The following is a 71,577-nucleotide window of genomic DNA, read 5'->3' on the forward strand; positions in this document are numbered from 1 at the left end:
TCTTTTTTGGTTGTTTTTTTCTTAATTTTTGTTAGATTTGAGTCAAATTTTCTACATCACATTGTTTGATCTCGATGAGAACAAGTAAAATGAAAATATAGGCCATAGTTGAAAAAGTTCACATTGAGATTACAAAGAAGACCCAAAAAATCGGTCTTTCCCAAATAATTCTTAGGTAAGATATATATTACTACGTTGAAGCAAACTGAACCTAGATTATGAGCTTATGGGGTATAAATAAGGGAAAATGACGGTCCAGAACGTGTTTTGATAATTAATACCTGTTAAAAATATTTATTAATATTGAAAATATCTTTAGTGGGTATTAATTATCAAAACACGTCATTAGCCGTCATTTTCTCTATAAATAAATATATGGTTTTGACGTTGAAGGGGCCAAAACGATTTCCAATCAAACGAACTTGAGTTGTCATAATGGAAAAAAACATATCCAGTCACGAGAAGCAAGAACGTATGGAGCGTGTGACTTGTGTCTCATGGTCCCTAACTTACACTATTCGAGTGCATGAGCGAGAGTACAAGCGCAAAAATAAAAAATGTTTCTGAAATACATTTCAAACTACACTAATTAAAGGCCTTGTTTGTTTGGAGGATTCAAAATTTCTGGCTTCGGTCTCCAATAAATTTTGGCTCTCTCTTTCTTTTCATTATTTACTCTAAAAAATATCCCTTAAAACCCAAATCAAACAGGACAAAATTGAGAGTTTGAAAGTGCGAATGCAGTGTGATGATTGCGAGACGAGAAATTTTTCAGTGCCAGGTGGGCACATGCACGTGGTACTTAGCACGTATCTTGACTATCCAAATATGTTTTGGACGGCTCAGATCTGTTTGGGCTTGAGGGGTGTTTTGATAATTTTACACTTAAAAATTACCGAAACAGATCTGACATTTGGACAGCCCATATTTGTTTGGGCTTGGGGGGTGTTTTATAATTTTATACTTAAAAATTACACAAACAGATTTGAACCGTTCAAAATACGCTTGGACGATTGAAATGATGCTCGGCACCACTTGGCCGTGCCCACCCGGGACTGAAAAACTTCTCGAGACGAGACAGAGCGCACATCATTTAGAAGATCCCCCTGCTCTCGTGTGGATTGGAGTACAGTGATTGGGATCCTCCTCCTACAGTCTCTCTCTACACGACTGCACAAGGAAGTTATGAACATCTTTCTACACACGGCGATCCCCTTCCCCTCTCCTTTTGCTTTTCCCAAGATCAGCAGTACAACCATTTCGAAACCGGTTAAAGCTCGCGCTGCGGTTATTTGCTTGGGGTACGAACTCGCACTTCATAACCTAATATATCATCTGATTTAGCAGTATGTTTTTTTTTTTGGGTAAATAATTTAGCAGTATGTTACTCAGGTTGCTGAATTGTTGATGAAATTTGCTACCATACCTCTGTTAACTCGTGCTTCAATGAAGTTGATTTCCATGAACACGAATTGAGCCACTATCTTATCTGCATTTCCTTCTAAACTGTATAATTCACTGTGGTTATTTTGTAAAATCTATGATATGATTGTTTGGGATTCTTTGTCCAACATTAATGTTAACCCTCCACCAGTTATTGCATCCAGATGGCGCAAATGTGGTACATGATATTTGTAGTCCAGTTCCATGTCTTATCCGACCAATTAACCAACCCTTAGACCCTGTTCGGTTTGGGTTTTGAGGAAGGTTTTTAAGAGTAATGTGAGCAGAGAGATAGATGGAGTAAAATTTTGAGACTCAAAACGAACAACTTCAGTTTTCGTTGACCAAAACAGTTGGTTGTCCGTTCTTAAGTTTTTGAGATAAAAAAAGTTGCAAAGATTTGCGTATTTTTTCGTCTTTAGTCAAATTTTTGGAGCAATATTTTTTCAAAAAAATCACTTTTTGAACATAGGTAAAGCAAACGTTCAAAAAGTAGAAAACAAACAAAAAAATTGATTAAAAAATCACTGAAGACGAAAAACACTAATGATGAAGCCGTCAAAAATTTTAGAGACAAGTTTTTTTGAGAGGAGAAATGAGCAAAGCAATATAACCATATTTAGGTGACTTGGACCTCGTAGGCTGTCTTCAAGCATTTTGGCCTAAAAAATATGAATCCCTTTGTAATTTGATATTATTGGACATCTAAGTCACTTTTGATATTTCTTGAACTCTACGCAACTGAGACCTAAGAAGCACGGATATTGATGTGGATATGGATATGGTCATGGACACAGAAAAGACACAATGCAGAGACTTAGGTATGTCATTTCTTCAAATTTTAGGACACAGACACGTAGAAAATAGTAGGGGCGGACCCACGTGGAGGCACGTGGGGTCATGTGCCCCCACGCATTTAAAAAATAATAATAAAAAAATAAAATTTTGATATAAATTTGTAAAAGTTTCCTACATTGGTGCTAATCAGTAGTGTGGTGGAGGGGTTATGTGTGCTGTGAAAAGCTCGAGGCAACCTGGGTTTGATTCCCCAGTATGCCAATGCTTGTGTGTTTTTTGTTTTTTTCTATTTTTGTTCTCTCTTTCCTTTATTTTTTCATTTTTGTTCTACCTCTTTCCTTTATTTCTCCATTTTTGTTCTACCTCTTTTTTTTTATTTCTCTATTTTTGTCCTATCTCTGTGTGTTTTCCTCCCAATCCAAAATATTATGAAAATCAAATTACTAAATTCTTTAGTTTACTAGAGTATTAATTTTACGGTTGCCACCGCGACAGTTGAAAGAGTATTTTCAAACATGAAGATTATCAAAAATTGGTTGCGGAATAGAATGATTGATTAATATTCAATTATTGAGCGATAATTTAGTGGTATATATACAGAGAAATATTTTTCAAAATTATAAATAATAGGTGCCCCCAGTATATGGAATTCCTGGGTCCGCCACTGGAAAATAGGAAAACGTTTTTGTACTGTAGATGTATCTTATGAATGATTGAATTCATATAAAAGATCAAAAACAAGATTTTTATAAGATTAACCACAGATAGTATTCACGTTATCAATATGTAACTCTTAAGGTAACTATATGATTGTTCATGAACTACACTTCAGTGGAATTTGACTTCGGGCCAAGTTTAAAAATTGTAGTTTGACCTCCTAATGTGTCCTTACTTTGTTCAAGAGTATCCCAACGTGTCCTAAAGTGTCCACCATGTGTCTAAGTAGATCAAAAGTAATTAAAAGAGTGGACACTTACTTAGGCATGTTTGACATGTGTCTGGAGATTGACACGGATACGTGAAGCCCGTCAACGTGTCCGTGCTTCTTAGACTAAGAACATAGCTTTCATCATGGTGAAACTTTAAAAAAAAATCATAGGTAGATATCCGTTCAGGTTCTCTTTGCCCAAATTGTACCCATCTTTGTGATCCGTGCCTAAAGCAGTTCTCTGTTTTGAGTATTCCTATCCCTGTTTACTCACCACTCTTATGTCACGAACAGAGCTTCCTTGCAAACACTCCTGAACTCCTTTCAAATTTGAACTTACTCTTAGCCCTTAGGATAAGTGGATAACTGATTGGTTGCTTCCCAAATTGTGACTTTGTGCCCGCTTCCTCTTAACCGCTGCAATTATCATTTCTGAAGCATAGTACCTGGATACTAACATTTTACTTCTGTTTCACTAACAAATCATCTTGACATTATCTCCAGGAGAATGAAGGCAATGGTTTGTCTAGTGGATCTTTTTAGATGGACTGGGCCTAGTTTCATTTTATTTCAATTTATGCTTATCATTTTGCAATTTACTCTATGACTGTTTTCATTGCTTCAATTTCTAGGTTAGAAGGTCATGAGAATTCAAAGATATCTGAGGTGTGTTTCGTTGATTCACATAAGATTTGCTACTTCTGTCCAGCAGGCAGTCGATAGTATTTACTTGTTACAGGAAATGCTGCAACCTGTGAAGAGCGTACAGGAAAAGAAACATAATGATATTTGGCAACTCTTCAACGAAGCATGGCAGAGTAAGTCCTTAGTCACCATCTTTTCCCATTTCTCTCATTGGCAATTTGGATAAGACATCATATATCCATCATATGATGTATTCTGATGCCATGATTTCTTTCAGACATTATGTTCTTGAACAACCAACGCATGGTGGCCATGGAGGAGCTGGACAAAATGAATAGGGAAAACAAGATTCTGCTTGATAGGATAGAACAACTGGAGATGAAAAAGCAGAACAGCTGTGGAAAAGGTGGTTGGACCCTTAATTCATTATTTCTAGTGTGGTTGAACCCAATGAACTATGATTGATTGTATCCTGGGTGAAGCGCCTGATATCTTTCTTGTACAAAATGTTCCGTGTATCTGCTCTCTCATATTCTGCATGCCAACAATTACAAACTGGTAACTAAATTTACTTTGATTCTGGTTTCTGCTGGTACTCTAAGGGTCTTGACCATTACTGACAAACACCTCCGTATCTTAGCCAGGTTGCTTCCATTTACTCTCAAAGCAATGTTGTGAATTGAAGTTGAGAAGGAGATAACATTTGTTGATAGATCAACCGAGTAGCCTTAGGATGAGAACAATGAATCTCGTTTCACCTGAACTGTCAAACAATGCTCATATTCTTAATGGATTGCTAGGAGACTCTCAGACCTCTTCCTTTCAAATGCGGGGTTCTTCCTTTCAAGTTTTTCTTGGGAATCGTGCATAACCCATGGCACTATCCAAAACATAAATGTTCTAGTTTTCAACTTCACATATGGATGATTGCGTTGCGTATATAACTGTATATGTCATAAATGTCGAAACAGAGTCTGTGACAGATGCCAAGCAGCATACGGAATACACAAGGTGTTTGATTTCGTTTACCATATGCAGATGTGGCCTGATGCTTGTGGCACTTGCCTATGCTCATATTTGCGGTGACATTCTTTGTACCTTAGTTTCATTTGTTTTGAATTAATGCTCCATAAAAAATGTAAAACTTACCTTCTTTTGATAACTAAGACTAAACCATTAAAATGAAAAGAAAAAAGCAAGGGGTTTCAACCTGTCTGCTTGTGGCATATTAAAGAAAATACCATTCTTTCACAATGACACAACTATCCAGATTATGTACGGAATTGGATATCTCAAGTTATTGATTTTCCGCCATCTACAAAAAAAGGAAGTGAGATTATCTAAATTTTCTCAGATTTCTCAATTTATGGGCTAATCCTCCCAGTCCCAAGTAGTATAGTGAAGTGCGATATATCTCAGAAGATTGGCTTCTTTCCCTGCCCATTGATTTTCTCCGTAATAACAACCCTTTATAGTCTCAAAATACCACTTGTGGAAGGCACCAAACCAGTAAGTCAGTAACGGAATAGAACGTTCAAAATTTGTTTTTCCCCTCTACCTCCACAGTTCCACTCTCCCTCTAAGCCAAAACCCCAACATGTTATTAATGACTCACACTAACCTCAAACCCAATACTAGTTCTCAGACTGCCATAGTGACCACAAACTAAATGAAAAGCTGTTGATTATGCCACCTATCTACACATTCACCTCGATAAGATTAGCTACCCATTCTATTGACTTGTCAATTGCCAAGACTTGCTAGCAAAATCGGCTAGAAACGCGGACCAAGCATTGAGTCACCACACCATCACCTAGCTACAGTCAAGTCCTCAAAGAAAGCGATCACTCAAGGAGTTTCAATGACCAAATAAAGGAAATGAAGCCTCAAATGCATCCATCTATAACTTATAATACGGTGTTACCTTGAACTTTCAGCTCTTTCAAGCTTCCCATCCATCCTCATCATCTCAAATTTCAGCAACTTTGCTCCATATGAACTGTAAAAGATCTTGGACAACCATTTTTCTTTCAATCTTAAGCTGTTAGTTTATGGTCGAGCAATGCACGTGGTTAGGCTTCCACGTCTGTGTGTTCACATGCATTTACCAATTAGCTTGCAGTTGCATTCATTGCTTTCTAAGAGTTGGAGACATATGGGTGGCTTGAGACCCTGCACAAGCTTGCATAACAGTTAGCTAGGAGAACGTGATTCAACCTATGTGAGAACTTGTTGGTAGTGCATACCACCAATTATACAACGAGCTTATATCCTGCATTTTGTGGTCAATAATTCATTATGGACTTTGCTATGTACTTTGCTACGTATACTCTTCAAAACGAAAACTGTTTACTAATACTGACTATCTTCTCTTACCGGTTTCTCATCTACACCAGATAGAGTATTTATCAAGTCAGCCTTGCTGCTTAGGATAGACTCAATGGTCCTTACAGGCATGATAAGCACTGGGGAAGCAGCTGGATTGAGAATGATGATCCTTGATTCGAAAGTTAGTGTAGCCGATGATTTCTCTGACATACATCATAAAGACGATGCTGAACTTCTGGCTGAACTCCACCACTTTTCAGACAAATGCAAGAAGTAATATATTCTACTTGGTACTTTAACTGATTTTATCTATACAACTTTGAGTTCAGTGGTTAGAAATATGCTCTGGTCCCTGGTGTGCATATAGTCTTAGAGGAAATTATATGTGTTTTAAAGTTCTACGATAACATGCTAGATGAAGAATTCCCTTAGATACTCTACACATGTTGCATGCTTTGGTGGAACTTTTAATTCAAGATCTTGATATTAGAATATGAAACTGTAGCCATAGTCTGAAGTGACAGAACAGTAGCTTACAGATGGTATCTTTAAAAGAGTATGGATGGACTTCACATACTGTGGGTAGCGCACCAGTGCAAGTATTAAGTAATTAGTGGTGAATTTTGCAATATCCTTGACATTTTCTAGTTGTTCCCTTCCTCAGAAGACTTGTGTCAGTGTGTGTGTACCTTCCATGTACAGGGTCTAGGCATTTTTTGAAAAGTTCATCCTTAGTTGTCTTTTGAGATCACAAGCTTTTGTACCAAGATGCTATTATCACCTTGCTGCTCTCTTTCTTTTTTCTGTCTCTCTTTCCTTTTTCTATGTCTCTCTTCCTTTCTCTCACCGTTTTAATATATTCTCTATGTTCTTTTGTTCAGGAAATGTTTTCACATCATCCACGTTTGCACTGAAATGGAACCAGTCATCCCTGTTGGATCTTTGGCATCGTATGTGACAGGGGTATCCTGTGCGCTACAAAGGAAAGGTCATTTCGTGGAGGTTGTTCTACCAAAGTAACCAAGAGATCTTCTATTCCATTTTCATTGTTTCTCAAAATTCTCTGCAAATCATTTTGAATTTGTTTTCTTTTGTCTATTCGAAGACGTAATGTTTGAAGTCGTCCATCTCATTTCCTGCTGTGACAAGCAAAGTTGTCCTTAGTCCATTTAATGAAATAGCAAGCCATTGTGTGACCAAATTATAAACATTTAAGGCTTGGTCTGCCGGGAGTACCAAACTTCTTGTGTAGTCATTGGTTTTCTAAGTAACCACTTCAGTCTCTTTTGGACGATTATTTTCTTTGGGGTCTACATTTACACAAGAAGTTTCTTCAAATGGTTTTCCTCTATGAACATTGTTCCTCAAATGGTTTTAAAGTTTGTATATTAACAGTTGACGTGAAAAGAACTGAAGCATTCTTGTACCCCAATAGGTAGCTTTTGGTTGTTGATGTTACAACTAAGTTATGACTGCAGCTTTTAATTTATGTACCGTGCTTTGTTCTGGGCTTCATTAAACCAGGTAACAAAAAATAAGCAAACTTGTCATCTGCACATTATTATGGGAGCCAAGCCCCTCGCCAGTAGGTTGACTGTTGAGGTGTATTTATGCCTTGAATAGACTGAAATTCTGTTGGTTATGTCGCCCCTTTCGTTCTTATGTATTGGTTCATGAATTTTTGCAATGAATGAGGAATGTTGTTGAGTTTGTGCTGTTTCTTTAGCTTTACGTGATGCTGTTTTATTGGGACCTGAAATTCTTAATTGTACAACTTAGAATAGACTGTACCTTGTAAATAGGTATGCAGGCTTGATCCTCGATGAAGTTCAAGGGTTAAGAGAAATCGAGGCAGAGTTCTATTCATATTTCAATGGTCAATTGCACAACAACAAAATTTGGACATGGTGAGTATCGTTTTTTATAATTTGTATCATGTGAAGTTATATTGCATCCTAAACCCAGATAAGCAATTTTTCTCTATTTGTCCAATTATAGTACATGCAATTAGCAAAGTCATTTAGAAAATGCATTATGCATCTTGTTTAACTATTCCCACCTCGATAATTCTTTTCCTTTTGTTCTTGCCATACAGTGTTGTTCATGGAATTGGAATCACTTTTATACAACCTATTTTTCATTCATCATTCTTCAGCCGTGAGAGGGTATACGGATACGCAGATGACTTTGAACGGTATTGTTTTTTCCCATTGGAAAATTCCCTTCCTCCTCGGAAACTATCAGAAATGATATATATCATACTTTTGCCTAATTCTTTGATTCATGTGGTTCTTTTTCTTGATCTCTTATTATTCCTCCGTCAATTGGTCTTGCAGTGGCTCAGTGTTTTACAATATCTCTTGGTGTTCACAAGAATTATGTCTTATAAAACCTCTTGTTTTGTTATTCCTAATTATGCTTATTGGCCCACCTACCATTTTTTAGGTTGTTTATTTTGTTATTAATCATTTGTTGCACTCTAGATGAACAGCCTTTTTTTCATTACTTACTATGCTTATTGGCAACTGAACAATTTTAGCTTTATTAGTTTATAGGGCAAATTTTCGTAGTCGCCCCTCTAGTTTTACGGTTGTGTCAATTTTGTCCCTCTAGTTTCAATTGTCTCAATTTCGTCCCTGTAGTTTGTTTTACATTCCAAATTGGTAAAATCGTTAACACCGTTAATGAAACTAACGGAAAAAATATGATTAAAAAATTAAGTGTTCAAATTTTCAATCCGATTGAACCGGTGCGAAGATATTATTTTTTTGATCATTTTATCCTAGATGGTCGTAATGAATTTTTGGCTCTAAGGCCTTTCAACGAGCACCCGAAAACTTGTTATTTAGTTTCAGGGCTCTCTTAGGGTGCTCATTGAAAGGCCTTAGAGCCAAAAATCCATTATGACCATTTAAGATAAAATGATCAGAAAAATAATATCTTCTCACCGGTTCAATCGGATTGAAAATTGGAGCACTTAATTTTTTAATCATATTTTTTCCGTTAGTTTCATTAACGGTGTTAACGATTTTACCAATTTGGAACGTAAAACAAACTACAAGGACGAAATTGAGACAATTGAAACTAGAGGGACAAAATTGACACAACCGGAAAACTAGAGGGACGACTACGAAAATTTGCCCTAGTTTATATTGACTGGTTGTTGCAGTCTTTAGTAAGCTTTTTGCAAAGCTGAGACTGTGATCCTTTGTTTGGTTGTTCATGTGTTTTTGTTTGACCCTTTTTTATTTCGTTCTTGTTTCGGAACCATGTGAAACCCACCTGAACGGAATTGCCCCCATAACTTTTTACTTTGTAGAAGAGTCAGGTATTGATAATGTCAGGAATTTATCAAACTAATGTGTCAAAAATGCAAGAAATTTTCATTCATAGGTATATCACATTCAAGGTTTGGTAGACTAGATTCCATCTGAATAATTTAATCCCTTGTTCTTTCTAGTTCAAGCACTATATCGTATTCCAAATTCAACGCAGTTCAGTTTATTTGATAGTAATTAGCTACTTAAGCTGTTCCTAGAGATTTTTTACTATGTTTTTCCTTAATTCAGGATTAATGTCTGAGACTTCGGTTCAAGTCAAAACCTCCATAATAGTTCGGCTGTTTTATAGATATGTGTTGTGTGTTTCTGGGTTTTATAGATGTGTGTTTCTGGGTTGGGAATCAGGTGCGATTATGTGTTTGTGTGGAATTCTTCTACTTCCTGGACACCAAGTCACATATTGCATAGTGTGTTGATGATTTATTTTGTGTAGAATAGTGTTTGCAAACTAACACACTAAATTTACGAATAGAACGAGTCTAATGTACTAGATCCTACATTTGTCTTCAATAACCAGCTGAACTACCTAAAATAATACTTGGCTGGATGTCCAGGAAAGGCAAACAATAGCCCCCCTTTATAGCCCATTAGGGTTTTCTCTGAAGTTCAATGAATCATATAATTTAGATAATTTGCACCTATCTTGTTGTTTATCGTCTCATACGAGTGTTGCCAAATTTTGGGCTGTCAAAGGACGAGGATTTTTTGTGGAAGGTTCAAGTCATGAGGTCTTCCTCAAGAGGCTCACAAGGACCTACTAGTTGTTGAAGATACCATTGGAGGGTGCTGATGGAAGATCCCAGATCAGATGGTTGTGGATATGGATCTTCTAGAAATGTTGGACACATATCCAGAACTTTAACCCCTGGTATCAAGAGTCCGACATGTTTACTTCACGGATTCCCTGTAGCATAAACCATAGGGAATGGCTTGTCTTCCTGTATTGCCACATTGACCTTTGACCAAAACTAAAAATGTGCTTGTATTCTCAGTTAGTTGTTGACACCCACTTTTAAACTGTCCTTTTTGTTTCTTTTACTATTCATAATGGGTTAACTTGGTGTTGTCAGATTTTCTTATTTCTCCCGAGCTTCATTGGATTACATATTAAGATCAGGAAAGCAGCCTGATGTGATACACATACATAACTGGCAAACTGCTATTGTTGGGCCACTTTTCTGGGATGTTTTCTCAAATCAGGTGCAACTTGCAACTACTGCTATTTTGATTTCAACGATATAATTACCTGCTGATGTCATGCTATATGCTCCTGTTTAACTACTAAAATTGGTAGAATGTGATCTTGGAACTTCAGTTTTGGTCAGTAATACCTGGGTGCCTTTTTCCAATCATGACTGAGACTGTAGGTACGTTGACCACAGAGGGCACTCAAGTCCATGATGACAATGCTAAGTCACCCATGCAGTCTGCTGTAGCCAAAAATTGATGCTGCCTATCCATGCCCCATTAGGGTATAAGAATGGGTTTCAGGTGTTCAGGTGTTCTAACATTCTGGCTGATCGTTGTACAAATACTGGGGCCGCTCCTAATAGAAGAGTAGAGATATTACACACCATTGGGAGATATCTCATATATTTTATCAGTCTCTCTCTCTCTCTCTCTCTCTCTGGTTCCAGACTGGCCTATCCATTGCACAGTCGGTCTTTTTCAGTGACTTTGCACTGTATCAGGTCACGGGAGCTCCTCAGAGGGCTCCACACCCCTTCCAACAGAGACTAAAATCAGTAGGGATACAGATAAGTGACAATCTTTTTGCCGAGAGCAAGAAAGGCATAATGTGCATATATTACGTGTATATTCCTTCATTATCTTTCAGGTCAATGCTAGTTACTAGTGCTTATTTACAAATATTTACTAGATAGTTACTAATTCTTTGACACAGAAAATTTTTCTGAATGAAGGTCCATCAGTCTTTAAGTGAATTCTTTTGTCAATCGCTAGTTCTCTCAGGGAGGGTTTTGGCGCTCAATTCCTACTTCTAGCATTTTCACCATACTGGAGGTTCTCTTGAGAACATGTAGATCTTCTGTCAGTATTACTCATTATATAAAGCATAGTAGGGATCTATCTTAGATGGATCAATTGGCACTTTACATAGCATGTTGATGCTACCGTCCCTTGTTATTTTCTCTCTCAAGTAATTTAAAGATTTATTACGGAGTAAAGAAAAGCTACTTGTACAGGGACTTGGAGGTACTAGGATATTGTTGACGTGTCATGGTCTTGAGTCTCAGGCAAGTTCCTTGGGTTTTCGTTTTGACTTTTCCAAATCTTTGATGGGTCCTTACATTCGCTACATATATAAACAATAATCTTTTCTACGTTATGTTACTTTAGTGTCTTGTGCAACCTGATAAGCTAGCACTGTGTGGGCTTGAACCTTCTCAACTACTCCGTCCTGATCGTTTGCAAGATAACACCAAGACACATTTGGTCAACATTTTAAAGGTAGGTGTTTCTTGAACTGATTCTGTTCCACTTTAAATCCCAGTCGAAATCTTTCATATGTTATCTTGCTTGTCTTGACACTAAAATGTATCTTGTTAACATTTCACAGGTAACGTTGCATTTAGATCACATGTCGCCTGTCTCAAATTTTGTTTATTTAGTCCATAATTTCCTGTTCAACTTAATATTTATCATGTAGATGCACTTCTTTAAAGTATGATTGCAGAGAAATTGAGATATAAATGTTAGGTCTATGATTCGAGGATTTGAATGCTGGACACTTTTGCCAACTCATTGGGGCATAACCACAAATCTGCTCATAACCAGTTGTCTTTCTACATCTTTTCTTCATCTCGGCATCCATGAATCTTGTTCAATATGTTCCTATGGGAACATTCTCATAAAGCTATACGTCCGTAGTTTTCTCCTGCAACTGATACGTCTGTAAGTTCAGCTTCATTGTTGTGACTAGCATCATCTTTTTTTGGTTCCTCGTACACATTTGCAGGGAGGAATTGTTTACTCAAATAAAGTTATACTACTGTCATCCATCCATTCAAAAGGTCTGATTATTCGGAGTTTGAGTCATGGGTTGGAACCCACCTTAGCCATTCACAAGTAAGTAGTGCTTTCATGTCATTTCCTAATTTAAGTGCTTAGATGTTCTATGGAAGGTTTCTCCTTTCCTCTCACCTCCTGGTTGTAAACTGGATTGGAATGGGGTTTTCTCGAATTAATAAGCAGCATTTGGACAAATCTTTGTTTAAGAGTCTTTGTATGAGCTCTTGGACATGAAACCTTTAAATCCTTACATTTTGAAAAGTTCTAATTTGCCTATAGGGATAAGTTGCTGGTTGCTCCTTGTGGTTTTGATAACTCCATCTGGAATCCTTCCACGGACCACTACCTTCCACAAAGATACAGCGCAGACGACATGAAGGGGAAAGCAGTTTGCAAAGTTGCATTGCAGAAGCACATGGGGTTATCTGAGAATGCTTCTCTTGTTCTTGTAAGTGGTGCATAGATGGTGTTTATTTTCCTTATTTGTCCAATTCCTTATCCTCTTTTGTTCCACGCTTCCTATGTTACATAACATAACATCTAACTGGCAAATGGAATTCTGTTTGGTCAGATGATGGTTCAATAGCAAATAGTTTTATCTCGTAAGAAAATACTGAGGGTTCAAAAGCATGGATTACAACACGTGAGATGTTATTACTTGCAAGGTTGCACCAACAAGGTGTTGTGTGTCTTGGATATCAAATTCTTTTGTGAGATCAGTTGCTCAAACATTGACAGACAAGCTTTTCAACTAATCTATAAGACAGCCATCATGTGCTAGATCCTGCATTGGTGCTAGCTCTTTTCGACTTGTGTACAGATGGATCATTTAATCCTTTGAATAGACAACACAGAGTTTTGAACTGGCCAATTACTCGAAACTAGCTTGCTGAAATACAGTTAAAGAATACTATGTTTAAAAAAGACAGATTCCTGTCTTTTTCTAATGGAGGACTAATGGCTTACACTTTTCCTTTCATTTCTCGAAATAAGGGCTTGAAGGAGTAGGTCATCTCGATGGACATGCAAATTGCAGCTTATCATTTGTGTAAAGCACACTGAGCATGTTTTGTTCTCCCATTCTCGTGTTCAGTTTTCTTTTTCAAAATTCTATAAAATTCTTGGATCTTAATGATGTATCATAGAAATGTCCCAGATATGCATGTCCTATCGAAAAAAGCCAATCTGCCTTTTTTTACCTGATCTTAAACAATGATGTATTGTAGGTCGGATGCTTGTTTTCAGAAGTCTCAGATGTTGATCTGGACAACATCAAGGCACTTGTTTGGATAGCTTCTAAAAAAGGCGTTCAGGTTTGTTAGTGCTTAATCTCTCATGGTCAATGGAAAGCTTGGTCTATTAACCTAATGCTACTGAAAACCTGATCTCTTGACGCGGTTAGGTATTTAAGAAAGTTAGAAACTATTTCAAAAGTGATGAACAATCTTTGCCAGTAAGCATGCAAGTGTTTGCTATTCAGCTATGAATCTTCCTCTTGTACTCCGTTCTTCTCTCAAATGGTGTCGTGAAATTGATTTCTCTGGATATTTTCTGCAGTTTATCTTTATGGGGTTGAGCAAAATTTCAAAAGTAAACAGGGCACTGGAATCTTTTCAGGAAGAACTAAAGGTACAAACAAGGCTCCCTCCAGATCATTTTCTCTCTGGATCTATTTGTCTTGTATGCATGTTAGCAAAATATGGAAGCATGAAAAGGGCATTATTTTTTAGCAACCTGAATAGGGCATTCTCATGGTAGTTAAAGGGTAGAAGTCTTCTTCGTAAGGTTGAAAAAGCATTGCCATAGTCATGGAATGATGCTAAGCATTGTCATTACTCTTCTAGTAACCTAGATATGCAAAAAGGATTTATGAGGCTTGCCAGGTCAAGGTGGTGCTTGTTTCTCCTTAAGCTCAACTCTTTTTTTTTTTGACCAGCCCTTGTGCTCAACTGATGTGCTATATCTTATTTAGTTTCTTCCCTTTGCAGGATGACAATGTGATATTCATAAAAGAATACGAGGAAGCCATGTCCCATTTAATCTTTGCAGGATCAGATGTTATTTTATGTCAATCGTTTGATGATCCGGTGCTCCAAGTGCCGGTATGGGTAGCCTATAAGCATTCTACTGAAAATCGGTAGCTTAGTTGCTTTAGTCTTTATTTACATTTAATTCAGAAAGAATTCCTTGTACAATTACCAGCTTTCTGGACCTTTTGGGTGTTGTATCTGCGCTGATCTCTTGAGACCGTACTAAGTAAATTATATGTGCACTTCTATCGGTATGCATGTATCTGAAAGTACTAAACTCAAGAAAGCCTTTCCCTTGGTATACACAAATCTGTCTTCCTACTCTGCTTGATTAAGGGCAATAAAATTTTAGTTAACCCATAATTCCATCCTCTCTCCTTGTCAAAGTCCAGAAAAATGGAATGAATTGCTTTTCTTTTGTTGACTCGATTTTATTAGCATGAGGATGAAATTTGCTCTACTTATCCATGTACAACCTGCCAATTCGACACAAATTCAAGCTATTGTATAGAATCATAGGTTCTACTTGTCCCTTGAACTGAATTCTTATTATTTTATAAGAGAAAAAAAAAAGATCTGCTTTATTAAAGTTTCCATGAATTTTGAACATCACACAATTAGATTTGCCTTAGCATCTGTACTCTGTGGGTACTTTTTTCTAGAAGTTAATTGTTTACATGTCCTTTTTTCTTACTCATCCATATATGGAAATTGTAGCTCAAGGCTATTAGGTACGGAGCTGCTCCAGTTGCAACGAATCTTATTGATAAGCAATTCAGGTTAGTTGATGGAGAATATGCGTTTTACTTTTTAATCAATAATTTTACATTACGTTTGTTTGGAAAGAAAATACAGACATTGACCTTATAAGTTTTGTGCCTCGTCAGGCAGATCATAGATCACGACTTTGAAAGGACCAACTTCTCACAGTACATCAGTAATACTTTCGGAAGTTTATCTTTAAGCCAGGCGATTGATGAAATTGTGCGTATTCCCCGGGGTACCTTTTAACTTGCTACTCTCTCTCTCTCTCTCTCTCTCTCTCTCTCTCTGCATATGAGGGTGTTACTCGGTAGAATAACTTTTATGTTTTAAAAAACGAGCTAAACCTTCGAGATCCATATTGTCTTGTTTGTTTGTAGAAGAAACATCCAACACAGTGGAGTATGAAGATAATGGACGCGATGACAAAGGACTTCTCGTGGGATGCAGAGTGCTGTGATATACACATTTCTGCTTACACATCCATATCGAACTTATGAAAGCGGTTCGAGTTTACATGCTCAAATGTGATACGAGTTGGGGATGGCTATGTAAATTGGAACAAGTAGAAATGTTCACAAGTAGAAATGTTCTTCTTTTCCCAAATCATGTTAGATCCAAAATGAATAGAGAGAGAGAGAGATAGCGCTTACTTGATTAAAATATTTTAGAACTTACAATCTGTTATTGTTTTGAAAAATATATTTCATGTGCCAATCAAATGCTGAAAAATAAAAATTTAAAATTTATTTTCTAATAAAATATATTTTACATTGAAATAAACGGAGCGTAAATCACTTGGCTTGTGTTTGCCAAAAACACCCCTAAATAGTAAATATAGCGTTCAAGGAATGTTCACCAAAGTTTACCTAACAGATGGGGCCAACTATTATATTTTGGATCTTCAATTTCGTCAGTGGTTTGTCCGTGTTATTAAATAATGGGCCCATCCAAATTTTTGGTGTTATGATTGTTCTGGTGGTCTCTGATCCATTGTCAGACTTTGATAGTGATTCTATACTGACCAGTAGGGTGCTAAGAGCCCGTTTCAGAACATCTTCTTAAAAAATAAGTATTTATTTTACATTTTCAAACTAAAAAATAATTTAAATGAAAAATAATTTTTTAATTTTTTTTACACCGTATTAAAGATCTCATTGAGATATTTCAAACAAGATCAATATTGCATATTTTTATATTTTAATAAACCAATCATTTTTGAGTTTAAAATTGTCTTCTTAAAAAATAATTACTTATTTCGCGTTCCGGAACGAGGCCTAATAATCAAGCCAAATATTGAACACAGCATTGGTAAAGCTTGGTTTACTCTTTATTACATGTGTTCAAGTGGCTTGAGAATTTTTGAAGACTAATGGCGTGTTTGATAACCCTCTTGGAGGGAGGGATTGGGATTGAGAAGGTGATAGGATTGTTAATTCTTTGTTTGGTTGGCATTTGTGGATGGGGATTAGTTATCCCATGGGATTGTTAATCCCCCAAAATGGGGGTATTAGCAATACCATGGGGGGGGGGGGGGGGGGGGGGGGGGTGGTACTACTAATCCCATCCCCATGGGATTGAGCAAGACTAGTTTAAAAACTCATCTCAATCTCAATTTCAATCCTAATCCTAGCCAAAACAAACATGTTATTTACAATCTCACCTCATTCTCAATTCCAATCTCAATCCTAATCCTGTGCAAAACAAACATGAATGAATGATTCATCCCCTCATTAATAATCCCACCTCATTACGAATCCCTCCAAAACGAAATCTGCAATCAAACACGCCCTAATTGTTTAAGCTTGACTCACGTTTAAAATTTTATATGATTATGATAAACTTGACTTGGCTCATGAAATATGCAAGTCAATCTCAAACTTTTAAATCTGAAATTAAATTTATAAATAAACAATAAAAAGTGATTGAGCTTGGTTTATATTTTGTTTCAATGAGCCAAAGTCAAGCTAAACTTGACCGAGCTCAAATCGTTTGATTCACTTAGCAGCTCTGCTGATCTGTTTCCAAATGGCAGAATCTACCAAACGTGCCCAAAATGGAAAAAGGTTTTCGGTTTCTTTTTCCCACACAATTGTTTTTGTTTAAACCAATCGATGGAACGAGAGCGAGGCAGAGTGAGGAAACCATGGTCAAGATGGAGTCAAAGAGTTGCTACGAGAGTGATGACAAAAATATTCACCTGTCAATAAAAAGGAATTCAAGTTTCTATGCACATTTTTTAAAAAGTCAAATCACAAGAGTCGAGAGATAAGAATCCAATTCTCTTCAAACTAGGAGTATATAGTTCGGATCCTACTTTTCTACAGTTGATCGTAGAGAATGATATATACTCTAATTTGGATCATTTATATTAACAATTATTGATTTAGATCTGTTAAATTTTTTACCTTATGTTGTTACCGATAAAAAATTCAAAACAAATTTAAACTATTAAACAATCACTTAGACTGCACCAAGGCAATTCAAGCCTGGACTGCAAACAAACAAGATTCTATAGTTCTATAGTACTATTATTTTATTTAAGGCCGGCCCACTCTGATTATTAGAGACTTGAAAGTTTTGCTAACCATGGTACTTTTAATTCTATTATGTAAAATTACTAATAAAAAAAGAGATACTACGTGGACAACAAAAGATCCAACTGTTAATGCAAGTCTCAAGCAAGGCTGTGAATGACCCAAGCGAGTTGGCTCGAGCTAACAAAATCAAGCACGAGCTTGTTAGTGTTTATGTAATTCAAGTTGGGTTTGAGCTCATGTCGAATTAATGTGAACGAGTCAAGTTAGAGCTAAAACTCAAGCTCTCTTTAATACAATCAATAAAATAGAATCAACTGATATATATATTACAAAAATATGTAGAATTTTGGCCAAGCTTTCTACCAACTCTAGCTCGGCTCTTGTACGAAGCAAGTCTAAAATTTTGACTTGAGCTCGTTAATTAACTCTAACCGTAATTTATTGCAGATCTATTTAAATGAATCAATATTTAGTCTTATATTTAGAAAACTCCTCCAAAAGAATTATATTGTGCTTTCGCTTTTATGTTCGGAAACATGTATAATTTGCATATTATAAATAGAATTCTTACAAAATTGATATCATTAAAAAAATGTAGCCAATATAAATAGGTATGAAAATCAATTCCCAAAAATTAAGAGAATTTATTTTCCTACTTCCCTCTTGTCCAAGTGCACTCTATTTTTTGTCTTCATTTATGTAAAATTACAAAACTACCCCCTCCATTCCTAAATGATAGTCCACTACGAAAAGACGTGCAATTTTCGGATAAAGAAAATGAAGCTCTTCCATGCATCGTTTATTTAATTTTTTGACACCAGATTAAAGAAATAAACGCAATCTTTAATTCAATGTCAAGAAATTTAAAAAACGATGCACAGGAGTGCTTTATTTTTTGATTCGATAATAATAGTACGTCTTTTTATAATGGACTATCAATTTGAAACGGAGAGAGTACCATTCATACATTTTGTCTTCAGAAAGTCTACAGCCACCGCACGCCATGTGGGGCTTATTCCGGGCCCCGCACAGATAATCCGAGATGTTCCATAATTAAAAAAAAAAAAGTGGACATCACTAAACATCAGCTCGATCCAATATGTGTAGATGCTCGGATCAAGCATCTCATCTTTGGAAAATCGAAAAAAATGGAAAGATTATTATTAGTATTTTTTTTTGATAGGCAAAGGAAAGATTAATTTCTGGTGTACAGGAAGATGAGAAGCTTGATCCGAACACCTACACATATCGAATCGAGTCGATGTTTCGCTAAGCCCACTCAAATTTTTTTTTAAAAACTTATTAAACCACGCGAATATTCCATGCGGAACCTGAAGTAAGCCCCACACCCGGCCACCGCATTTTTGGTGCGGTGGCTGTAGCCTGCAACGCTGATCTTTTGTCTTCACACTTAAGAGCATCTCCAATCCACCTCTATTTCTCCAAAATAGAGGATAGATGTGACACATTGATGGGAGATTTTGTAATTTATTTCATTTTTTCTTCACTTTTTGTACTTTTTGGGAGAATCTTTGAGGGACCCACCGTCCTTTTTAGAGTTTGGTCCTCCAAAAATAAATTTGGTCCTCTAAAAATGGAGGACCAAAAGTAAATTTGGAGTACAAAATTTCTCCAAACTTTAAAAAGGACGGTGGGTCCCTAAAAAATTCTCCAAAAAAAGTATAAAAAGTGAAGAAAAAATGAAATAAATTACAAAATCTCCCCTCAATGTGTTACATCCATCCTCTATTTTGGATGGATTGGAGATGCTCTAAAAAAAGGGTAATCATGGACTCTAAAAAACACCCAAAAGTTATGAACCGACAGCAAAAGGCAAAAGGCCCCTCACACAAAAATCCAATTATGCCCTTTGGAATGGTGATCCCCATTCCCCCCCACTCTTCAAATGACTAGTAAAATCAATCAACGGCCCAACTCTTTCCGTCGTCTTCCGCTTCAAATCAAAATCTTCAAATTATTAAAATCGAACCAAGAAACGTACTCTATTGTATTAAAAGCATTCCATCACCCCTCCTCCATAACCCCCTTCGTACATTCAATTCTCTCTCTCTCTCTCTCTCTCTCACACACACACACACACACACACTCGTACATTCAATTCTCTCTCTCTCTCTCTCTCACACACACACACATACACACACTCGTACATTCAATTCTCTATCTCTCTCTCTCTCACACACACACACACAGACATTCGGCAATTAAGGCTTTGTAAGGCTAATCAGCTGAAAATAAAAATGTCGTTGTAGTGGAGTATTATTTTCTGATAGATTTGACGGGAATGTGTAGATTTTACGACGCAGTTTAGATGAAACGGAGATTGATTCGGCCTTCAAATGCCACTGCCGTCCGTTTCTTCCCGGTTTACGACGACGTCGTCGTCGTAGATGTGAGATTTCATCGCGCATCGTAGTAGTCTTGGGGCCTAGGGTTTTCCAATTCGTTAGTCCTTGTAATTTCTGAGTTTGAGTAAGAAGAAATGCAAGCTTCAGCTGTTGCGCTTCAGCATTGTGAACTTTCGTGGATTTGATAGCAGAGTCTGTGCAATATATGGATCGGAATGCGACTCAAGAAACGATTAGGATTCAAGTCTTTGCTCGAAATTGTTCTGAAATCTGAATGCGATTTGAAAGAAAAAACTGAAGATTAGAAGCTTTGAGAGAGTTCATTTGTTACAGTGATTCGTTGTTAAGCGAATGCGTGAGATCAAACATGCCAAGCATCAGAGCTCCGGTGACCAAGAAAGTCACTACTCTGACGGTTAGTTCTCAGTCACTTTCAGTATTGTGCAATTTCAATTGTTTTAATGACATTATTATGTATTGTAGTCTTTGATTAGTGTAATTTTAACGATTTCTGCGCCACAGGTTGCCCTAAAATGTAGGCCGTTAACAGGGAGGGAAGGCGGTCGTGATATAGTTCGAGTAACCAATGATAAGGTGTCCACATTTTTTCAAAAAATTTGGCTTTTTTTTTTTGTTTTGTTGACGGGGAAGTAAAAATTTGTATTTGCGTGACAATGCTATATGTAGGAGGTACTTGTTTTGGATCCTGACCTGTCCAAGGACTACCTTGATCGCATACAAAGTCGGACAAAGGAGCGAAAATACCATTTCGATTATGCATTTGGCCCTGAGTGTACGAATTCGGTACGTAGTGTGCGTGTGTGTTGCTACTTTGTCATCATGAAGCTTATCCTTTTCTATGTAGTGGTCCTGTTCAACCAATAATGCTCCATTGCTATTGTAACATAGTAGGAGAAAACTGTGAAATGATCCACAATTAGGTTCGTTTGCTAATCTTTGTGGGAGAAAATGGAGAAAGCTCTTCCATTTTCCTGTATGATATAAGTATTGGCGAACCAGAGTTTCTGCTTATATATCACATGTCTTTGCGTTGATTTTTTTTCCCGTGTTTCTGGAACGTAAGTAGACATCAAAGTTTTTTTTCTTCTAAGGAGGATAATGTTGGAGCTATACAAGGAGCTAACTTACAGCTCAAACACAAAACCAGCTTCAGAACATTGTTTTGAATTATCAGGGAAAAAAAAACGGATTTCTTGACTGATCCCAGGAGGACCCATCCCACCGTCCAGTAGGGAGCGCCATTTAAAGCTGGGACAAAGTCCCGTATGGACTGTTTTTGATACAAATCAACAAAACAAAAGAATGAAAGTCCTAGTATTAGTGGAAGAATTGTGGCCTGCTCGGTTCATTCTTTGGAAGTTTGAGATTCCATGGGTCAACTACCTCTATTCATTAGCTAGTTACCTCCTCATACGAACATAAAATATTCAATATCTTCTGGAAGCTTCATTTAAAGCGTTTGCATCAAAACTTTAGTTTGTATATTATCTATGAGACATTGGGGTTCTTAAAATGTTAACTCGATAGTGGTAGAATCAGCACAAATTTAGTTTCGATACATTCAATTTTGGTGCGTTCCAGTCACTTCAGATTTATGATTCTCAAAACATGGGAAATTTGTATTGGTTTTCCTGTGTATGGTGCTATGGAACATATAAGTTACAAATTTGGCATCGGCCTTATTAGAAATACACTAGTGATTATAAGTCACCCACTTTGAAAGATATTTTTTCATGATTTGCAAGTCTAACACCATCGTAATTATCCAGGATGTTTACAAAAGAAGTATATCTTCTGTAATTGCTGGGGTTGTTCAAGGTCTCAATGCAACTGTATTTGCATATGGTTCAACTGGAAGGTATGGGAGAAATGGTGTATGTTATTCTTGACTACTTGCAAGTTGAAACTTAAGTACTTAACATTCCAAAACTGCTGGTCAGGCAACAATGACCAAATTCTCTTCCGTCCCTGAGTCCAAATAAATAAAATTCAACTTGGTTTCCAAGTTAGTAGAGACTCCCATGTTTAGGTTACTTTGTTTTTTCCCTTTCATTAGAGAACAAACACTAACAGTGTGTTAGCTCCTATAATCTTAGGTGTTGCATGGGTTGTGGGGATTTGTTATGTAACTTAATTGCATTGTGAATTACATTTTTTGTTTGTTTAGTTATGCCCTGTAACTATTCCCAGTGTGCAGAATTAACTTAGCACTTGTTCAAAAGACATGGTAAAGGCTTTGCATATTCGGGATAACTTGAAAGTAGCGGTTTCTTGGAAGAGACAACACATTTTGTAGACTTGTCTATTTGGTCACAAATCATGTTGCAGTCCCTAGTATGCTGGAATAAGGCCATTAGGCACTATGAACGAGATTGTTGTGTTTTTTTCCAGTCTATAATTGGAGTAGGCAATATGGAAATCAGTACAATTGGTCAAAATTTATATCCTTTAATCATAAGCTCTTATGGATCAGCTAACTTTTCATGAGAACAATGTGTTACCTTTTGTTTTGTCACATCCCTTTTGTTGAAACCTTCTCTGGAATAATCTGACATTTTCTACATTTCCAGTGGTAAAACATACACAATGGTTGGAACTCAAGATGATCCTGGACTTATGGTTCTCAGTTTGCATACAATTTTTGATCTTATCAAGAAGGACAATAGCTCCGATGGCTTTGAAGTTTCATGCTCCTACCTTGAAGTCTACAATGAAGTAGATTCTGCATACCCATTATGGAGTTTTTTTTGTTACGTTCAGTATTTGAGTCCCCATGTTTTTGGTAATTGTTTTAACATCGGTTTTCTTTATTGGTTCAGGTTATCTATGATTTGCTTGAAAAGTCCTCAGGGCATTTGGAACTTAGGGAGGATCCAGTGCAAGGAATAATTGTTGCAGGCCTTAGGCGCATTAAGGTTCACGCTCCTCTTCATTTCAGTCAGAATCTAAAATGAGTACTGTGTTTGATGATGGATTTGATTATTATAACCATACTTATCACACTCTTTGTCTAGGATTGTTGTAGAAGCTCTTACGGGCTCTGGTGAAAAGTTAGCTGCCCAATCTTTTGGCCCATATGACTAGGTCCAAGAGATAAATCATATCCATCAAACTTACAGTTTTTTTATCTGATTCGTCACTATCACTAGTTTAAAAGAAGTAAAATCCTTTGGAATTAAAAATTTACATTGATTTAGTTTTTATCAATTGCATGTTTCATGAGTAAAGTTAACTTGAAGTTTTTGATTCTGATGTAAAGCATTTCACTTAGTATGAGTACTAAGTTTTCTCCAGGGAGAAAACAACTTTTCATATGCTAAGTTGTATTGTTTGGGGACATCTTCATTGTATGAACTAAAATTGCCATACTCTGTTGAAGGCAACACGAAGTTTTAATTGACAATCAGTTGCATTTGTTTTCCTTGCTCGCCTCTTCATTTATTGGGACTTTTTTCTACGACATTTTTTATCCACAGTTCCTTTACATCTAGGAGAATAAAATATGAAGAACCATAAAAAATCAGTTTCTGAATATGATATAATATAATGCAATTTTGGTTGCTCGTTCTCTATTATTTCTTCTTGGTACTTATTTGCACCTGAAAATGACGCGTGTGTTTGATTTATTAATGACTTGCTTGTGAGTAACGAGTTTTTCTTTGAATTTTGACCTAACTTTGTTCCATTTGTCTTCGAAACAGAAGCCATTTATCAGCTTTTTTGTGTGTGGTAATTCTAGCTGCTGCTGCTTCTCTTCTTTTCTTTTTTTTTTTTGTGTGCGTGTGTGTGGTAATTCTCGGTCATTTGTTACCAACTGGCATCCACTCTGGATTAATTAAATTTAGCCTGCTATCTGTAGATATCTCAAGTCTGTCATTTTAATGCTTATGTTCAGGTTCAATCAGCTGATAAGATTCTTGAACTTTTAAGTTTGGGGAACAGCAGACGAAAAACAGAAAGCACAGAGGCTAACGAAACATCCTCACGGTGAGTGATTTGTGACTGCATTTCTGCAATTGCAATGATATTGTATGGCTGCATATTTTGGCATACATACATGTGTATATGCCTGTGTGTGGGTGGGTGCGAGCGTGGTGCATATATATTTTTATATTAGTAGGGCAATTTCTGTCGGAGATTTCAATAACATAATCATCCTAATACAGCTACTGTTATGCAATGATTTTGTTCTCCAAATGACAAATTTTTCACGGGTTTTATGAAATTTACTGCTTCTGTTTGTGGAGAACTCAGTAACTCACACTCTGAAAGGTTACACGTACATACTGACCTTTAATACTCATCGGATGACTTTGTAATGCTCCTGTGAAAAAACACCAGTGCTAAATTGTTAATCACATATGTTATTCCTATATGCATATTTCATAACGCTCCACCCCCCGGGCCATAGATTACTGCTCATGAGGTATGAGAAACAATTAGATTGTAAGTTCAATACCAAACTTTGATCTCTCTCTCTATCACACACACACACTCTCTCTCTCTCTCTCTCTCTCTCTCTCTCTCTCTGGTTTTGTAGTTTCAGTTTATAATTTACACTGGATCTAATGTAGTGAATGATGGAAATTATTCGCCTAGGTAATCTTGTTAAGTACCATGTCAGTTGCAAACTTGCAATTGAGTGGAGGGCCACTGTTATCAGTACTGCTATGCGGCAACTATTTTATGTCATGGTGTTTCAAACCTGATTGTTGGCCTTGTTTACGGAAGTGGTTGCCCTATGAGTCCGAACAGTATTTGAATACTTCACTATACTATCTTATACCCTGTGTACATAACTGTCCTGTAAGAATGTCATCAGTGAAATAAATGAGCCCGTAAAAGCAATTCCTATAATCTTTAGTCATCATTTTTGGATACTCCAGCAGAATAACTAATTAAATTGTCCTGATCTTATATGACGTTTGTAAACAGCTCACACGCAGTTTTGGAGATTACTGTGACCAGAAAACAGAGAAACAAGTACCGTGGTCAGGTCATCAAAGGAAAGCTTGCTCTTGTGGATCTTGCTGGCAGGTATTCCACAAGCAAAATTGCTTCTTTTGCACTTGTGTCTCTTACGGGCTAATTGCTGCTTTAAGTAAAGTGAGAAAACATTATCTTATACAAGTTATGGTGCAGTGAACGAGCTTCTGAAACGAATAATGGAGGCCAAAAGCTAAGGGATGGCGCCAATATCAACCGTTCACTTCTTGCTTTAGCAAACTGCATAAATGCTCTTGGAAAACAACAGAAGAAGGGTCTAGCTTATGTCCCTTACCGCAATAGGTACCTAAATGATGCTTCCTGTAGCACGATGCCCTCCTCGGCAATGCGGCTAATTTCTCGAATTTTTGCAGCAAACTGACACGGATTCTTAAAGATGGGCTGAGTGGTAATTCTCAAACAGTGATGGTTGCTACTATATCACCGGCAGATAACCAGTATAATCATACTGTTAATACCTTGAAATACGCTGACCGAGCTAAGGAAATCAAGACACACATCCAGGTGAGATCATGATGTTATATACACAAGATGATGGGACTATGTTACTCTGGTTGCTTATACTTATTTCCGTACATAGTGTTACTATTTTTTCGATATTCTCCAGCAAGGTGTTAGGAAATGTCAATTTATTTTGTGTGGCAACAAAATAGTTCCCATAATAGTTTAACATAAATAATTGTCTAGCAGCATTTGCAGAATGATAATCATTTGCCACTGTAATGATTACATGAGAAAGCTCTTCTCTAGGTGCTGCATGACTTGGACATTTTGTTGTACCCTTATATGCCAGATAGCAGCACATATGCTGTTATCTTTATGTTATATGTTCTCTGTGTGTGTCCTTATCCATGTTAGTTTTCACTGGAGTACAAATATGTTAGTCCATTGCTAATTTATGTCTCAGTACGTCAATGTGCTATGCTCATGTTTCACTGCAGTCTTTGTATTAGCCACTGCAGACGCCCAACAAAATTGAATGCTGTATTTACATGGTTTTACTGGCTACATTCATCATTTATTTGTTTGTTTATGGTACCATTTTTCTAATCCAATCTCTTATCATTTGCAGAAAAACATTGGGACCATTGATACCCATGTATCTGACTACCAACGCATGATTGATAGTCTTCAGGTGAAACCCTAATTTATGTATATTTTGTTTGTGTTTTGGTGATATAAAATCTTTCTTACCAAAAAAAAAAAAAAATATCTCTTTCATGGTGCTAGTTGTAATATATATGTTTGCGCAGATTGAGGTCTGCCGGTTAAAAAAGGAGTTGGCCGGAAAGAAATCTCAACTATGCACCAAGCCAAATGAAAAGCCAGTAGATGATGAAATGTCTTGGTTGAATTTAGTGAGCCAAGAAACCAGTGAAAACGTCCAGGAACGAATAAACTTACAGAACGCTGTATTTGAGCTTGAGGAAACTAACCTTCACAACCGCACTGAACTTCAACACCTTGATGATGCTATAGCAAAGCAACAGGTTAGGGGCTGTTGCTTTAACATGGTGCTCAATGAATTATGTCTTAGTTTTGGTACGTGCTATGTTGCAACTCTTGTTGCTCGGTGCTCAAATCTACTTATCTAAACTGGAGTACTTTTGCTAACATTACATAGCGTGGGTGTGGTAAGCTGCTGCAGAATTTTGGAATCAGATTCAGATCAGTCCAGTAGCTACACACACACCGAGTCTATATTTTTATCGAAGTCCATGTACAATAAGCTTCAAGGTCTTTTTGTGTGTGTGCATAATACTCACTTTTAGTGTAGAATGATGTTATTACTTTCCTGCTCAGTTTTTTTTATTCTAACACCGAAACTGTTTCTTCTTAGCACTCACCTCTTTCTTCAGGGTTCATCATTTATTTGTGTCTCATTTTCGAAAACAAGAAGTTCACTATTTCTCAAAAGAAATGCTTGGGTTACTGAAAATGACTTAGCGGAACCCTCCCGTGCTCCTCCTCCCTCCTCTTCTCTCCTTCTTCCTTCTCGTGCTGCTAACTTATATGGCTTCTATTGCAAACAATGGGTCAAGTTCTAGGACTTAGGGTTTTGCTCCCTCTTGAGGTCTCATGTTAGGTTTCATGTTCGAAATCTCTGAAATGCTATCAACCCCTTTGGGGCCACTGGAGGTTTGCCTAGTCGTAACTTCAAGGCCCCGGCCCGGCATTAATCGAGGTGCGCACAAGCTGGCCGGAACACCTGGTTATCAAAAGAAAAAAAAAACTAATGGGTCAAGTTCCAATATATCAGATGAAAAGCTTATTATATTCCGTCTTCCTCCCATTTTCTCCCCATATCTAGCTTTGGCTGTTTGCCCATGGGCTAAAAAACGAGCAACGATACTAGTAATTACCTTGTAGTTGAGTTATCTCTCGGTAACCTTTTGACATGACCTCTTCTAAAACTGATGTACATTTACCCATGTCTAACACATGACACTTGGGTAAGGGTATGGGGTATGTGTTTGATATGGCTAAGCATGCATGCACTATGATGAGAGTAGTCAACTTTGTCTTATTATGCCTAAGAGTTTAACTGTGTAATGATATGCTATATTTCCCGTTTGTAAACATCATTTTATCCTTAAATAGTAAAAGCGTTATATGAAAATGAAATCTAGCCTCTGTTGTCTTTGGGCATAAGAATTAGACATAAACCATGCATCAGGTGTAATATACTTTTTCGTCCATCACAGGCTATTGAGAAAGATGGAGCAGTTGTGCAGGCTTTAAGAGCAAGGCAACAAGTCATCCTCGATAACATTCGTGACAATGACGAGGCTGGTGTCAATTACCAAAAGGTGGTGCTCCACTTCCTAGGCTCGTATGAACTATTGCTTTTCAAACTCAGCCGTCTTAATAATCTGATTTGTTATAGGAAATTGAAGCCAATGAAAAGCGTCGCTGTGAACTACAAGATATGATCGAGGAAGCAATTAGTAACAATGGCAACAAAACCTACTTGCGCATTCTCAGCCAATATAGACTCCTGGTAATATATACTAAGCACAACTCTATAGAATGATACTTAAGCACGATATTTATCAACTTGATGTGGACAAACTAATTTTGGCATCTGATCTTTTCACTTTAGCTTTTTCATGTAGACACCCTACGTAGATCTTTGAAACTTTCTGTTACCCTTTTTGGCCTTTCTTAATTTTGGCTTGACGTTTACTTTCACACAAAAATTACAGTCATCCAAAGACTTTGTGTAGCTATTGCTTCTTATAATGCTCTTTTCACTCGAAAAACTTGCATCTGAGAGTAATCATACCTATATGTATAGGGCATGGCCAATACTGAGCTTCAGTTTGAAATTGCAATGAGAGATCAAGTCATTTGTAACCAACGGGAAGTGCATAGGAACCTCTGGAATTTGCTCCTGGCTTTAGGACTTGATGAGAAGCAGATATTGGACCTTGCTGCAAAACAAGGCATAACAATTGAAGACTGGAAAATGACACCCCAGTTGGAGTTGTCAAACAGGCGGCGATCACTAAATCTGGGTCTTGGAAGACTCACACCAGTACAATACTGTCCTTGCATTGGGAAGACATTTGGTGTATCTTGTCTCTTCCAACAAAATCAAGACTTTTGTTCTAGTTCATTCTCCGACGGACATTGGGATTCGGCTCGCACGATTTGCAGGGAGGAGCATCATAGTTCATATTACTTGATGTGTCATGATCACTCCCCATCAGCATACTTGAGGCGGAGTAGTAGTGGTGGGCATTGGCCCGGTGGTGGGGCAAGACCGTGTTTCAGCACTCCTGATAGAACTCCTCATGGTTTTCGTAATTCATATCCCCAGATGGGAAGTCGGTCTTCTCCGTATGGTGAAGGCTGCAGACCAGCTCCATCCTTCAGTGCCGACTTGCAGAATAAGGTATGTATTTAAAAACTCATCAATGGACGAGTCTGCCGAAAATAATGACTCTACCCTTCTCCAACAGGGATCAGGCGAATGATCAATGCAAAAATTTAGCTTAACTGGATATCCACACGTCCTAGGTCGACTCATATTGGTCTTCAGTCCATTCCTCTCTAGAGAAAGATGACCAGTTCACATGGACACAGATGTCGTATTAACCTGATCTTTTGCATTGATGAGTTACACTTGAATTCATACAAAAAGTATTGGCTCGGATCATCTAAGTAGGACTGTGGTGGGTCTTGTTTTGCATCACATGAACATCCTTCACACTAAGTGATCTTGATTCTTTAACAGTTGAAGTATTTAGAGGAGTTGCAGTCAACAAATTAGCATGGCATCATAGCTGACAATAGATCTTGTGACCTTACGGCCAACTTGATTAGTTTGACTGCTTGGATGTTTTGCATATGGAGAAAAGTTTTTCCACATTTGAGAGGGCGTGCTAACAGTATAGTAAAATTGCCCATTTCTCTAACAACCTAAAGTTTTAGATGAGTAGGTCCAAAGGAGGACGGACACCTACGCTAATAGCTTTTTTGTCTTTCTAGTCATTGTTGACTTATTTCAGATTGTTTTTATATGTTGCTATGGTTTCCCTAAATTGACCTTTTCTTGCAGGATGCATGGAATAATGTTAACATGCAACATTGTGTTGGAACCCGTGGCAGTGAAGACCCGTTCACAGGAGTACTGCTGAATCATGGTGGATCAGCTCGAAATCTGTTTGGATACAGTCCAGATCAAAGTTATGGCACACCAATCTCTAACCATGTTTTCCCAAACACGAGATCCTCGAATCACCCGGATATACCTCAAGTTCTTCCTCCCTATGCTACTTCAGGGATGTCTTTCAATCGCCGTAGTAATAACTCTCAACCCTCCGGCTTTGTATAGACCTGCTGGTATTTCTCATTCTCCTCCTTCCCTTCTGTTTTTTGCTTCCAGGTGTACATACAGGAGATAGTGCTGAGTACCATTGTCAGTAGTGGCGGTCATAGGGGTCAGGAAATTCTTCTGTTCTATTCATTCTTTTTGTCCATTCTCCGTTTCTGGAGAGCGATAAGGAGCTGTCCAGTCTAGAAGTAGCTGTTAATTGATCAATAAGCTAGCTAGAGGACTGTAGTGATGCTGTCTGTACATATTTGTTGTTAGTCCTGGTAGTCATTCTTTGTGTTGATGAGAGCAAGGTATTGGTAACTGTCTTTTTGGAATAGAAATGCTTGAGCTTCTGATGTATTCATTAGAACTCCAAATCGGTTTTTGTTTGCGCACCGCCTAATACATTGGAAGGTGATAGCTTACCTCTCGCTTCTTTTGTTTCATTTATAGTTGTTCCCCTCTAATTCGACGCAATCAATATGGTACAACTTGTTTTGAGATTTTAGCTCAAATTTTAAACCACATGCTTAATTGGTTGTACATTTGAAAGGTAAGGAATCCTGTTCAATCCCAATCTACTCAACACTCGAGCCAGTCTACGGTGGAGATGGTGGATCTCAAGTCGAAGAAGCCCCGCTACGTTAACATGGGAAAAATTCAGCAGTTTGAAGTTTAAAAAATTCGGACATGAAACACACAAAATTACCGGCACGCGGAAACACATACAATATAACACACACAACACTTAAAATTTTGGAAATGGATGAAACCCAATTGAAGAAGATGATTAGCATAATGGAGTAAAATTTCTTTTGGCGAGGTAAAAATTGTGACAGTTTTTTCCGCCTTGACGCCTAATCAAGAAAAAAACAATGCAGCCAAATGTCAGAATTATTACATTTTACCAAGTGGAGACTATTTTTAGATATATAGAGAGAGAACCATACATCTGCATACAAGAGAGAGAATTAGAGGAGGAGGGTCTGAGTACATCTCAGCATCCAAATATGTCAAGTGTGCAATTTTTGTTAGCAAATTGTCGATAAAAAAAAAAAATCATTCGCAAATGGACGAAAATTGACACCGAATGCCAAATTGAATAACGAGTGAATGCTTCAAGTGTTTATGAGATATTGAGGTGTAAGTTCAGGAGTTTTTTTTTTTGAAATTTTCTTACTTTTTTCTTGAAGATTTATATTAGAATCACGACCATAAATTTTGTAAGGTGTGAAGTCCAATTTAAAAAGTTCATAATAGGCTCAGTAAACTTCCTAGGGTAGGGGCCTAGGGTAGAGTAAGGGCCTAGGGTAGGGTAGGGTACTTTAGAATTTAGGCATTTTCATAGGGTTTTATAATACATTTTTCTATAGGGAGCCCTAGGGTTTAGACACTTTCATAGGGTTTTATGATGTACTTTTTTATTTTAGGATTTTAGTGATTTAGACACTTTCATAGGGTACCCTAGAGTTTAGGTTAGTGGACTTGTGGACTTGCAAAATTAATACTCCGTATGATGTATCACCAACTCTTCCTTTCGAAAGTGTAATATTAGCCTTCATATGAGAATTGAACTCAATACGACTAAGACTAACTGAATCACCCACAACACCGTTTTAAAAAAAATAATTGAATCACCCACATCTACTTCATTTTGTTCCATTAGTATGAATCCATTGGAGCCGAAAAGACAAATTGTAAGAGCTGGTTTTGATCTTGAGGAAAAATTTAGTTTAGGGATTTGGATTTTTCTTGGATAAAGATAGAAACTGCAGAGAAGGCAGAGTGATGGCGTGTCGTTTATCTACTTATTTGGTTCCTATAAAAGAGTCTCCGTTTTATTTTTGTCCTTATAAATTTTTTGGTTTCAATTTTACCCTTATGGTTTATAACGAAATACAATGTTGCACTTTCCGTCAAAAAATAGACGGAAATAGACTATGTTGATAATGGGAGGCTGATGTGGAACATATTTGCACATGGTGGACAATGAGTGGCTCCCCACCCCCTTCACTTATGAGGTGACGATGGACGAATCACAAATGTATCCACCAGAATAACCTTAATTCCAAAACCATCCCTCTTCACCTTGCTTTTCCATGAACGACTGGTGATCGGTATATGTTCACTTTGAAATCATCGGAAAACCAAAAGGCTGAGATCCAATTGTTGAACTCGAAGCCATATGGCCCGTGTTGTTTTCGTCGGCAGTAGAGGTGGTCGATTCGTTGTCATTTTTTTTTCCAATTGGCATATGGTAAATCAATTATCGAGACTTAGAAAGTATATTGATTCCTCTCCCTTCCATGTGGCCACCAAATCATCCACTAACACCAGAAATCACACAAAATCAAGAAACAGAGAGGGTTCTGGGTTCTTTAAAAATTTGAACCGTAGCAGTCGCGAAAGAAAGAAAGAAAGAAAGGCACATTTAAAGCAATTTCTTCACAAAGCATAGAATCATATCTTATTTTCCGTATAACGTAAATTGTTTGGTGGATAGAAATCACGTTTTGGTTAAAAGGCTTCGTGAATTGAATTTGTGGGGTGGGGAGAGAGAGAGAGGTGGGAGGTCATAGGGTTGGGGAATGGAATGACTAGGTTGAAAAGCGGTGGCGAAGGCAGAGGAAGGCGGTGGTGGGTCGGGCTAGATGGGTGGTGAGTTCCCTTCCATTGATGATTTCATCAAGAATGTGACATGATTCTGGGCGGAACAATCTTGGGAAAGTAAAGGGGGTGGGGGCCACTGTCCACCATGTACAATATATGTTCCACATTAGCCTCCTTTTATCCGCATAGTCTATTTCTATCCATTTCTTGATAAAAAGGGTAACATTGAATTTTGTTATAAACTATAAGGGTGAAATTGAAACCGAAAAAAATTGTAAGGACGAAAATGAAATGGGGACTATTTTGTAGGGACCAAATAAGTAGACAAGCCTTCCTTCTTCTTCACCTCCGGTAAAGGAAGCAAAGGAGGCGATTTTGTAGACCGCAGATCGGCATTGGAGAGGAGAGAGAAGATGAGAATGGACACTGAAGGTATAGTGTGTGCAAACTCCAATATAAATGTTAGTGGATTTGTATAAATTTATGTACAAATATTTGTAATTGTAGAATGATTGAATTTGATTTTGTTATTTAGGGAACACAACCCCCCTCCCCCCAGGAAACCATAGAATAAGCTTTGGCGTTATTGCCAGAGTTAGTGGTGGAGTAGCTCAGTGTTGGCGAGTAGGAAGAATTTCAGCAAGTTCAGCTATTTATATCGACGCCTGGACTCTTCAAATAGCTTGTGCCACTGCTATCGAGATGAATCTCACCGGAGCGATCTTTGAATCAGACTGTTTGGAATTGGTCAACGTTGTTCCAGATAAAAAAGCGCTTGGGAGATTAGCACGTTAGTGGAAGATATCAAAGAATAGGCTAAAGACAGAAGCTGGTCATTCGTTTGGTGCTGTAGGGAACAAAGCAAAGTTGCTCACTGTCTGGCTAATTTATGTTTGTTTCTCAATCAGGTTGTATCCCGTATGAAGTAGGAATTTTGTTGGAAAAATATGTAATTGGTTGATAGGAAAGTTTACAATAAATACTTCTTAAAAGAGTGTACTATATGCACCTATTTTATGATTTATTCATAACATTTTAGTGTGTTTTGTAACTTTTATTCTAAAATTCATAATTTTTCAGCCGTATGATTTGTAACATTTTTCATTATGATTCATAATATTTTGATATATCTTATAATTTTTATATGATTCGTATCTTTTTAGCAATATGATTCGTAACATTTTCACTATAATTCATAATATTTTGGAGGGTACATACGATACACATTTAAATGGGAGATGTGTATTATAATCTTTCCCTTGGTTGATTACCCGTTTATCTTGTTAAAAGGAAAAAAAAAAAAAAAAAAAAACTTAGATTCTGGAATTTTGGGTTTCCCGGTCAAAATTTGGGCTGTATTTCAAAATAGAAGTGGACCCACCTTTCCAACTCAATTTGCCACATGAGTAGTTGCAAGATTTGTTCACAAAAAAGTAGTACGTACTCATAGTAGAGTTAACTCTCCCAATTCATCTCCATCGATCGATCAGAAACAACAAAAAGAAAGAAAAACCCCTTTCGCATCCATCGAAACCCCCGACCATGGCCTCCTCAGACTCATCCGAACCAATCAAACCCTACAACCTCCAACAAACCCTTTCCGGCCACAAGCGCGCCATCTCCAGCGTCAAATTCTCCCCCGACGGCCGCCTCCTCGCCACCTCCTCAGCCGACAAAACCGCCCTCATCCATTCCACCACCTCTTCCTCCTCCTCCTCCCCCTCCCTCCTCCAGGGCCACGACGAAGGCCTCTCCGACGCGGCCTTCTCCTCCGACTCCCGCTACCTCGCCACCGCCTCCGACGACAAGACCGTCCGCATCTGGGACCTGTCCACCGCCTCCCTCGTCAAAACCCTAACCGGGCACACCAACTACGTCTTCTGCGTCAACTACAACCCCCAGTCCAACATGATCGTGTCCGGCTCCTTCGACGAGACGGTTAGGGTTTGGGACGTGAAGACGGGGAAGTGCCTCAAGGTGCTCCCAGCGCACTCGGACCCGGTCACCGCGGTGAGCTTTAATCGGGAGGGGACGCTGATTTGCTCAAGCAGTTACGATGGGTTGTGTAGGATTTGGGACGCGTCGACGGGGCATTGTATGAAAACGCTGATTGATGATGAGAATCCGCCCGTGAGCTTTGTCAAGTTCTCGCCCAATGGGAAGTTTATTCTTGTTGGGACTTTGGATAATACTCTGGTGAGTTTCGTGTTCGTGTTGTGTCCTTTCGGGTTTATTGAATTAGGTGACCGAGTTTGGCATGAGCTCGGAGTCTTAGCGAAAGTTTCGATTTTGAGCACATCTAATGGTTTGATAGCTAAATGACTACTTGTTGCTTAGAATTCAATGTTTCAGCAATATATTACTTGACATGTGCAAATGCCATTACTTTTATGTTTCTCACAAAATGTCAAATGGAATTGCTCTACGCGGGCTCTATCATGAGAGAGGTTTGAACTTTTGAGGTTGCTAAAATGTAGAGATATCTTAACCTTGTGCCAAATTCGGAAGAGCGGCATAGGGCATGCTGGTTTGGCTATAGGTATATCACTGTTGGAGGAGTTTCCTGGATTTTAATTGTATTTTCACTCACAAAATGTTTTTGCAAAATATATTCTGCACTCAGGCCCGGCCCTGAGATTGCCGAGGCCCTTTGCGGGGTTTGAAAACGGGGCCTCTCATTTTAGTATATTAATTTGTTGTTCCACATATGGAACAAATTGGCCTTGTAGTTCAGTGGAAATTGTATCGCTGTTAAGTGCACAGGTCGAGTGGTCGAGACTTTGAAGCTTTGCTTCGAAACCTTTTTTGGTACAGGTTCCAAAACTTTGCAAAATTAATTGAAGACGCCAGGAATCAAGATCCAGGAAACCATCTGCGCGCACCTTCCCACTGAGCTACATCAGCCGTATTGCAATGAAATTCACATACATAATATTTAATATATTTCACCATTTGGGGGCCCAATTATTTGGCCCAAAACTAGAGGCCCCGGGCCTGGTGGGCCTATGCCTAGGGCCGTCCCTGTTTGTACTTCATGCTAAAATGTAAACTTATAGCAAGCTGTGTAGCTGGATTAAGTTCCATGTGCCTAATCTGTTTTTATTGATGCATTTCTAGAATGTCATTTGATGATGATACTCATTTCCTGTTTGATTAAATTCCTGAGTTGAGTAATTCCCATAGCTTAAGATGTTATGTTATCATTTCTTAAGATGTTATGTGGAAGTTCTGATTCTAGAAGGTAAATGTTAGACATTGGTTTTGGTTATGTATAATGAGTCTGTACTCTGTAATCTATATCCATGCTGGATTAAGTAAATGAAAAACAAGTGAGGGTAGTAAGAGTTTTGTGGAAATGGACTATGGTTTTTTTTTTAAACTTGGTTTCAAACTTGTACCAATTTATGTGGAAATTTGAGTCTCGTCATGAATACCTGGCGGAGACTAGAAACCTTTTTTTCCTCCCTTGTTCTGTTACTTCCCTGTAACTTTGGTGAAGATTGAACTTTCGAATTCTAGTATACTTTCATTACACAGGCTGATGCTTGTGGTTTAATTTGTCGTGATTGTGTGCATTCCTAGGCATTAGTGTCAACTCAAAATGGTTGGGTAACCAACACAGATAGAAATTAAATGAAAGAGAAAGGGAAAACATTAGCATTGAGTGAATCAACTCTATTTTCTACCTAATGTGGACCAGTTGCCGAACCAACATATGTATTCTTATTTTCCAAATTTCTTTGGTCTTATATTTGAGGTGTGGATAGTACTTATCAAAAAAAATATTTGAGGTGTGGGTGGACCCTTAGTTGCACGAAGCAGAGCGGGTGTGGGAGTGGAAGCGGAAGCGGGGCAGCCACGGGGAGCGAGGGAATACAGAAGCACCCAAGGTTGGGAGCATGAGAGGAGCATGTACATATATTATGAAAATAATATAGCATAGAGTATTCTCTTTAAAAGTACAATCATTTTAGGAAGTAAAAATATGGGCCAAGTCCTCCATAAGTGTAAGAACTAGGCTAGGGTTACAAGATATGATTTTCTTTTTAGGATATCATGACTTGGGCTAAATATGTGAGTTCATTCGACCAATTAATAAAGCCAAGTGATAACTCCCTGTTTTTTTACACAAAGATCATACAAAAGCTCCCATCTTTGTAATGAGCAAGCTCCCATCTTGATGGGAGCAAGCTCTTGTCAAGCTCCTTAGTTGGGAGCGCAAAAGTGGGCTCCCAAGGTGGGAGCGGCACCACTTTAGGAGCTCCCTGCAACTAAGGGTAGACCCATGGCAATAAAAACAGAATGGAAGTACTGCACAAGAGCATCCTGACCCTATGGAATCATCATTGGAGTAATATGGGAACCATAGATTCTTCATAGCTGCACTGCGTATAATAGATTCTCAAATTTTGGAACTCCATGAATACAATCCCTTTTTAGTTATTTTTGGTTCTTGAGGTTATATATAACGAGTCACTGAAATTAGAATGCCTAGTATTAGTATGCACTGCACCCTTTACGATGGGAAGGGATGTAGAGTGATTCGTCTCCTTCGACTAGTAGAAAGGCTACAGTTTCCTTGGCTTCAGAGTTCAGATTTCATTCCTCCAAATTTTGTGCATCCAGTACATGCAGTTTGCCGTCAATTCTTCCTTTTTCTGGTTTCATGCTCATGACTTACCGTTTCCCATGTCATTTTGTGGAAAATAATTTGTTTGCAATACTATTTTTAAGTCAATAGGCCTTAAGCGGAAGATAAGTTGTTACTCTTCATCGAAGGCAAAGATGGAAAACGAAAAAATAAAAAATGGGTGCTAAAGATGTATCTTTGCATGCATTTTGTTGCTTTGGGTTAGGAGCTGTAAATGTCTTAATCCCCCTTTGGTTATGTTGTCCCTGTCCTGTTGTTTTTTGGAACAATCTACATGTATGTTCCTTTTGCTTCTCGAGAATTTTGTGTTCATGATAGCTATCCCAGTCTTTTGCAGTTAAGTCTCTCCCTGAGAAAACCATCTTGCCTCTTCTTGCCCAATGTGTAGCTTGTGGACTTGGGGAAAATCCTTTATGGGGAAACAATTCCACAATCAATTGTTGATTGCCATTGGGGTTCCTGGTCCGGGAAGATTCAACTTATGGCGTTAGGTAAAAGATTCAGCTTATGGCGTTATGTAAAAGATTCAGCTTATCGCATTATGTAAAAGATTCAACCTATGGCGTTATGTACATAGACTGGTAGCCTCGGACTGGAGCATTTGGTAACACAGGAAGTTAAAATTTCTGAAATGTAAATTAACAGCATCTTAAATGTCTGCCATTATTGTGATTGTGTGTCCCCACCACTGGATTTATTCTAAGGAGGGATCCCCTTCCAGGCACCCTTGGCTGACTTTGAGAGTTACTTTTTACCATATGCATATGGTACTACAAGACTTGGCCATGATTTGTAGGGTTGAGGGTACCCTTTGATGCATGATATACAACTTCAAGTCAGTTGAAGGCACCGCAAGGTTAATGTTTTCCATTTGTAGGGATTCACCTGTGGTGCCATGGATGCTTTCCAGTGGGACTTTCTTGGTGACGTGCATCTAACTGTTGTGTAAAGGGAATATGGCATTTGCTTCAAAAAGAAGCTGTGAAGATTTTCACTTTCCCAAATTGTCCTACTCCTACAAACGATCAATTTTCCACATTGTGGTATCATACTGAAAAAACTGCCTGGGCAAATCTCCTGGCAGTTCCCAATGCTCTGGGAATTTGACATTGGTACAACCAGATAATCAGCTTTCATTTTGGGTCCTTGACTTTGATATTCTAGTCACCAATAGCCAATCTCACTGCTACAGCCATGGTGGCATTTTTTACATTGCGCAACAGCTATGCTTTGAAAGAACTTTCATACATATGTTCAGACCGATACCTCGACAACGCGTCAGTTTGTATTATGCTTTTTGAGACATCCCAGTTTACACATGCAGGGATGGAATTACTAGTTAATAAGATGATTAGTTCAAGAAGTTTTCTTTGAATGTTGATCTTCTCATCTATTGTTTTTTCCCTGTAGTTTGTGTTCGTTCTCATTTGTCGTCTTATCTTGATTTCTTATTTGCATCTGCAGAGGCTTTGGAACTTCTCAACTGGTAAATTTCTGAAGACCTACACTGGTCATGTGAACTCAAAGTACTGCATTTCGTCAACATTTTCTGTGACGAACGGCAAGTATATCGTTAGCGGTTCTGAGGATAATTGTGTATATCTGTGGGAACTTCAGACACGGAAAATAGTTCAGAAATTGGAAGGTCACACTGACACTGTCATATCAGTTTCATGTCACCCCACCGAGAACAAGATTGCTTCTGGTGCCCTTGGAAACGACAAAACTGTGAAGATCTGGTCTCAAGATGAAGACTGATTTTTGCATGGTAAAAAGGTTTTTTTTTAACATGGCTGCATCTGCTCGGGAAGGACATACGACAAGTTTTGGAAAAAGATTAATGGAGAAAGATGAGATGTTTATGTTGTTCTAGATTGAAAGGTGTGCTTATTAGTCTGATCATCTTGTTGAAGTTGTCTCTGTTGGCTTCATTTAGGTACCTCTCCTTTCAAGCTAATGTATTTAGGATAAATACTGATTTGATATCAGTACTGATTGTGTTGTTATGCTATTGAAGCATCTATGGAGCCTTGTGTGGCATCTGTCCTTGTACTCGAGAAAATTCGTAGGCTACTTGTTTCAACTTGATGATAATTTTTTCTTTAGTGTTTGTCAAGTGTCTGTATATATTTGAAATGAACAGAATCCCGTCACTATGGACTCCATTGCTTGATTTGCTTTCTGAACTGGATTGGTCTTTCTGATCGGGATTATTGCACTTCATGCAAGTTTATTCATGTCTTCTCATTGCGATTTCTCATATGAAATGCTTGCTGAACCTTCTGCAGATGATTCAGATCCTCTTGTTTAGTGGCATGCATGTCAAATCTTCTTGGCCGCGAGGACATAAACATCAAAAAAGGTGAAAATCCAACCTGTTTTATTTTTTGAACTTTGAGAATCCAATCCTTCCGTTTTAATAGCTGATTGAGCAAAAATTGACTTCTTTGTTCATGTTGGTGTTATTATTGCATGCACTGGTCTGGAATTGGCATTTGAATGTGGATTGCTTGCTTCATACTTGACCTTATAGTCAGTTTTCTGATTGATTGCTAATCAAAATGTGGGAGAATCGAACAAGCTCTATTGCTATAAGATCTTGTTTCCTTGGCCAGTATCTGGATATTCACAGAACCAATATGGTAACGAAGCGCTGAAACGATTTGTTGAAATGCAACATTTTCCGGTTGAAAGTCCAATTGACAATACTAATAAAACCAGCATTCTAAATGTTTGTGCAAGCTTAACGGTCCTCCGTCGAGGAAGACAATCGATGCTTTGGTAACTAAAATGGTTCGATTTGAGATATGCTTGGTTTAATTCTTTGACAAATAGCCTTGCTAGTGGACAATGAAATTGGTCCCCATGTAATAGTCTGTTGTTAAAGTGTGCGTATGCTGGTCTGGAGTTATGAAGACGAGAATAAGTTCTTTGAAAGAATAAGTTCTTTGAAAGATCTACACTCAAAAATTGATGGCATTGACAAAACTCGTTCGTTTTGAATGATTGAGATCATTCATTTTTTAGTATTCGTTGAAAACATCTATCAAGTCAAAAATTATATTGATTGTATATCAATTGTTACGATTTCGAAAAGCATTTATCTTGAGAAGATAGATAGGCACACCCAATTTAAGCTTTGTTATCTCAAGATTAATGCTTTACGAACGAACATGTTTTGATTGACAGCTCAATATGTCGTTCGACGTGGTTGATGTTCTCCACAAGGTGTAGAGACAAATAGCTTCAATCATCTAAGTGAGCCTAGAAAAGGCTCCTAAATGGCCCAACACCGCACTCCACTGGAGAGGAGCTGGACTTAAAAAACAAAAAAACTTATAACTGTATCGGTCTCGCATAATACAAATCAGTAATCACACATCTAAACCTAATTTCCATGTCCAAGTCTTGAGGTAGCCCTATGAATGAGTGCAATTAGGAATGAATCTTATTTGACCTGATTCACGAGGATGTATTATCAGAAAAAAAGTACTAGCAACTTGTGATAAGCGACTGTGTCCCATGTGAATTATAGTTTCTGATATGCAACTTTCTCATTAAAAAGAATAGCTAAATGTTGTGGGCCATGTCTCTAATCTAATTGGTTAAGACAAGGTTTTAACTTGGTTTGGTTATTTTTGCATTCAAGAGTGCTACACACACAACTATTGTGTAAAACACAACACACAACCAATCTCTATTCATCCATTGTTGTTATAAACGGTCAGGATTCGCTCAAAATTTCCCCTAGAAGAGTTTTTTTTTAAAATCTAGACTGTCCAAACACATCTGGAAAGCTAGAATTAGGCACACAACCAACACAACAGTTAAACACGTAGCATTTTTGGTGTGGTTGTAGTAGCATTTTTGAAAGCTAGTATTGGTGTCCTTGTGATTTAGGACATCACATGAATACGTTTTTTTTTTTTGGTTTTTTTTTTTGGGTAAAAAATATGTGGGAAAATTGTCACAGTCAAAATAAATGTATTAGTGTTTACTCAGAGACATTCATGATCTTACTGATATCATAAAATAAGAGGAGAAAACAATTGATCACCTATACTGTGATCGTTACCTAGTTTTAAAAATGCAGGTTGTTTAAACAATAATACACTTCCATGCATGGCCCTCTGCAAAATCCCATCATACCCACCCCTATCGCATTTTTCATGTTTATATGGGTGTCGGCGATGATTACTAGTAATTGATACTTATAGCATATCCATATTTATTTATATATACACAAACACACAAAAAACGGGGAGTGATTTTGCCACTTCCCAAATTGTTTTAACTTTTGGGGAGTGGCAAAATCAATATGAGCTGATTTTGGAGTGCCGTTAACAATTTGGGGAGTGGCAAAATTACTTCCTCAAACATATTGTGTGTGTGTGTGTATATATATAATCTTTACACAACATTTTGATGTTTACTGGTGCAATTATGCTCTGTTTTAGTCCACTATTGTGTGTGAATCATGCTTATTCAATTGGAAACTATTATATCCTTGTATTATCATTTTTATGCATGGATGTCCGGACCAGCTTGCGTGCAGCTCGAATAAGTCGTTAACGTATTATAGCATGAGCACATAAACTTCTACTACAATATTATTTTGTTTTTTTGTTCGGCAAACAAAATTTTATTAAGAAAACACAATAAGGGATTACATCGAGAAAGGAGAGCTTAGCATCACAATAGATCATGCGCTGGAAGCTTACCCAGAAAAGAAAAGATCATCCAAAAAAAATAAAATTGAACGAGTTTATATTACACCCCTCCTCGCGCGTCTTTGCCATAAGCACAGAAATGATTAGTCCCGCACAGTGATCCTCAAATTAAGAGAAATGTTACTGTAACGTGCAATACTGCGTATGATAACAGCGTACCATCTAGTACGACGTTTTTGAGATTGAGCATATGATTATTTCATGAGCTCCACATAACACATGTGCATCCTACACTTAATGTGTGACTTAGAAGATCTACATCAACTCACCCGATCGATGGAAGGAATGGCGAAGAACAAGGCGCGCTTTGCTGGTAATTGAAAGAAGTCATGGAATACACATGACGATATATAATGCAATTACAATTAGATCGATCGATGGTGGTGTTTGGGAGCTAATTTGTTGTAATTATTGATAGAGATTCTGGATTGTAGATTTCAAAATATAGCCGAAATTTCAGTAATAAGTGTTTAGATAATGGGGGCGGTTCTGCTCACACCCATTTTGACACCTCACCCTTTCGGGTCTCACTGTGCTATTCTGAACGATTGATCTTGTTTAAGTGAGTAAAATAGAGGGCCCCGTAGAAATTTAGCTCGTTTTGATATTGGTAAGGGTTTGATCCAATTAGTTTTGCAAACACCAGTTCATGTCACAGTTCTGTAAAACTGTTTGGATCAAGCACTTACGGATATCAAAATGAGGTACTCATAACCATACCTCTTTTGATTTCCTGACACACATTCACGGCAGTTTATTTTCAGACCACGTTCTTAGCTTTTTGGGCATTTTTTTTTTTTGGTTTTATTTTGTCCTGATTCAATTTTTTCGCATTTGTTAGTTTTACACTAAAATTTTATGAACTATTAATGCTTCGTCTGGACGACAGGTAACGGAAAAGTAAATTTTTTTTACTAATTGCCCAAATTTTTTTAAAAAAATATCCAAGATAAAGTTCATCGGTCATTACCACTATTTGTGATTGCAGGATCACTACAGCTCAGATGCTGAAGCACATCTTTAGAGAACAAGAAATGGGCCTACATTCTAGTGGCCGGGATGCTCTGACCATGCAGGAATCCTTTACTTTCAATTTTTTCCATTCATGGAAGAGGAGGAAATTGGTTGAAATATTGGAAGAAGAAGAAATTGCAACTAGGGAGAACGAAGAACGCCTTGAAGAAGTTTGCAGAGTCAGATGAGGGAGACATTTTTTATAGGAAGGACGATGCTTCTATCTTTTGGGATTTTAGTATCCTTTGTCCGGTGTCCAAGGTTTTTCGGTGGGTCTTCCTTTGTTTTTCATGTTAGGTTATGGTGTCTCTTGGTCTTTCGATATGTTTCAGACCTTTGTTTTCGTTTGCTTTCGCTTTTGTTCTGGAGCTGTGGGCTTTGAGGATTTGTTTGGAGTTTTTGTTTAGGTTTTTGGGTGTTCTTCAATTCCAGGTTTTTTTTGCTTTGGATGGCAAAGCGCCATCCTTTTTCGGTTTTGGGTGGCGTATGCCGGTGTGCCATTGTTCCGTTTATAAAAATTAATAAAATCTTTTTTGCCGAGAAAAACCGAGAAAAAAAAATTGTATTAGAACCCAAGTAGCAAACGATGCCAAGGATACGTGCCACATACACCCACACTATATATGTACTCTTAATCATATTAATGCATGCTTTCCATTTAACCCAAAAAGAAAAAGAATGCAAAATGAGAATTAAAAGACTCCTAATAGGGGAGTACTTTTTGAATTTCGAGTTGTCATTATTTTTCAGCAAATGCGTCTTGGAATAGTGCATTCTGATTTGCAATCAGTCTACCCCACCGCCCTAGCCTCACTGCAGCGTTCAATTTTATCGTATCCGGTCTTCAATGTAAAAGTTTTTCTAAAATCCCGATCATCTAAAACACTTTTGAACGATGAGATTGAGAGCGGAGAATGAGAGAGGTACGGGTAGACTTTTCTAATTTGGGTGATCACGCAAAATCCAATAATTAGTTGGTGGCTAAATAGGCCCTCATTTTGATAAAATTGATATGATTGGATGGTGTGGTGGGGCTGTGTCGTGGACCCATAGAGTCCAAACTGGTGTAAACCACATAAATAAATTAATCAATGGGAGAGATTTGCTTGGCTTTCTATTAATCAATTACTACAACACAACATGAAATTATTGCCATATGATTCAATAAAATAAATGATATACCAGTAGCTAGCTAGCTATCACTATCAGCCTTTACACTACCAACTAGCTATTTTTGGTCATATTCATTTGATTTGAAATTTAGCCAAAAAGGATGGTATTGGAACTTGTATTGACCAGACTTGTGGTATTCACTATTCACTATTCAGTAGTGAAGTATAGTTGAATCCTGGTAAATTAATTCTTATTTAAATAAATCAATTGGCCCATACTATTGCACTGAGGCTTTATTACTATTGCTGAATTGGTTGCTCAACAGTTTTTGAGGCAAAAGAGCATCACCGATCCAAAATACTCTATTGAAATGAACACATGCAGTATTGAAATGCTCAAACATTTCTTGGTTAGCAGTTTATCTCCCTTTGAGAGACTGCTAGCTAGGGAAGTAAGAATTTTTCACAAAATGAACATCAAGTGGAGATGCACGCGTTGGGCTGAAAGACATCAATCGCATTCATTTTGCATTGGGTGGATGATTAGTTTGGTTTTGTCCAAGATATTTGTAATGAATTCTGTTATGTGAGTGTAGTTGGGCCTATATCAATACATCTCACTGATCTCACTTATTGAAAAAAAAAAACTTTTTGAGGCAACCCTATTACCGTGATATGAAATAATATTGAGTTTCACTTAACTTTTTGATTGCTTTGTCTTAATCTTTACAAAATTCGGTCTACACCATATTTTTTTTATTTGACGAGAGGAATCGAAAAGTATAAAAACATAGATCAAATTGAAGAAATTCGTATAAGACAACAAAAAAATAACCACAAATTTGACTCTTCGAGTCTAATTGTTGTCTTATATGAATTTTTTTCAATAGTCTATGTTTTTATACTTTTCTGAATCCTCTCGTCGAAACGAGAAATATGGGGTAAAAATTTGACCCAAATCTTGTACTCTCTCTGTCCCTTTTTAAGTGTCCTGCTTCGTAATTCTAACTTATTAAAAAGACATCATCATTATACCTTTCACATCAACTTTTTCCTCCACTTTCTTTACTTACCCATCATCATTACGCTTTTACTCACTTACTTTTTAAAATGGAATCTACTTTTAGGGACAAAATAGACAATTCACCAACTTTTACCCACTAACTTTACAAAATGAACACTTATTAAGGGACAACCCAAAATGGAATACCGGACTATAAATAAGGGACGGAGGGAGTAATATAAGAAAGCAACCAAAAGACTGTGCCAGTTCTGAAAAGTTAATTGGACCGAACTCACCCAACTATAAAGTGAAAATTTCCCTGGTGTTGCCTCCACAACCTATATTTTTATTGATCTAAATATATGGGTCTTAGATAAATTTATAATTGTAGAGGGAACTGGAACACTACGTGACGGTGCTTCAAGGACACTAAATAGTACTCCTAAAAATTTGCTGAACTGTGGCTTTGGCATTCAGATGCTATGTAGAACATGTGTAAATTAATTCAAAGAATGAAGAGTGCCGCAAACAAGAGATTTAAAATTTTAGGTGAGAGATGAAGAGATCTTAAACCTATCAACTTTCTGAGAGTGAATGTGTGTGGAACCATGCAATAGCGAATCAGCGATGCATGTAAATACCAGGGATTAAAAGCAGGACTTCGGTTTCGAGTAGGCAGCAAAATATAAGACTTGGTTCTTAGTCCATTTGGTCATATCGCTTAGCTATCAGCATATCAAAGGGGGTCTGGAGTTCGAATTTATGAGAGACTTCGGACTACCTTTCGTTGTTAAGTTACTAACCCCCTTTAACTCCATTGATGTATACCGTCTGAAAAAAAAAAAAAAAAGGTTGGCGGAAACATATAGAGTAGGGTTATAAAATAATTAACTTTTTACTTTAGGAGGAAATTTCTTAACTTCTGAGGGGTAATTATCCCGCCGGATACTCTGCTGGGTGTATCCTGTTCCGCCGGCTTTCTGGATCCCGTTGTGGACCGCCTTTCTACCTTGTTGGAGATAGCCGGTCTCTTGCTTAGCGGCACTTTGGCCGTTTCGGGTGGTGGATGGTGCTATTTTGCTGGGTTGTTGGTGGCGATGCTGTGAGTGGATATGGTGTGTTGGGATTGGGCATGGCGGTAGTAGGGGCTGTCGTGATTCCTGTGGTTGGTGTGGTGGTTGTAGCAGCGGTGATGCGGTGGTTGTTTTGAGTGTTTCGGTAGGTTAGGGTTTTGATTTTGTGTTTCGTTTTTGTTTTGTCCGGACTCTTGTCTGGTTATGTCCGGATGTTGAGGCCGGTTTCTGTCCGGATGTTGGTCCGGTTTTTGTCCCGGTGGGTCTTTCCGGGTGGTTTTGTTCTGATCTGGTTTTTCCAGATCGGGTGACTGATTTCCATAGGTTTACTGTTATCTTTGATTCGGAGCTCTGCCATCCCGAGACGGTGGTGTCTGGGTACTAGCTCCACATTAGCCGGCCATGTTGACGGTGTGAAGAAGTGAGCGTTTGGCTCTTGCATAGGCGCTAGACATTAATTTCGTCTCTTAATCTTTTTTTGTATTGTGTCTCTGTTTCTCTGTATTTTGGTGGAAATCTGTACTTGCCGTATGTCCTATTCTCTATTTGCAATTATCTATAGATGCCGTATGGCTTGATTAATGAATTTGCTTCTTCCGGAAAAAAAAAAAAAGAGGGGTAATTATCAATGATAATCTCAAAATCATTGGACAGAATTGTGTACAGTTTTCAATAAATCAGTGGGGTAATTGACCCCACTAATAGTGTACCTCTGCCTTTGGCATTTTCCATGCCTGAAATTGAATGAAAGCAACAATTTCTTTTTGGGGTAAGTAATGAAAGCTACATTTGTACCAAAGTACACAAGATCTGAAGAGATCTAAAGACATGCCTGAAATTGGATGAAAGCAACATTATTATCAATAAGGCCCTGTTCCCGAATAAGAAATAAGTACTTATTTTTTAAAAAGATAATTTTAAGTTTAAAAATTATGTGCTTATGCAAATAATTTTTCTATCAATATGATTTTGTTTGATAGATCTTATTGAGATATTTAATACGGTGCAAACAAAAATTGAAAAATTAATTTTCATTTATATTATTTTTGAGTTTGAAAATGTGAAATAAATACTTATTTTTTAAGAGGGTGTTCTAGAACGGGGCCTAAGTCTAGGAACACTTCTACTGACCACTCTCTGACTACACCTCTCTCACATATGTGGGGGCCCATTCCACAATGAGATGTGTGGGGCCGACACATATATGAGAGAGGTGTGATCGGGGAGTAGTCGGTCCATCCCACAATTAATTGTACGTGTAGGGCCGACACATCTGCTAGAGATGTGTGGTCGGGAGTGGTCGATAGGAGTGTACGTAACATTTTTGGATTAATATCGACTTACAACTCTATATAAGGACACATGCAAGATATGATGAGAGATAGAGAGAATTATAGGCTTATTTCTAGTTGAAGGTGAGATTCCCTCTTCGTGCATTATACATCTTTCATTTCCTTCCTAGTGTGAAAGGATTTCAAAAATTTAAGCCTTCCAAACATTTATGGTTCACCTTAAGTCAAATATATATTTCATTAGAGAGCTATTGTCTAATATCATCTTTCAATTCTCTTGTTTATTTTGTGATTTTCCCCTTTGTACGTATACTTTTAGCTTCTATGTGACTAGTGTTTGATAGGATTGTGGACATTCATTCACTGGGACCGGAGAGAAGCTAGCCTTAAACGCTTTGGCTAACGCTATAGACGTAGATCCGGACAGAACCGTCCGATGAACATGGAGCTCACTCTATATATGCACGTGAGATTTACACAAACCGAACGATTATAAACGCATGGGCATTGTTTTAGGATTTGTGTCTTATTTAAAACATCTGTGTTCGGACTTCGAAACATTATTATGATCCTAATGCTTTTTCATGATAAATTATCCCATTCGGAGAGAGAAGTGTCACAGCTTAAGATTCAGTGTAAACGTTTTCATTTGCTTCTCGTTGGCCCTTCTGCAGGGTTTATTGAGGAAGAGAAGAACTGATTCATGGCTGACTTGCCGGTCTCATGGTTATGTGATCTGGTAAGAATTTTTTCATGAATATTCTGGTCCCTTACGAAGCACGATTGGATTTGACAAATCCTAACCATGATATTAAGACCCCGTCATGTGATTTATTACATTGGAAATCACGAGTAGTGCTACGGATACAGATTCGGATATCACTGTGTTTGAGACGTTCGATACCCGCACAATTCATACACATCAAACGGCTCTGGACTGAATGATTCCAGATTTATGTCCGGATCTCTATCCAGATATCTGTGTCTCATTTTTATGTATTACCGAGAATATCGATGTATTTGCAGGGAATGGAAGATCCAATGTTCGTGGATCCCTGCGACTTCATGGCCTCCATGGACGAAGAATTCTTCAACATTCCAAACAACAGCTCCACCACCAACTTATCCTCTGCTTCAATATCATCAAACACGGACTTAGCTCCTCAAATATTCGACGAATTACGGCCTTCAAAGCAGTACCACATGGCCAAAACCTTCACTTCTCCATCTTCTGGATTCATTCTCTCTTTTGGAAACTCGAGTAATAATCCATCAGAAAACCCTCAACAAGCACCGATGAATCTCGAGGACGAGGTGGTATCGAGTTTTTTGATATCTCAACAACGGTCGTCGTTTGTGAACCATGAGGAGGGAATTACGAAAAGTGGGAGATTAGGGATGAAGAGGAAGAGCAGTGGAAGCAGTAGCAGTAATCCAAGGCCGCGGTCGCACGCTTATGATCACATAATAGCAGAGAGAAAGAGGAGGGAGCAGCTCACCCAGCTGTTTGTGGCTCTTTCAGGCATTGTGCCTGGCCTCAAGAAGGTATGATCTCAAGTTTCCAATATTTTTGAATTTAATTTTGTTTGTAAGAAATTTTATTTGATCACTTACTAAAATGTTATTATTAGTTTTTCAGTTCAGGCCCTGTTCTGCTAAGGGAAAAATACTCAAATAAGTACTTATTTCTGGAATTAAAGGTGATGTATTTTGGGACAATGACATATCTCGTAAAACAAGAAATAAATATTTAAAAAATAAGAATCTTAGCGGATGGGGACCGAGTTGAGTCCAAAATCTATCATAAATTCATACAATTCATGCCAGAAGTAAGGCATATTTCCTTTGAATTTGTCTATTGCTTAAGGTCAAATACTATTAAAGTAAAGATTATCTAGCAAGCATAACCCATTTTGTTAGGATCATTTTGAAGGCCCAAAACAAATCTTAACGACAGGCCTATGTTTAAAGACAAAGAAAAAGCAAAATGATTTTAACGCTCTCCTTTTGTCCATTATCCATTAGCACTCTTTTTTTTTTTTATTATTCACTTAAAATTATCTACTTGCCCTTCAAATAAAAAGGATGACTCAAGAGGTAAGGTTAACTTAGTAATTTTACATGAACAAAAGACAAAAAAGGGTGTGCATTGGATAAAAAAGAGTGTGAAAATCATTTCCCAAATAAAATTTTCAAATAGCAAAATCCTAGTATTGAATAACATCAATCTATGAATTGGCAAGTGACTGGTACATAAAAGAAACCGGCCGATACGCTTGCGGTTTTTTCTCTTACCGGTATATGGGATGTAATGATATCGAATCCTTGGTCGTTACCCATCACACCCCATTGACAAAAGTAAAAGATGAAGTACTAAAATAAAACGAAAACAATAAAAATTCATGAGACCAAATTAATCTGGACTCTTTCCGAAGGGTCTGTTGGGAATCTTACCTCTTTTTCTTTGTCAAAAACAGATGGACAAGACCTCTGTCCTGGGAGAGGCCGTGAAGTACTTAAAACAACTCCAAGAGAGAGTGAAAAAACTCGAGGAGCAATCCCCAAAGGAAAAAACAATGGAGTCAGTGGTACTGGTTAAGAAATCGCAGCTCTCGTTCGGAGACGACGAGTCCTGTTCCGATGAGAAATTTACTGGTGGGTCCAATATTAAGCCGTTACCCGAGATTGAGGCCAGAGTTTGCAACAAGGACGTCCTTTTAAGGATCCATTGTGAGAAGCACAAGGGAGTTTTGGCCAAGTTGCTTCTTGAGCTGGAGAAGCTCGACTTGGTTGTTGTCAATACCAGTGTGGCGCGGTTTGGAAGCTTGGCTCTTGACATTACCATTATTGCTGAGGTAACTCTTTCGCACTAAAGTCCGGATCCAAGGAGTAATCGCAGCCGTCTATCTCAGCAATCACCCGTCCGGACTTTAAAGAAATTCTTCCAGAGAAGAGAAAAATCTTTCAGGAAAGAGTTTTTTCAAATCCGGACCATTGAAAATACTTACTTTTAATTTATGTCACTGCTGCAGAAAATTAACTCTATGATGAAAAGAACCAATTTTTCTGTGTTTTCAGATGGAAACAGAATTCCAGATGACAGTAAAAGACTTGGTGAAAAGACTTCGTCCGGCTATACAGCAGTACTTCATGTAAATATAGCTTGAATGAAGACTCAGCACAACAACAAATGTATCAAAGTTTGCAGGCTGTCATCCTTTGTATCGTAGTTTTTTCATTATGGCTAGCTCCTGACGGAAAAAAAAGAGAAGAAAACCAGGGCCAAGGGGGATCCCAAAACTTTATCCAAGCGGGCAAAGGGGCTGAGGGGGATCCCAAAACTTGACCCTAGTAGGTGAGCCGGCTGCCCCTAGGCGTTCGGTCTGATTGTTACATTACTTTAGCCATCACAAACCATGAGTACAATCGCATGGCGTCGTGATGAAGCTGCCAGGGATGAACCTAATGATTGGCTGTATGGGTCATAGCCCCTCCCTAAGCAAATAATAGTCGCCATACGGTCCCTAAACCAATTATGTATACATATGAGTTGCAATAGGTTTGGCCTCCACCCTGTGTGAATTAAATTTTTGATGGACCGTTAATTTGTTTTTGTCTATTAAGATGGAAATTTTTTTTTGCTCGGCATCTATTAGGATGGAAATTACTGTGAAATTTTAATTAGTACATCGAAACAAGACATAGTAGAAGTGATGTATGAAGAAATTATTTTGCGTCTTTTCTATTTTTTTCCCATTTTGTTATGATTGAATAGAATCTCAAATGAGCATGATAATATTTTTGAAACTATGGTTCCCTCGGTAGCGAAATCTTGGCTCTCCCCAGAAGCTGCATATAGAGCATAGTACAAACATGGTAAAATTTGGAAAATATTACTAACAAACTCAAAAGGGATAAGGAGCCCATCCAACAGTTGCTTAAAGAAAGAGCATAAGACCGATCAGGTGTTACTATTCTTTGTTCAATACTTTTTTTTTTGTTAAACGATATACATCAGCAGGTTAGCATTGTTAGATATAAAGAGGGGGGAGGGCTTGAACCCAGTCCTGCGTGGGAGTACAAAGGAGACCCCAACCGTACGCCACCTTTGTTCAATACTGGATAACCCCTAAGCCTGGTCTTGCATTGAATCCCCTGTACCAACATTATACGAGCGGAATCACCGACTCGAAAACTAACAGCTCAATTTTTTTATTTTTTTGAACTAAGGGCTCAATTGGAAAAGAAAATTAAAAATAGACCAATACTGATCGGTACCAACCAATATCATCTAGTATCAACCAGTACCAACCAGTATTTGAGCCGAAACATAATCGCAATACTAGGGTACCTGTTTTGGCAAACCAGTACGTATCGGCCAGGATTAAAAACCTTGTTCTAAACCATAACTATTATAAAGAAGTTTATTCTTTTGGGCAATGGGTTTCTGTAGTGTGCAAATAAACTATAAGGGCGTAGTGCGTCTTGATTGATTCGAATTGTTCAGTTTTTAGAGTTTGTTGAGTAGATCATTTAAAAGAAAAAATAAATTGATCAGATATCATTGGGTTTTAGTTGGCCAACGTTTCGTTACACAAAAAATTGATGGTAGTAATATAATTCTAAAGTTGAATAGTACTAGGACAAATCTATTTTGATCACTGTGGTTATCAACGTCTCATTAACGTGTGATTCCAGAACAAACACGTAGAGACAGAAAGGTGACATGTACACCTCTATAAAAAGAAAGCCACCACATATCTCCTCAATTCAACAACTCAGAAAGCAAGAAAAAACAGAGAGGGAACAAAATCTCCTCATTGAAGAGGTGAAAGGTACGTACGTAACCTAATTAATCCAGTCTTCTTCACCTGAATCACCTGATCACTGTTGATTTACTACTAGAACTTAATTTTATTCTTCTGAGAACGGTTTTGCTGCAATGTCCAAAACTGATATATATATATATATATATATATATATATATATATATATATATATATATATATATAAAGTCTAAATGAAATAACCCTATAGGAGCTTTAGTCCAGCCTAAGTTTATGTGATATGTAAAGTCTATTAATAAAAATATTTTAGAGTCTAGAGTCCGTGAAAAGACAAAATTGCCTTTAATCAGACAAAAGTTTTGTTTGGCTAACACAAAAAATGTATTTTTTTCATTTAAATTGTATTAAATGAGATAAGGGCCTTGTTTGACTAACACAAAATATGTCTTTTTTCATGTTTTCCAATCTTATTGCACTTTCATAGGGTACTGTAGGCTTTTAGGCACTTTCATAGAGTACCCTTGGGTTTTAGGCATTTTCATAGAGTTTTAGGATGCACTTTCTTATTATAGGGTTTTAGATTTTAGGCACTTTTATAGAGTACCCTTAGATTTTAGGCACTTTCAACGCCGATCAATCTTGGTCAACGCCAATCAACCTTGGGAGAGGTTTTTAGAAATCCAATGTCCTTTAGACTTTAGGGGAAAATATTTATGTCCTTATTATAGCAAAAACCCTTATAATATGTCCTCTTGCTCAATTTGCCCTAATTTCTAAAAAACAAAAGACTAAAATAAATCTACCCACCTCCAAACCAGACTAATTTGTATCAACAATAATAACATGAGCCGAAACCCGTCTCGGATATATGCTAAACAAATAGATATAATATGTAAAGGTTATATACTAGACTACACAATCACATAGGCATGTACATATAGGTGTTAGGATTTTTCTCCTCAATCAATCCCTACAAGGGCAGAATCAATAATTTATTTCACTCTGGACTAATCAAAATTTATATATATGAACCAAAAAGAGGCAAACTCGTACATAAATATATAAATTTTTAAAAATAAACATAAGAAAAGTACAAAAGATTTTAAAGAACGACAAAAGAATTTTTCCTCCATTTTTATTTTGTTGTTCTATTAGAGCATGTATAGCAGAGTTGCAAAAAGAGAATATTAGCTATTATAGCAAACTAAAACCGATAGAACCCACTTGCAGCAGTTAGGTAAAATACATGTCGCTACAATACTTTGGTATATATACCGAATGACTATCATCAGCAATTCCTTTTATTTTATTTTTCACTTCTCACTCCTAATTTCTCTTATATTATTAAACAGTCTCAAAAAAAATTAAGAGCTCCGATTTTCAATCCGTTTAAACCGATGCGAATATCTTATTTTTTTTAATCATATTTTTCTGAAGGGTCATAACTAATATGTAATGCCCCGATTTTCGGAAATAAAATCGGAGGCATTAAATATGAATTTTTGAAAACTTTTCTTTATAAAATTCAAAATCTCTAAATAGATAATTCAACATATGAATTCATTTATTACAAACCAATGTGGAAATACTAAAAATAGTCCTTGTGGTAATAAAATAGACAAGATTATAGAGCCGACTTCTAGGCTTGATACGGATCCCAAGCGTACTCTGGCTTGACTCCCACCTCTGGATTCTTCTCTGCATAATACTGCTCGCCCTCAGAGCTTTGTGTCTCTTCTTGATTTTCTGCAAAATCTCGCACGGATGCCAGGCAATCCGTACCTGAATGATAGAGTTCACCCCGTAATATAATCCAACCCAACTACCCTTCTTACTTTACAGTTAGTAAGCAACATGATAATAATAATGTGAAGAAGTAAAACAAGGATTATTCACATGAACTCATTACTATCCATTAACCTGTCGTGTGATCTAAGATCTCATCCACGAGATCTTTCCTCCCCAACCGCTAGCCATGTCCCGTCCCATGAGATCACTTCCTTTTGCTGTCGCAGATACACCTAAGTTATGTACCGAGTGTGCATCCCAATAACTACAACAAAGGGTAAGCTTATCATGCCGTTACATAACTAGGGTTCGCCTATCTTATTCACCACTTCACAATCATCACTGGACTCCCGCTAGTTTCAATTCATCAATCATCACTAGGCTTATTTTGCCAGTTTCAAATCATCATATCCAACTCATCTCATCTCAAAATTCCGCCTGCAGGCAATCTAAAAATAAAACTTTCCAATTCATCCATTACCTAGCATCGTCTAGATGAATTCTATTCGTATACCACCCCATGTCTTTAGGGTCCAATCTAGCACAGTAATCATGATTTCAAAACAAGATAATTTTATTGGAACAATAATAACAAGATAATATCAAACAAAACCCACGTAACATTTTATGAGTGGGCCGTTGCTCTTAATCTTGTATGGCCACGATGCCAATAATAAAGTAGAACTTTTATAAAAAGAATTTAAAAAAAATCTAGGCTCTCATTAAATATTTCTAAGAAATTAGATTGATTAAAAACTAATTAAATACATTAATTAGGTAAAAATATTAGAATAATTAACATGACCTTGATAAGAGTCCTAAAGGTCCTATGCAACATGTTCGCGTGCCAAAAGTTGGGTTCGGAGGGTCGCTGGATTATTTAAAAAAAATATTAACGAAAGTTGCCGAAAGTAAAATAAATAGATAATAAATAATCTAATAAATAAAATATGTTGATATTAACAAATTTTCATCTTAGGAATGTAAAGAGTCTAAAAAAAATTATTCGGGCATTAATAGCATGGTTTATAAGGTCGCAATTATTTTTCGATTGAAAACTTGGTAAAATAAATAATAAATAGGTAATTAAATAAAAAAGAACTTATATTAACAAAATATCATCTTTGAGATACAAGGAGTCTAGAAAAAATAGTTTGGGTGTTAAAAACATTGTTCGGAAGGTCGCAAAGATTTTTCGTTTGTAAACTTTAAACGAAAGCAAGTAAAAATTTAATAAATAGATATTAAAATAAAAAAAAATGATATTAACAAGATATGATCTTTGTGGTGTGAGAAGTCTAGAAAAAATAATTCGGATGTCAAAAATGCTGTTCGGAAGATCGCAAAATGGTTTCGAACGATTTTTAATAAAACCGAACCAAGTTCGCGGTGTCTGACTGAGTCAAACCTTGCGGTCCGCAATAAATTGACTGGACCTTCTAGCCCGAAGGTTACGGCCGCAAGGTTGAGAGCATAAACATTTTTGTTGTTGTTTCGCAATGGTTTTGATGCATGGGTCCATTTGGGGCCGTAGGGTTAAGCTTAAAAACACTTAAGTATATTTAGAGAAGGGTTGGATAGGATTATAGTACCTTGGTTTGGATCGAATTGAATAAAAAATAAAACTTGAATTTTGGAGAAGATGACTTCGGTCTCTTCAGTTGGGGAACCTTGGGATTGAATTGAGTGTTGTTTGGCGATGCTAGGAGTTGTGGAAAGAGTTTGGAATGGTCAATTTGGGTTTCGGTTGGTTTTGGAACACAAACCCACTTTTCTCTCTCTAGAACTCCATGGATTGGAGCTTCGTTGCCTTCTGTTTTTCTCTTGGTTCTTTCTCAGAGGAGTGTGGAGGGTGTAGGGGTGTGCTCGTGGCAGAAGTAGTGGGGTATTTATAGGTAAATTTTGGTGGAGGAGGATAAGATCAAATTTAACGAAATTTGGGTTCATGAGATTTGGAATGGATGAATTGGGGCCGAATTTGGGATTAGAGAGGAGGCAGGGAATGGATATGAACGGGTTGAATTCGGATTGGCTTGGTGGTGAAGGAATTTTTTTGTTTTGAGCAATCGGGGACGGATTTTGATTTTCTTGGAGGAGAAGGAATGGAGGGAGTAATGGCTGGAGAGAGAGTGAGCTGTGGGAGGGAGGGAGACTGCAGGAGTGTGAGGTGAGGGAGATGGAGAGGGTGCACGCACGCATGCAAGTGTGCAGAAAAAAAAAATACAATGCATGCATGTATGTATTGCATGTATAATTAAATAAATAGATAAATATATTTGTATATATATTAAGGAAAAGAATTTTGTTATTACTTATTAATAATAATAAAAAATACGGGTTGTTACATAATATTTGCCTCTAATGTTTTCATAATTAAGTATCTGCTTTATAGGGTCTCAAATAAAGAGCAGTAATTACGAGAGCTTTAGAGACAAAAATTAATTACTCATTCCATCCTTTTTTTAGAGTCCAGTATTCCATTTTGGGCTGTCTCTTAATAAATATCCATTTTGTAAAGTTAGTAAGTAAAAATTGGTGCATTTTTCATTTTGCTGCTAAAAGTAGATTCCATTTTGAAAAATTGGTGAGTAAAAGTGTAATGATGATATTTCTATAGAGGGTAAGTAGGGAAAATGGAGATAAAAGTTGATGTAAAATGTGTAATGATAATATCTCCTTAATAAATTGAAGTTACGAAGCAAGACATTTAAAAAGGGACGAAGGGAGTATAACTTTTAGTATAAAATGATCAAAAAAATAAGATATTCGCACCGATTCAAATGGATTGTGGGTTAGGTTGGGCAGAATGGGAGGATGGGCTAAATTCATTTGGACTGAAAATTTACATATAATTTGTTTTGGGAAAATGACGGCCAATGACGTGTTTTGATAATTAATACCCGCTAAGGACATGTTGAGAACATTTGTTAATATTGAAAATATCCTTGACGGATATTAATTATCAAAACACGTCATAGACCTTCATTTTCCCATTTGTTTTTTTATGTTATTTAATTTGTTGGAACTGTACATGGGCTACAGCCCAACCTATCCTTTTGCTAGCTCCGCCCTTGAATCCCAACTACAAATGAAAGCGCAATAAAGTAACAAGCACGCACAAAGAAGGCATAATAAAATATGTGGTTCGGCCTCAATGCCTAATTCACATGAGAGAGAGAAATTTCCACTATCACCAAGATTTACAAAGAGATCAAAGATGTCACAAACACCCTATCCAACAAATTACAACCAAAGTGGAAAGATCTCACCAAATTAGATGAGCCGAAACCCTCCGAAGCAGATGAATGGAGAGCCCGAAACCGAACACAAATCTGTCCCCAAAATCTCACGAAGGTGCTGGTACAAATTGCTTCAACAAAGGAGAAAAATGGCTGCCCCAATTTTGTCTCTTGACCACCGAAACACAAACACACACAGCACTCAAGTTTTTCTCATTTTTCTCTTTTTCTTCTAACCAGTTCTGGTCCTCCATTCGCAACCCTTTTGGCTTATAAAGGAAGCTAACAAAAACATGTGGCTAAAAGTGTAGAAGCTTCCATAAAAAAATATTAACCCACAAATTAATTTTTTGGGGCCAAAAACTATTGGACCGGTTTTCATTGGCAAAAACCCTGTAGACACTAAAATTTCGGCATGACTTACTCACCGTCCGATCAATTGAGATAAATTGTCTTAATTAATTAAAGTCAAGATTGGTCAAAGCACTCAAATAAATATTGGACCCAACAAATTTCTACGGCTCAATCCATTTGAGATCAGAAATGATATTGGTACCGACGGGGTCGGTACCGAAATCGTAGGGACGGCCGCGCCAGGCCGTCTCCGACCACCAGACGGCCGATCCGAGTCGTCCAAAAATTCTAAAAAAAAAAACGAGGGGGCCCACGCGGGAATCAACGGCATCCGAGGTGTGTAAGGTGCTTGATCCGAGCACCCTTTTTTCGTGTATATATGTATATTCGGCGCGAATATACATATATACACGAAAAAAGGGTGCTCGGATCAAGCACCTTACACACCTCGGATGCTGTTGATTCCCGCAAAAGCCCCCTCGTTTTTTTTTTTTAGAATTTTTGGACGGCTCGGATTGGCCGTCCGGTGGTCGGAGACGGCCCGGCGCGGTTATCCCTACGATTTCGGTACCGACCCCGTCGGTACCTGTAGCATCACTCATTTGAGATACAGTGAAGACCAAAGTAAGTTAGGCTAATTTAATGGGTTCTGACTGGCCGGCCCTAAAATGTCACCAGCTACCCATCCAAGCCCACCGTTTGTCAAATCCATTCCTCATAAGCCCTGTTTTTAATAAACTACCAAAAATAACCCCGCTATAGTCCAACGATACATAATCCCAAAAAACACACTTCGTCTATGTCCTTTTTACACTTTTAGCGAACCTTAAACCCTCATCAATGTTCTTCAAAATGTTGATAGACGTCCTTCCACCCTTCAGCAAACCCTAAAATCTCATCAACGTTGTCAATCCTTGAACCAGATTGTCCCCCTTCTTTGATAATCACTGTTTTCTTCTTCTTCTCTATTTTTTCTATACTCTCGTATTTCACATCATGTGAATTCTTGTATGTTGCTTCTGTCGCCTGTGTATCATGATCCACACACCTTAAATTTGATTTTTTCTGACTTTTTGTTCGTATATTTGCCTGTGTGAGTTCTGTTTATTTTTTAAGATCTGATTTCTTCTTCGTTTTGTGGATTTTGATTTTCCGATATGTGAATTCTCTCTCGAACTCTTCATTTTTTGAGTAGTAAGCTCTGAGGTGTGAATTCTACTTTGTTTTGTGAATTTTGATTTTTCAAGATATGGATTCTTATTTAGGGGATGTGAATTCTCTCTTCTTCGAAGCTGTGAACTCTTCATTTTTTGTGTAGTAAGTTCTGGGGTGTGAATTCTTAATTTGTTGTTGTGGAATTTGATTTTTTCCGAACTGTGGATTCTTATTTTGGGGATGTGAATCCTGTTTTTTTTCTTTCTTGTCGTCAACTCTTCATTGTTGCAGTTAGCGAGTTACGTTTGTTTTCTTCTTTTTTTTTAAGATGAGAATTGTTCATTTTGGGGTAGTGAGATTTGTTTTTTTATTTAAAAAAAGGTGTTAATTCTGCATTTAATAATTGTTTGATTCGCTATGTCACTGACTAATACGGATTTTGCATTTAATAGTTGTTTGTGTGAATCATGTCCTTTCTCAAAGGTTTGAATACTTCATTTTTGGATAGTGAACTCTGTTTTTTTCAAAAGAGTGAATTAATCGTTTCTGTGTGAATTCAGCATTTCAAAAATGTTTGAAATGGGGATACTATGTCTCTCAAAAAGATATCCATGTTACAATCTCATTTTCTGATCTTCAGGTTAGTCCAGAGTACCAACAAATACAACAAAAAATGAAGGAAGCTGAATTGAAGAAGGTACCACTAACAGTTAGTTCTCCTAGATCCAAGAGGCTACCACCATCCAATGTACCGCCAATCAGGCTACTGGTCCCAATAACTCAACAAATCAAGGGAGTACCAAAAAGAAAAAGGTCAGCAAGAAAATCAACAGAAAATCAAACCCAACCACCACCAGAAATGCATGGGCGGGGGAAAAGAAAACGAGAAATTCAAACTCAACCACCATTGGAGGAACAACAACCCAAGCGAACAAGGAAAAATCCACGCCAAATTCCATCAAAAACAGCAACCCACTCCTCTCTCGCATTAACCTACCCAATTTGAATAAGGACAGCAACGGCACAAACAGCTCAAACCTTACTGACATTGACATACCCACAACAAGATAGGAGAGCAAGCATAAGGACAAGAACAACACAAACACAAACAAACACAAAAAACAGATCAAACCTTCAGATGGTAGTTTTATTTCTGCAAGATCTGAGTCTCAGAGGTGACCACCTCAACCTGCTGAAAAAAACACCATTCTGGCTGATCATTGATGCAATCATCTCAGGAACATTGGATGCCAATAAATGCATCAAGTCAGACATGGTTCTCACAAAACTTGTTACTACATACAATCCACAAACAAATTGCTTCACAATAGCTGGAAAGAATGTGAAGCTAACGGCAAATCATGTAAAGTTAATTTTTGGAATATCTTGTGGTACAGAGCGGTTTGCAGCAAAATTGAAGAGCAGGGAATAGGTTGCATTTGCCAAAAGACACAACATTCAACAAAGGTTGACAAGCAAAGCCATATCAAATATGCTGAAAAAACTTGCCCAAGAGAACAAAACCAACATTGAAGATGTGCAAGATGTTACACGATTGGTGTGCATGTTTCTCATCGTCAATTTTTTTTTCCCAACATCCGGTATAATAGTCTCATGGAAGCACGTCGATGCAATGGAAGACCTGACCAAGATGAAGTCATACAACTGGGCAGCTGAAATACGGGATGAGCTTGTTAAATCAATAAAGAAATCCCAACATTCACCGAAAAACATCAAGGGCTGCCAATTGCTACTTCCAGTAAGCGAAGTGATTCAAATTTGTTTTTACAAATAGATAACATACAACACTTCCAATACATCTCGTAATCAATTTCGTAGTACTGGTTATGCGAGCACACAAACATTCTCGAACAAGAGCTGTCAGAATATCAAGTGCCCAAATTACTTAAGTGGAATATATCCACACTTGAAGATCTGTTACAAGTCATTCCAAACATTGTGAACTCAAGAAAAATTAAGGTAAACTCAATCATCGCATTGGCAAAGTGAATACTATCATTTTCAAATATATCAATTCTTCATTGGGCCTGCACAATTATATCTAGTTCGAACGTGTGAATTCTGCCAAATGTGGAAATCACATGCTTCATATGTAGCATTCACACCCCCCATGAGACATTTCATCCCCCATTTGACATAATTCACACCCCATCTGACAGTATTCTCACTTACATTTTTTTTGATTGCATACCTAAATCTTTGTATGTACTATTATATTAAAACTGTCTTCTTCATTTGGCTTGCACAATGTATCTAGTTCGAAGATGTGAATTCTGCCAAATGTGGAAATCACATGTCTCATATGTAGCATTCACCCCCCAATTGACAGCATTCACACCCTCCATGAGAGAATTCATCCCCCATTTGACAGAATTCACACCCCATCTGACACTATTCCCACTTATATTTTTTTTGATTGCATACCTGAATCTTTGTATGTACCATTAAAATTGTCTCCTTCATTTAGCCTACGCAATATATGTAGTTCGAAGGTGTGAATTCTGCATCCGGGAATCTGAATTCTACATTCTCCATTACATATTCAATATTGCCATAGTTCGAAGGTGTGAATTCTGCCAAATGTACAATTCACATGCCCCATATGTAGAATTTACCCCCCATTTGACAGCATTCACACCTCCCATGAGAAAATTCACCCCCATTTGACACAATTTACACCCCATCAAACAGTTTTCCAACCTACATTTTTTAATTGATTGCGTAGCTAAATCTTTGTATGTACTATTAAAGATGTCTTCTTCATTTGGCATGCGCAATATATCTAGTTCGAATGTGTGAATTCTGCATTACGGAATGCGAATTCTACATTTCACGGCCTGTAAATTATGTTTCCTACTATTGCTATTAGAAATCTATTTGACATATTCAATCATTGCCATAGGTACGAGTTGCTGAACTTATAGAAACGGATCAAGAACACGAACTTTACAAAATGGAATTTCCTTGTATTCAAAAGAAAGGAGAATAAGAAAGAGGAGAAGAAGAAGAAGAAGAAGAAGAAGAAGAAGAAGATGATGATGGTGATAATGCTGCTGCTCATGATGATGATACTCCTCGTCAAGATGGTGCTGGTAATTATTCTCTTGTTAATGTTAATGCTGGAGAAGATGATGATGATGACGACAACGATGGTGATAATAATGCTGATGATGCTGACGATAGTCCTCGTGATGATGGTGCTGGTAATTATTCTCCTGTTAATGCTAGAGAGAAAGATGATGATAATGCTCATGCTGGAGGTCATGAATATCTTGGGCTCGACGACATTTTACAACCTAACCAACATTTTCAAGCACCACAAGCAGAGAACTCTCCTTAGGCAAATGAGCCGAAAATATTGAAAGCGCTGTGCCACATATCACAAAATCAAAGTCAATTTCAAAGATGGATCTCTGATCAGGACTCAGGATCAACACTTGTCCCTAACACGTACCTGCCAACAAATGCAGGGGTGTTTCCAAATCTTGTGTTATCCCCTCTGCCAGCATATATCCATCCTGATCAAGATGAACCCCAACCAAACCTTAAATTTTTGTGTTCCTCTGCAGTGCAAAGAGTAATTGAACCGCTTGTTGAGTAGCTCTAGGAGGTAAACAGGCAACAAGAAGTTATAATTGACATACTCAAGGAACAAAACAAAACCAATAAGGAAAAAATGGCAGAACTCCTTGGGAAAATTGATTTTTTGTACAAGGCACGAATGAATCAACGAGTGAAAGAAAAAGAAGCACTCCTCTTGACCATACAAAATATCAAAGAGTCACACATGGCCATCAGTGAGGAAAAGATGCAAATCGAACTTGAATTCAAAGAAGCAGCAACGAAACAGGAGCAACAGCTCACAGATGCACGAATGGCATTAATCGAGGAGAAAAAGATCTCACTTGGACTGAAAGAAACTGCAGGCAAACAGGCTCAGGAACTACAAGATACAAGAATAGAAAAGATGCAAATGGAGCTTGAATTCAAAGAAGCTGCAGCAAAACAGGAGCAACAGCTCACAGATGCACGAATGGCATTAATTAAGGAGAAAAAGATCTCACTTGCTGAGAAGAATGCTGAAGAAAAAAAGAAACACCAATTGCAAACTAAGAAAACACAGCTGGAAGAGGAGAAGATGGTTTTCCTTAAAGAGATAGAAGCTCTGCAACAACACAAACAGGAGATTGAAAGGAACAACGCAGAGCTTGAAAGGAAAAACGAAGAACTGAAAAAAAAGTTACAAGAAACCAAACAAAGGAGCAAAGGAAGTCCAAAACTTGAACCATTCTCAAAAGAGATCGAAGAGCAAAACATAGAGCAACAAGTCCACAGTGTAACACAGAGTGCTTAAGTAAAATCATACTCAACGCAAGACACTCTAGACTTTATGCACACCATTACACAGGCTACTAACAAAAAACCCACTCCACCTTCAAAATATCAAAGGATCAAGGACAAAACAAACTAAGGGACAAGGAAGCCGAATGTCGATCCCATGTACACCTATACCCTACTTGACAAGAGAGCTGGTGAAGAAATGAAAATGCAAACAGAGGGACCAACAGACCGCAAGCAGCTACAAAAATTCAACAATAATATGCAAGTTTTAAAGCTTTTGCCGCAACCAACAAAGCAACTTGTAACAACTCCGATTTTTCATTTAATAAAAATCTCGTTGTTATTCAAAATTTCTTAATTTCTCTTAATTGCTCGATGGTTTTCTTATTGATTTCCTAGTAGTTTGTCTTCGGGCAATTGAACGCCTTATCACCGTATTCCTTGACTAGAAACCCTAATTACACTTTAGCCCCTCAAGGATCGTCTCTTGACTTTTAAGCCCTACTTAGCAAGTCTAGTTAGCTTCTAACCGACTTGTTGGAGAAACCAAACTAGGAAGTCACCTAGTTACTTTTCCCTAACCATAGATGGACCATTTTTCCATCTTGAACCTTTTGAACCTTTTCTAGAAATTGTTTAATTATTTTCTTTTATTATTTTGGTTTTATTCTTTATCCTTTGGATGATAAATGTTAGGGAAACTATTATCCATTGGATAATAGAAACCCAATTCTTTATATTAAAAGGATTCAATAAAAGATTTAAGCTAAGTACTTAAGATAGATTTCTATAATTACTTTAAAAGTACTTTTCGATTATTTTACTATAAAAAGTACCCTAGTAAATATGGTCCATTGGACAATGATTGTTAGGGTAATCTTTACCCATTGAACAATAGCCTTTCCTTTATTATATCTTGTCAAATACATGTATATATACATGTGTATTTACCCATGCAAAGGACATGTAGTCTTTTTATTAGACTTAATTTATTATTTAAAGTACCCGTCCTTTATTACCCATTGGTTATTAACCGTTAGGGGATTTATTATCCATTGGGTAATAGGTCCATCTTTCAACTAAGTACTTGACCTATTAAACTAATATTTTGTTAAGATTCCCGAAAGTACAAAGTACACTATTATATTAATTAAGTACTAGTACTTTTTGTATTAGTTTTATGGGAGAATCTTGACCCTTTTAACCCTAGAGTACATTAGTACATATGTGTATATTATATAAGTACTTGGATGATGTAAATATTGCCTTAGTACACATGTGTCAATTTATTAGTTTATGGAGAAAATCTTGACTTTTAAGGACTACTTTGATCTTTTGTACAAAAGTACATATATTTTATTTGTACTCTTGCATTATAATACATATATATGTATATAGCTAGTACATGAGAGAGAGAGAGAGAGAGAGGAGAGAGGAACCGAGAGAGATAGGGAGAGGAGAGAGTGAGCCGAGAGGGAGAGAGATGGAGAGAGAGAGGAGGAGAAAAGAAGAAGGATTTGATGTTTACCTTGACATTGATCTCCCTTGTACTTCAAATCTTTGGTGATTACTCTTCCTAGCCAAATCTTAACCCCATTGTCCTCCTTTGTACATCTTTCAATTGTTTAACACAAGAATCTTGTACCATTGTCTCCTTTCTTCCAACAAATCTTCCAAAGATCAAATCCAAGGACTAACCTAGCCATGCAAGCCTACCAATTAGCCTCCAACCTTTCAATCAACCTTGACATGTGAAAGAAAAATGAGACTTAGAGAGAGAGAGAGAGAGAGAGAGGGGCCGGCCAAAGAGAGAGAGGAGGGAGAGTTTGCCTATAAATAGAAGCTCACCCCAAGCTTTGAACTCACACCTTCAACCATTGCTCCAACTTCTCTCTAGAAATTCTAAGTGTTCTTGCTTCCAAAGTTCTAGTTTTCTTGTGTTCTTGAAAGTTCTTGAGAGAAACCACCAAACCACTTCCAAAACCACCTCTAGATCTTTTAAAGTAGTATAGTTAAGTTAGAAAGTTGTTTCTAGGAAGAGAAAAGTTCATCTCTCTTCCTTTCGAAGCAATCCGGAGCCGTTACGCCGTCGAATTCCAAAACCGAGGACCAAATCTTCGTAGCCGACCACCGCCAAGAAGAACGGTAGTTATCCTTATCTACTATCCCAAATATAAGTAGTTTTGTACCCTAACACTAATGATAAGTTCATTAGGAGGTAACTTGATCATTTTATTTAGAGTAGATAAGGTTATCTTTTGTTGGAAACGTATGAAATGCATGATATTCGTTATTGGTAATTCAAGCATGTTATGTAGCCTTGTTTGATTCATTTTGAGTCTCGATAAATGCTTGTTCTGTGGACAGTCCTACACCACGGAGTCTATGCATGATAACGTGACAAGAGAACCAAGAAAGTAGAGACATGGCACTTAGGGTGTGTTAATGATAATGAAAATGTGTGTATCCGAGGGAGGAAATATTTTGAAACTACATAATGACCGGTTTTGGGTGGCATTATGTGAGTTGTGTGTGTATGCCAATGGGAACCCGGCGTGGCGGAACCATTGTGAGGATACCCGGGAGACCGGCGCGGCGGAACTGAGGTTGGGTGTGTGGCTTGGTTATCCGCGGTACGGAGCCAATGCGGTTGTGTGCCAATGGGAACCCGGCGCGGCGGAACCATTGTGAGGATACTCGGGAGACCGGCGCGGCGGAACCGAGGTTGGGTGAGTTAAAAATGAGTTTTGGTAAAAAGGAAAGTGGAATAGAAACATGGTCTACGATGAGTCTAAATAATGAACAAAATGTTAGTTGAGTAAGGAATGTGGTTTAGAATACTTGGTGGGATTATATGCATGATCTAAGTGGAATTGTTGTTATTATGATTTTTCGTTCATAAGTTAAGGGTTAGAGGGTTTGGATTACTCTATTGAGCGTTGTAGCTCACGGTGTTGCCTTTTTGGTGACCCTGACATATTATATCGGTGGCAACGCGGGTATAATATGTCAGATCTCATAGATGAGCAGGGCGAGCTTTATACCTTGGAGGCTTTTGGAGCCGAAGAGCTAGCTGTGATGGAAGAACAAGCGGAGCTGTAGTTAGGAACCTTAGTTCCCTTCCGTTTGTAATAAAAGTACTTCTTTTCAAGTTTTGTTGTAATAAACAGCCCGACTCAGTTTATTTTTCAATAAAATGTTTTATTTAACGTACCCAAAATCCGGGGCGTTACACAACTCATCAAAGAAATGTGGGCAAATGCATCTCCAAAGTAAGAATTCGCCCCTCATTTCACAGAATTCACACCCCATCTGACATAATTCACATTCCTCAACACAGGATTCACCCCAATTTGACAGAATCCTAACTTACTTTATAAGATACTATAGTGATAGCTTAGGGATTCTGAGATACAGAAGCAACAAATGTAGAATTCACATGCCCCATATATAAAATTCACCTTCCATTTCCCAGCATTCACATCCCCCATTAGAGAATTCACCCCCCATTTGACAGAATTCACACCCCATCTGACAGTATTCCCACCTACGTTTTTTAATTGATTGCATAGCTAAATCTTTCTATGTACTATTAAAACATTGTCTTCTTTGCACAGCAATGTAGCCTATACTGGACTAAAAGGCTATGTAATGGTTGAAGACATCCAAGAGATACTTCGAGATAAGCTTAGCCACGAGGTACATACATTCATAATAAAATAAACACCACCTGCTATATAATAAGTTAATCCATTACATTTGCTTACATACAATAAATGCATATGCTGAACTTCTGGTTGAGGAGTACGACAACATTCCGAATTTCAGTTTGATCGAATTACAACCGAATAGGTCATTCGTCTTCTCTGGTGACCTGATGGTAAGAAATACTCCATCCGTCCCAAAATATTTGGGTTTTTTGGGGATTCTAGCAATTTAAGGAACACCATAATTACAAATTAAAAGAAAATAAAATTCCTAAAATACCCCTGATTTGTGGGGAATTATTGGTGGCAAAAAATTATTTCAAAATTTTGGCTCAAAATCAAAAGCAAAAGCTTCTAGAAAGTTTTGAAAAAGGCGGGTATTTTTCTCTGATCAGCAAAGTTTCCCCAATTCACACAGTTGTTCATTATTGGTGGTAAATTCAAAATTTCAAATTTAAACCCTTTTAAACTTTCCCTATAAAATGGAAAGTATCCTTTCCTGTTTTCCTTCCGTCTCCACTTTCGTCTCTACCAAAAAGCCTTCCATTCCTACTTTTCCTCTTCTTACCAAAACAATTCCTTTCTCGGAGTAAGAGTACTCCGTAATTTTCTTCTCATACCATAACAGCCCATATCCTAGTATTCCTCTTCTACGAAAACAATTCCTTTCCTAAACGATTTCTTTCTTCTGTTACCAGCTGCTAAAAACCTTCATCTTCCTTTTCGAGCTAACCATGGATTTGAGTGTCTTTGAAATTCCTCTATCCAGTCTAAAACCAAAAGAAATCTGACCAATGAGCAATGCCAAGCGATTTTTGAGAATCTGTTGATGCAGAGTATATGTGGGAATTTAAAAAAGGGTTCTATCAGTGCTATTGCAGCATTCTTCTCTGTTGATGTCAAAACAATTCGTCGGATTTGGCAGCGAGGGCAAGCTTGTATTGCCAATGGTTTGCCAGTTGATGTATCGAGCCAAATGTCATAAAGAGTTAGGCGCAAGCGAATTCAATTTGACATCAACCGAATTGCTAGAATCCCATATTGTCAATGAACCAATATCCGCTCTTTGTCAAAGGCTGTGACTGTTCCAAAATCAACGCTTCATCGGCGAATCAAAGACGGGGATATTAGGCCGCATACTAGTGAAGTAAAACCGTATTTAACGGAAGAAGGTAAGAGGTCAAGGCTCCAATTTTGTGTTTCAATAGTTGAACCAAGTAGTCTGCAAAGTCAGCCCATGTTCAAAGGTATGTACAATTATGTACACATTGACGAGAAATGGTTTTTCTTATCAAAAGGAGCGGAAAGATATTATCTACTTCCGGCAGAAAAAGAGCCACACTGCACTTGCAAAAGCAAAAAATTCATCACAAAAGTTATGTTCTTAGGGGTTGTAGCTCGCCCCCGATTTGATGCGAATCATAATGAAGTGTTTTCCGGTAAGATTGGCATCTTCCCATTCACATACAAAGAACCTGCCAAGCGCACGAGTAAAAATTGTGTGGCTGGCACAATGGAGACAAAGGCTATTTTGCAAGTAAATCGAGATGTTTTCCGATCTTATTTGATTGACAAAATTCTACCAGCTATCCGCTCTAAATGGCCACCTTCAAGTGCAATGGACAGCATTTACATTCAACTTGATAATGCTAGACCACTGTGGGCACGCGCCCCAAAAATCGCTCGATCTTTGGGTTCCCTTTTTAAAGACTGGGCGCGGCCCTCTTTTGAAAATGCGCGGCGAAACGCCTCGATTCAGAGTCGCCACTCGGGTTTTAGCGATAGGAACACCCAAGGAACCGAACTCGAAAACGTTTTTGCCACGTTTGTTTGATTTTGAAAAGGCGTAGACCGGTCCGTCATCACCTTCGATATCTGAGGTTCGGGAGCCAGGTTACGAGAGGGGAAGGGTTTTATGGCACCCCCTCTCGCCCAATCCGGAGATCGGTCTCTACTCGGGCATTTCATGAAAACCTTTGCATTTTTCTCTCATTTTATCATTTTTTAGCCAGTTAGGGCGGGGGAACAGTTAATGGGGACGAAAGCGGTAACAAATTGCAGTTTATGTGACAAAATGCTTATGAATGATTTGATTGCGATGCTAAGTATAGATTGAGAACAAGCACTGAGCATCCCGAGCAAACTGCAGTACGCCGTCACAAGGTGACGTGAGCAGATTCTGCCAGCATGCACTGGTCGAGCCACTACATGGTGATACAACCTGCGCACGCCACATATAAACTGGCGTACTCCACTTGTTGGATCTCTCAGTCTTTGTTTGCAACCCTCTGGGCTCTGGAAAAGGACCAGCGCACACCCAGGGCAAACCACGCAGTTTAATATAGCAGAATATACACAGTCACAGGCAAAATGAATGGCTTTAGGCCATGAAAGAAAGCAGAACACCCCAAAACAGTGTGGGACAGAAGATAGGCCTATCTTACGCTTCAGATGCAAGGGCCAGTCACTGGACCCAGAAGCCTACTGCCGTACGCCAGTATATTACTGCCGTACGCCACTTTGCCTTTGATTCTAGTGTTTGGCTTTGCATCCTCTGGGTTCTGGAACATGACCAGAAGGATCCCAGAGGCCTTTACATGACAGAAATGAACAAGATAGGATGCCACCACTAAACAGTTCTAAATATGGAAAGCAGTAAACTGGTTATTAGCATGCTAAGGTGATCGACAGAAAGATAAAACAAAAGGAATGACGATCCATGATCCCCACGCCAGTTATGCCCATACTGCCATGACTGGCGTACGGCCTTTGTAAACTGGCGTGCGCCATGTATCATCACATACGATAGCTGTATTTTATCTGTTTAAGGCCAGGACTAGTATTATCTACTAGCCTGGGCCTTACTGACCCCCCTCAGGAGTTGAAAACAGAAAAGAACACAAAGGTGGTATACCTCTTAGTATTGTGGTTTGGTGGTTGTTTTTGAACTTGAGGGTTGAAGATGGTGGCTTATATGATGACTGGGTTCCAGCAGGATGTGTGGAAGTGTATGACCTTTTCTTCTCTTTCAATGGATGAAAGGAGATAGAAAGCTTGGAGAAAGGAGAAGAAGAGAGATGGCACCTTCTTAATGTGGCTAACCCTTTTGTGAACTTGGTAACCCTTTGCAAGAGTGTGAGAGGGGAGTATATATAGAGGGGGAGTGACTGAGATCAGTTTGGTCTAGGGCCTTGTTTGGCTGGTTGGAGGAGGAAGGGAGCCTCTCATGCATTAAATGCATGGGACTTGCCTTGATGGGGGTTGTAGGAGAGAGAGGGAACGGGCCTGGACGATATAATCATCAAGGGCTACTGTGGCCGACGTCAGGGTGGCACAAAAGTCCCGCCCAAGTGGCTGAATAAAGTTGATTTGACTGGAATTGACTGGCGTGCGCCACATATGAACCTGCGTGCGCCGATTATAACTGGGTCAACGGTCGATGACTGACACGTGGCAGCTAACTGGCGTACGCGTCCAATACACTGGCGTGTGCCAGTTGGGTTTTGCTGGGGCTGTTTGGCTCTGGTTTGAAAGGTTTGAAATGGGTTTGAAAAGGGGTTTGGGACGCTCAAAGCTCAAACACACCATTATCCTCAGACTGTTCTCGACCAAAATCATCATCGGGGAAATAAAAGATCGGCAAATAACTTTATCTGGACAGTCCAGAATGGGGTGTCTACAGAAGCCCCCCTTTGACGGCACTTGAAGCACCATTGACTGGAGACAAGTAATGTCAAAGGTTTTCTAGACACCCTCTTCGAGGCTATTCAAAATACGTGAACTTTAAAGGACCTGTTTGATTTGAAGTTCGGGCGGACAGACCGCTGCTTTGTTGTCTTTGACGGATAGATCACACAATGTGGACTCTCCTGGGGAACAATCTTTTTTTGCAACAGCATCGACTCTGTTGGGGAAAAAGACTGTGGGACGGATAGATCGTCGTTGATTTGAAATTGGACGGGTGGACCGTCGTTGATCTGAATTTGGACGAGTGGATCGTCGTTGATTTGAATTTGGACGGGTGGATCGTCGTTGATTTGAATTTGGACGGGTGGACCGTCGTTGATTTGAAGTTGGACGGGCAAACCGTCGCTCGTTTGATTTGAAAGTGGACGGGCGAACCGTCGTTGAGTTGAGAGTTGGACGGGCAGACCGTCGTTGATTTGACTCTGCTTGGGGAAATGGTTTAATCGCGGAACGATGAACGTTGTTGGGGACCAAACCTTATCCGGCACACAAAGAACTCCAACAATCACGGGTAGGTCGCGTCAGGGAGGTTAAATTCCATCTGTTGGGAATCAAAGCCAATCTCCTTATCAAGGACCATCCGAGACAGAGCAATAGGACTGCTGGAAAATGTGCTCTAAGCGGGACTGAAGTAGAGGTAGTCATTCAGAATGGACGGACCATCGTTGAACATGGATGATGGATCATCGTTGAGTATGACTCGGGAACCATCGTTGATTTGAGACGGTGGGTCATCACTGAAGGACGACTCGTTGAACCATCGTTGATTTGAGATGGTGGGTCATCGTTGAAGGACGACTCGTTGAACCATCGTTGATTTGAGATGGTGGGTCATCCGTTGAACCATCGTTGATTTGAGACGGTGGGTCATCGCTGAAGGACGACTCGTTGA

At 38.0% G+C, this 71,577-nt stretch overlaps 4 protein-coding genes across 7 annotated transcripts; all 4 read left to right on the forward strand.

The window, feature by feature from the left end:
* Window positions 1-1,079: 1,079 nt before the first annotated feature.
* LOC131303352 (probable starch synthase 4, chloroplastic/amyloplastic) lies at window positions 1,080-16,022 on the forward strand. 2 transcript variants are annotated; one of them, XM_058330176.1, is made up of 19 exons: window positions 1,080-1,301; window positions 3,802-3,835; window positions 3,909-3,987; window positions 4,092-4,220; window positions 6,211-6,415; window positions 7,024-7,158; window positions 7,945-8,049; window positions 8,238-8,336; window positions 10,554-10,683; window positions 11,688-11,738; window positions 11,842-11,952; window positions 12,461-12,570; window positions 12,793-12,961; window positions 13,740-13,826; window positions 14,071-14,142; window positions 14,502-14,615; window positions 15,261-15,322; window positions 15,431-15,527; window positions 15,686-16,022. In XM_058330176.1, the coding sequence occupies exons 1-19, from the start codon at window positions 1,186-1,188 to the stop codon at window positions 15,803-15,805; spliced, it is 2,025 nt and encodes a 674-aa protein (XP_058186159.1). In that variant the 5' UTR covers window positions 1,080-1,185; the 3' UTR covers window positions 15,806-16,022. The 2 variants fall into 2 exon arrangements, with proteins under 2 accessions (XP_058186159.1, XP_058186160.1); XM_058330177.1 differs by lacking the exon at window positions 3,802-3,835 and having other exon boundaries at window positions 1,277-1,301.
* Window positions 16,023-20,189: 4,167 nt separating this feature from the next.
* LOC131304317 (kinesin-like protein KIN-8B) lies at window positions 20,190-30,438 on the forward strand. Its single transcript, XM_058331523.1, has 16 exons — window positions 20,190-20,626; window positions 20,734-20,805; window positions 20,899-21,015; window positions 22,002-22,090; window positions 22,803-22,947; window positions 23,052-23,147; window positions 24,128-24,219; window positions 25,168-25,269; window positions 25,375-25,521; window positions 25,593-25,743; window positions 26,312-26,374; window positions 26,493-26,729; window positions 27,945-28,049; window positions 28,127-28,240; window positions 28,538-29,137; window positions 29,804-30,438. The coding sequence occupies exons 1-16, from the start codon at window positions 20,579-20,581 to the stop codon at window positions 30,077-30,079; spliced, it is 2,454 nt and encodes an 817-aa protein (XP_058187506.1). The 5' UTR covers window positions 20,190-20,578; the 3' UTR covers window positions 30,080-30,438.
* A 3,654-nt stretch (window positions 30,439-34,092) lies between these two features.
* On the forward strand, window positions 34,093-39,527 carry LOC131304202 (COMPASS-like H3K4 histone methylase component WDR5A). 2 transcript variants are annotated; one of them, XM_058331348.1, is made up of 2 exons: window positions 34,093-34,867; window positions 38,787-39,527. In XM_058331348.1, exons 1-2 carry the CDS (start codon window positions 34,214-34,216, stop codon window positions 39,078-39,080), a joined length of 948 nt encoding a protein of 315 aa, XP_058187331.1. In that variant the 5' UTR covers window positions 34,093-34,213; the 3' UTR covers window positions 39,081-39,527. The 2 variants fall into 2 exon arrangements, with proteins under 2 accessions (XP_058187331.1, XP_058187333.1); XM_058331350.1 differs by lacking the exon at window positions 38,787-39,527 and adding an exon at window positions 37,650-37,797 and having other exon boundaries at window positions 34,119-34,867.
* Window positions 39,528-47,588: 8,061 nt separating this feature from the next.
* Window positions 47,589-51,184, forward strand: LOC131303931 (transcription factor bHLH25-like). 2 transcript variants are annotated; one of them, XM_058330994.1, is made up of 5 exons: window positions 47,589-47,669; window positions 48,221-48,285; window positions 48,573-49,091; window positions 50,024-50,401; window positions 50,625-51,184. In XM_058330994.1, exons 2-5 carry the CDS (start codon window positions 48,250-48,252, stop codon window positions 50,700-50,702), a joined length of 1,011 nt encoding a protein of 336 aa, XP_058186977.1. In that variant the 5' UTR covers window positions 47,589-47,669; window positions 48,221-48,249; the 3' UTR covers window positions 50,703-51,184. The 2 variants fall into 2 exon arrangements, with proteins under 2 accessions (XP_058186977.1, XP_058186978.1); XM_058330995.1 differs by lacking the exon at window positions 47,589-47,669 and adding an exon at window positions 47,936-48,012.
* The last annotated feature ends 20,393 nt before the right edge of the window (window positions 51,185-71,577 follow it).

Source organism: Rhododendron vialii, chromosome 10a, assembly GCF_030253575.1.
Source record: "Rhododendron vialii isolate Sample 1 chromosome 10a, ASM3025357v1".
Lineage (NCBI taxonomy): Eukaryota > Viridiplantae > Streptophyta > Magnoliopsida > Ericales > Ericaceae > Rhododendron > Rhododendron vialii.

Excerpts from the sequence above, each read along its gene's own strand:
- LOC131303931 (XM_058330994.1), top strand. The coding sequence starts at position 48,250 with ATGGCTGACTTGCCGGTCTCATGGTTATGTGATCTG. Across the intron at positions 48,286-48,572 it reads TCTCATGGTTATGTGATCTG|GGAATGGAAGATCCAATGTT; the intron begins GTAAGAATTTTT and ends ATGTATTTGCAG. Across the intron at positions 49,092-50,023 it reads TTGTGCCTGGCCTCAAGAAG|ATGGACAAGACCTCTGTCCT; the intron begins GTATGATCTCAA and ends TGTCAAAAACAG.
- LOC131303352 (XM_058330176.1), top strand. The coding sequence starts at position 1,186 with ATGAACATCTTTCTACACACGGCGATCCCCTTCCCCTCTCCTTTTGCT. Across the intron at positions 1,302-3,801 it reads GCTGCGGTTATTTGCTTGGG|GTTAGAAGGTCATGAGAATT; the intron begins GTACGAACTCGC and ends TTCAATTTCTAG. Across the intron at positions 12,962-13,739 it reads AGAATGCTTCTCTTGTTCTT|GTCGGATGCTTGTTTTCAGA; the intron begins GTAAGTGGTGCA and ends GATGTATTGTAG.
- LOC131304202 (XM_058331348.1), top strand. The coding sequence starts at position 34,214 with ATGGCCTCCTCAGACTCATCCGAACCAATCAAACCCTACAACCTCCAA. Across the intron at positions 34,868-38,786 it reads GGACTTTGGATAATACTCTG|AGGCTTTGGAACTTCTCAAC; the intron begins GTGAGTTTCGTG and ends TTGCATCTGCAG.
- LOC131304317 (XM_058331523.1), top strand. The coding sequence starts at position 20,579 with ATGCCAAGCATCAGAGCTCCGGTGACCAAGAAAGTCACTACTCTGACG. Across the intron at positions 20,806-20,898 it reads TTCGAGTAACCAATGATAAG|GAGGTACTTGTTTTGGATCC; the intron begins GTGTCCACATTT and ends TGCTATATGTAG. Across the intron at positions 28,050-28,126 it reads CTGGTGTCAATTACCAAAAG|GAAATTGAAGCCAATGAAAA; the intron begins GTGGTGCTCCAC and ends GATTTGTTATAG.